Source organism: Hemiscyllium ocellatum (assembly GCF_020745735.1).
Source record: "Hemiscyllium ocellatum isolate sHemOce1 chromosome 27 unlocalized genomic scaffold, sHemOce1.pat.X.cur. SUPER_27_unloc_13, whole genome shotgun sequence".
NCBI classification, from domain to species: Eukaryota; Metazoa; Chordata; class Chondrichthyes; order Orectolobiformes; family Hemiscylliidae; genus Hemiscyllium; species Hemiscyllium ocellatum.
This window is the reverse complement of record NW_026867480.1, coordinates 348,858-420,946: the sequence shown is the minus strand read 5'-3', so window position 1 is coordinate 420,946 and position 72,089 is coordinate 348,858. Positions and strand designations below refer to the sequence as shown.

General features: G+C 45.5%; 5 non-coding genes and 1 pseudogene across 5 annotated transcripts; 5 read left to right on the top strand and 1 right to left on the bottom strand.

The window, feature by feature from the left end:
• Positions 1-5,304: 5,304 nt before the first annotated feature.
• trnan-guu (transfer RNA asparagine (anticodon GUU)) lies at positions 5,305-5,378 on the bottom strand. The gene has a single exon. It is a non-coding gene; the product is annotated as a tRNA-Asn (tRNA).
• A 9,778-nt stretch (positions 5,379-15,156) lies between these two features.
• trnae-uuc (transfer RNA glutamic acid (anticodon UUC)) lies at positions 15,157-15,228 on the top strand. Its single transcript has one exon. It is a non-coding gene; the product is annotated as a tRNA-Glu (tRNA).
• Positions 15,229-31,085: 15,857 nt separating this feature from the next.
• On the top strand, positions 31,086-31,157 carry trnae-cuc (transfer RNA glutamic acid (anticodon CUC)). The gene has a single exon. It is a non-coding gene; the product is annotated as a tRNA-Glu (tRNA).
• Positions 31,158-36,263: 5,106 nt separating this feature from the next.
• On the top strand, positions 36,264-36,335 carry trnae-cuc (transfer RNA glutamic acid (anticodon CUC)). The gene has a single exon. It is a non-coding gene; the product is annotated as a tRNA-Glu (tRNA).
• Positions 36,336-41,441: 5,106 nt separating this feature from the next.
• trnae-cuc (transfer RNA glutamic acid (anticodon CUC)) lies at positions 41,442-41,513 on the top strand. Its single transcript has one exon. It is a non-coding gene; the product is annotated as a tRNA-Glu (tRNA).
• An 8,919-nt stretch (positions 41,514-50,432) lies between these two features.
• Positions 50,433-61,719, top strand: LOC132807296 (zinc finger protein 239-like; annotated as a pseudogene).
• Positions 61,720-72,089: the final 10,370 nt, after the last annotated feature.

The following is a 72,089-nucleotide window of genomic DNA, read 5'->3' as shown; positions in this document are numbered from 1 at the left end:
GGAGGGCTGTAGGGTTTTGAAGTGGAATATGAGACGTTGTTCTTCCATCTGGAGCTGAGCTTTGCTGGAACACTGCTGCAAACCTGAGACAGAGATGTTGGCCAGGGAACAGGTTTCGTGTTAAAGTGGCAGGAAACCAGATGCTCAGGGCCTTTTTTTGCGGGCAGAACCGAAATGTTCTGCGAAGCAGTCATTCAGTTTATACTTCATGCTCCGTTGGGGAAACGATACTCTGAGCAGCGAATGCAGTGGACTAGTTTGTCGCAAATGTGCAGGTTAAGTGCTGCTTTAACTGGAAGTATGTTCGAGCCCTTCGATATTCAGCAGGGAGCAAGTAACCGGCCAGATGTTACACATTCGGCTGTTGCAGGGGGAAGTGCCTTGGGACAATGGGAGGTGGGTGTTGGGTGTTGCGAGTGAAGGAAGAGTTGACCCGAAGTGTAAGACCTGCCTATTAACCTCCTCTCATATTTAAATCTGTGAAGTTGAAAGAACACCCCATAGAATGATTCAGTACCACGTGACTTATGAACTAATTAGTATTCATGTTCCGGGGCCAGCATCATTATTGTGTCACAGCAGCTGCAGGCCATCACCGTGGGCTCGCCCTATGACGTCACGGCGCAGCTGGAAGCCCCGGGATAGTTTATCAAAGAAATCTCCCTGTGGGTCAGGGCAGCCCTGCATCGGGAAGCACTGGGATGGTCAATCACTACCAGTTAACATGGGGAACACATCTCCACGTTACACAGCCTCGAGGCAAACGTCCCTTCATTCTACTTAAATTTCAAAAGCCTTGAAACCGAAATTCCCCAGGTACGTTTGTAAGCATTTCTTCCGGGTGTTCGCAAAGTGTATCTATGACCACTATGAAATTTTGTGATTCTGAGTGAAATCACCGTTCATAAAAACAGAATGTGGGAATTTAGGCAAAGTTTATTTTTGCACATCGGCGATATGTCTGCACAACGGCAAATGACACGACAGCAGTGAAGGTCTTTTGACGGCGTTCTGAAACGTGCATGCCACACGCCAGATGAAAAGCTGAATACTTCTCTGGAAAATCTGCTGTGCGATGCAGGAGAATGGCACAACGGGTGCGTGTTGGAACTATAACCCAGAAGTGAAACCATTTACTCCTATACACTTAATGTCGTTTTTAGCAGCTTTCCCGTATAAAGGCACCTCGCCTTCTCATCGGCATCCGAAAACACTTCGCCATAAACATTTCACGTTGATATCCTGTTCCAATATGCACAGTTGAGGTGACACACTCATGGGGTTCTGAGTGGTCTTCTCCTGTTCTCTGTACACAATATTGAGGAGGGCAATACTTGCAACTGGCTACTCGCATGTCAGAGATTAGTTTAGAAACAGAATGGTTTAATTAGCTGCCAGTGGCGAGAGCGGGGTTCCTGAGGACGGGAAAAAGAGCAGCATCCTGGGAGCAGGGAGACAGAATGAGAAACAGCTGTTCTGGAAACTGCCGCTTGCAATTCTTAGAGCAATGTCAAATGTATTTCACACTGAGCAAGGCTCAGCTGGTTTAAGAGGTGGGGGCGGGGCCGTCCCCCTGGTGTGTGGCTTGTTGGTCGAGGGGTATAACTTTCCCTTTGATTCTTCTCCTACGCAGACTTGTGAGAGGTCTTGCGTTCAAATCTCAGACGAGCCACCGCTTCTTATCTCGTCCAAAACTGAATGGTCAATTTTCTCAAAAAGCACCTTGGTCAAACGAGGTCGGGCTGCCTGGAGTACGAATGGGGCAGAAACCAGGGAAGTGACATCATTGGCGGTCACGTTGAACAGGTTGACGTGAGTGGTGCCGTGTTTGAAAAATGTCAGCAATGAAGTTACATTGGAGATTTGGGACAGCTCTCCTCGGAGAACGAAAGCTTTCCTAGTCATGTGGGATCTAGACTCCGGAAATAATGTTCTGAAAATGCTCTCACGCCTGTGTCAGAGGTCCCGGGTGCCAATCCCAGACAAACTTTGAGCACAAATGCCCGGACAATTTTCTCAAAAAGCCGCTTCGTTAAATAAGATCGGACTGCCTGAATTAGGGATGGGGCAGAGCTCCAATTGCAGTGAATACACGAAGGGAAACATTTGTTCAAAGTGAACACAAGGATTGCAGATTTTTCGCCTGCGCAATCCGACTCTGAGTGAATCCTGCAGCTGCATTACTGCTTAATTCTGAGGGTGATACTTCAGGAAGCGGGGAAGTGAAGGGATTGGAGACAGCACTGAACAGGTTAAAGTGAACGAGGAATGTCAGCAATGAAGGGAGACTGGAAAGTTGGGGCAGTTCTCCTTGGAGAACAGAAGGCTGAAAGCTGGCCTGATTGAAGTTTTCCACGTCATGGAGGGGTCTAGACAGATGAAATAATGTAATAAAAATGCTCCCAGGCCTGAAAGGAACGAGAACGATTTGTCAGAGATTTAAAGTCATCAGGAAAATAAGTAAAAGTGACATTAGGAAGACCGTTTTCACACAGGGAGTGGGGTCAGTAAATCCCTGTCTGACAGTGACAAAGAGGCAGATTCAATGGACACAAAAGGGAATTCGGTGGGCATGTTCAATGTAACAATGTGCAGATTTACAGGGAGAAGGTGACGGAATGATACAAATAGGGACACTTATTTACTATGGTGTCGAACCAGAAGATCTAAGGTGGGCTGCATGGCCTCAGTTTGCGCTGTCACACATTTTGTGATTCTGAGTGAAATCGGAGTTGGACCAACAGAACGTGGGAAGTTTGACAACGGGTATATTCTGCCCAACAGGCTACTCCATCACAGCAATGAAGGTGTTTTGACATAATTCTCGAAGGTACATGACACAATGCAGATTCAAAACCGAGTATTCCTTTGAATCACTGAGTAATTTGTTTACAGTTATTCAGTTGAGGTGAGCGGAGTTGCGCATTGGAAGCCACTCCAGTTGATAGGTCGAAGCCGTTTTCTCCTGTGTGATAGTCCCACCAGCACTCCAATTTGCTGTGCTTCCAGTCAGTAGATGCAGATTACTGTCCCATACTGATACACGGGCCACGATGACCCAGCTGTGGTGACAGGCTTGTGAAGGTCTGAGTGCTCTTCTCCTGTTCACTGTCGGCCTCCTATGATCCGAATCATCAAACCTATCTTCTCTGAGATGGGAATAAACTGGTGAAGGTGAAACACATCTGTTGTGGTGTGTTCTATGCGCAGGAGGACCCGCAGTAATTCCCCACGCTGTTTCACACAGCAGCATCCTCCCGCTCAACTACACTTGGCTAAAAGCTGATTGAACCAAATAGATATCCGCCATTGGGTTTTACTGACACAGTTTATAAACTTCAGGCTAACCGAAAATGTGGAGAGGGGCCGTCAGACTGTGGTTTCCGCTCCTGCTGTTGAATAAAGATCACTTGAACTGTGTCCAGTGAGAGGAAATGATTCGTTGTTGTTGGAAAACATTTCTATCTGAACTCGCTGTCACTCTGCTATAACAGGAGGAGCTGGGATCTCCTGATACATTGAAACATCAAGCTGGGAGTCTCTAGATTATGTTGTAAAGGTATCGGTATAATGCTATTCACACCGCGCTGTCACCAACTGAATGAAGGGGCTGCGTGTTTAAATCCCGTGATGAACAGTCTGTGTTTGACTTCTCACAGTGGGGGAGCTGAGCATTTACCTAAACAATGGACACACCACCTCCCTGACACAGTGTTCACAAATAAGCTGACAGCAAAGCTTCACGTGTGATCGAAAGTTTCTGGAAAAATAAATTGACTCAACAGATATACAGAGTGAACGTACTCCTTTCCTGATTTGAAGTGCAAGAAGATGATATCAGTGAGCCTGACGTGATTTGAACACGCAATTTTCTGCTCTGGAGTCAGACACGCTACCGTTGTGCCACAAACTCACCAAAAGCACCGACCCTCTAGTTCATGATTAAGGGAAATGATCGCACGACAATGATTTTACGTTATGAGTAACAACGGAGATCAACAGTTCATGTCTGTTCTGTTTCTCCCCCATCTCCTCCTGTCTCTCGAAACAATTTCCAACTCTCTTTCAATAAACAGCTGACAAGAAACAGAGCCATCATTAACTTTTGAACTGGAGAAGGTTTCTTGTGAAATTAGCTTGAGGCTTGAGGTATGCAAGGTCAAGAGAACTTAGGTAAAACACGGAAACGCTATCCTCATTAGCAGACAGTGAAAGGATTACAAGACGCAAATTAAGCATTTTCGACAAGTGATACAGGGGACTGGGAAGCTAAGCATTATAAACTGTGAACGACAGTGTTCTGAAGCACAACACGCACATTCAAAGACTGAAAACATTCAGGTCCTGATTAATCAGATTGCATTGTGGTGCTATTCTGCAAAACGTCCACTTGCAATGTCCTACAAAAGATTAAACAAAGCCCTTCAACAACCAAAGATAATAACCGTCACTGCTTCCCTTCCACAGTCCCAACTTTGTGAAGCAGTATCTTTCACTGGCAAAGGAAGCATCCTTGTCCTCTGGTGCTTCATTTCGATCACGATTTCATGTCCCTCACTGTTCTAGTCTCATTTGCAGACACTTGGCTCATAGCCTCAAAAGACGCTCTGCGGATATCTGCTTGTTCCACCCGAACAGGCAGTGGGTTGCAGATTCCCACCAGTCCCAATGTGAGTGAAATAGTTTTCCCCCTCCACTGACTTGAATCTTAAAGAAGAAGCCGGGGAGCAAGCTCCGTTTCTTTTCGACGACATTTCTCATTTTGTAGTCGACAGGGGTCACACCTGCGTGGGGAAACCGCAATGGGTTTCAAGGCCATCGCATAAACCACTCGGCCCACGAATACAGAACTACACTGACAGCTTCACTTCCCAGGTCTGTCTGCCTGCGGAGCTGAGAAAGAGTGAATCATCGCAGAGTTTGTTTGAATCCATTCACTTCAGTGATTCGAAAGGGTTAAATATTTGCACACAGCGAGTCTAGGTGTTTCATCGCAAAAGATGAAATGAACTTTCAGTTAAAAACAAATCTAGAAATTTCAGGAGGAACGGAGAAGGTCAGGCAACATCTATGGAAAGAGAATCAGACTCAGCATTTCAGAATTCCGTTTTCTCCGACAGGTGCTGTCAAACCTGCCGAGTTTCTCTGTTTTGTCTCGGGTCCTCAGCATCCGCAGTCCCTTACGTTAGACAATAATACAATTCAGAAACCCCATTGTGGAGAAGGTTTCCGCTTGGATAACATTTTCCTGACCCCATTAAAGTGCACACAGTCGCGAAGCCAAGGAAGAGGAAAAAAGCTAAGCGTCCCTGGGTGGGTTCGAACCACCAACCTTTCGGTTAACAGCCGAACGCGCTGACCAATTGCGCCACAGAGACATGGGATATCCGGGCCTACGCCATCGCTTAGGGAAGGCTATTAGTGAATTCAGAATTCAGCCTGCCCCGCCGAGAGTTACAATTGTCGTCTATCACCTTTACTTTTTCTGAATAATGCCTGGGACATTCATTGTGGAGACACCGGGGACAGTCTGATCCCACCCTCTGCAGACATATCCATGTCACGAGGAACTAGTTTTCTTCCTCCGGGACCGTCGCCCATCGAGCCTTTCAGTGTTTTGCCTGTTCCCGAGTTCCCTCATTGGCTCGGAGGCGAGAAGGGGTTTGAATTCCTGATGTGCACGAACGACAATTCTTTCAACGTCTCAGATCAGTTCATGTCCCGAGAACATCAGAGTCAATCTCCCGGCCTCTTCAACAAGGGGACGGTGGCTGGACTGTCTGTGCTCAGTCGGACGGTTCATCTTTCATTCTCATCTAAATCCGCTTCCCAAAGAGTTTCTAAAGGTTCACAAAGCTGGAGACTGGGATTTCTGTTTTGCTTCATGAACATTTTTCCATTTCCTAACTGACAATATTATGCCAAAATCGCTTCCCAAGTGTACGCCATGCTTCATTTCCAGGGATGAGGAATTTCCAATGTGGGGAGACATTCCCAAGGTTGGGAATGTTCGCTTTGGAGCAAAGAAGTTTAACTGGAGATTTCCTGGGGCTGTTGGTAATGATGGGAGAAGAAGCGGTGGGAATGGGCAGATTAATGATCAGAAGAACCAATTGCCACAAACCAGAGTCAGTTACCAGAGGACAGAAATTGAAGTTCTTGAATGAAAAGCAGCACTTGTGCCTAATAAACACAGAGAATACTGCAGAAAGCCAACAGGTCGTGTATCATCTGTGGAAAGGTAAACAGAGCTGACGTTTTGAGTCTGGCACGCTGTTTGTTCCGAACACGAGTTTCCTGCATGGAAATCAATTCCCAGACATGAGAAAACGGGACTTTATTGAGACGGGTTTTCTGAAGCTTGAGCGATAATGCAAACAACAGGAAGTCATTTAAAATCGCCAGCGAAGAAAGCATAGTCAGCAGGTTACCACCCTGGGCGGGGAAGCCCCAAAGGATCTCCACGCAAGCACTTTAAATGTTCGGCCACAACTACACTCCCGAAGTTGTGGTCAAAAATTTCTCATGGAATTGCTCTAACAGGAAAGGTGATCACTGGACTTGTCCTGTCCGCGCCATAGCCCCAACGTATCCTGTTCCCCTGGATTTCATCAGGACAGAGGAGGCTGATGGGAGATTGAATTGAATTACACACATTGATGAGGGACAGAGCGGGTGGGAAGGATCCATTTCCGTGCGTAGAGAGATGAATAATCAGGGCCGAAAATAAGGAGCCACTTCAAGAAATTTGGGGTTCATTCAGCAAAGCTAATGTAGAACTGTTCACAGAAAATGGTGATGAAAGTCTCTCGAGTTATTTTGATGAGAAATGTTGAAAATGCTAATACAAACGATAGAATGAACGTAGATTGGTAAATGTATTTGGTGACAGTTCTGTTCATGCCCTGTGAGCGAAACGTGGATCTGAAGAAATAAAAGGGACATTCTGAAAATGTGTTGCTGGTTAAAGCACAGCAGGTTAGGCAGCATCTCAGGAATAGGGAATTCGACGTTTCGAGCATAAGCCCTTCATCAGGAATGAGAGAGAGTAGCCAAGCAGGCTAAGATAAAAGGTAGGGAGGAGGTACTTGGGGGAGGGGCGATGGAGGTGGGATAGGTGGAAGGAGGTCAAGGTGAGGGTGATAGGCCGGAGTGGGGTGGGGGCGGAGAGGTCAGTAAGGAGATTGCAGGTTAGGAGGGCGGTGCTGAGTTGAGGGAACCGACTGAGACAAGGTGGGGGGAGGGGAAATGAGGAAACTGGAGAAATCTGAATTCATACCTTGTGGTTGGTGGGTTCCCAGGCGGAAGATGAGGCGCTCCTCCTCCAGCCGTCGTGTTGTTATGTTCTGCCGGTGGAGGAGTCCAAGGACCTGCATGTCCTCGGTGGAGTGGGAGGGAGTGTTAAAGTGTTGAGCCATGGGGTGGTTGGGTTGGTTGGTCCGGGCGGCCCAGAGGTGTTCTCTGAGGCGTTCCGCAAGTAAGCGGCCTGTCTCCCCAATATAGAGGAGGCCACATCGGGTGGAGGTTGGGTTGGTGGGAGGGGGGTGTGGATCTGACGAGGGAGCCACGAAGGGAGTGGTCCTTGCGGAACGCTGATAGGGGAGGGGAGGGAAATATATCCCTGGTGGTGGGGTCCGTTTGGAGGTGGTGGAAATGACGGCGGATGATACGTTGTATGTGGAGGTTGGTGGGGTGGTAGGTGAGAACCAGTGGGGGTTGGAGGAGCGGGGCTCAAGGGCGGAGGAGCAGGAAGTGGAGGAGATGCGGTGGAGGGCATCGTCGATCACGTCTGGGGGGAATCTGCGGTCCTTGAAGAAGGAGGCCATCTGGGCTGTGCGGTGTTGGAACTGGTCCTCCTGGGAGCAGATGCGGCGGAGATGAAGGAATTGGGAATATGGGATGGAGTTTTTGCAGGGGGCAGGGTGGGAGGAGGTGTAGTCCAGGTAGCCTCTTCGTAGGATATGTGGAACAGTCGATCTTCCGCAACTACACTGGCACCACCCCCCACCTTTTCCTCCGCTACATCGATGACTGTATCGGCGCTGCCTCGTGCTCCCACGAGGAGGTTGAACAGTTCATCAACTTTACCAACACCTTCCATCCCGACCTCAAATTCACCTGGACTGTCTCAGACTCCTCCCTCCCCTTCCTAGACCTTTCCATCTCTATCTCGGGCGATAACCGACTGACTCCCACAGCTACCTGGACTACACCTCCTCCCACCCTGCCCCCTGCAAAAACTCCATCCCATATTCCCAATTCCTTCGTCCCCGCCGCATCTGCTCCCAGGAGGACCAGTTCCAACGCCGCACAGCCCAGATGGCCTCCTTCTTCAAGGACCGCAGATTCCCCCCAGACGTGATCGACGATGCCCTACACCGCATCTCCTCCACTTCCCGCTCCTCCGCCCTTGAGCCCCGCTCCTCCAACCGCCACCAAGACAGAACCCCACTGATTCTCACCTACCACCAACCTCCGCATACAACGTATCATCCGCCGTCATTTCCGCCACCTCCAAACGGACCCCACCACCAAGGATATATTTCCCTCCCCTCCCCTATCAGCGTTCCGCAAGGACCACTCCCTTCGTGACTCCCGCGTCAGATCCACACCCCCCACCAACCCTACCTCCACCCCAGGCACCTTCCGCTGCAACCGCAGGAAATGTAAAACTTGCGCCCACACCTCCACACTCACTTCCCTCCAAGGCCCCAAGGGATCCTTCCATATCTGCCACAAGTTCACCTGTACCTCCACACACATCATCTATTGCATCCGCTGCACCCGATGTGGACTCCTCTATATTGGGGAGACAGGCCGCTTACTTGCGGAACGCTTCAGAGAACACCTCTGGGCCGCCCGGACCAACCAACCCAACCACCCCGTGGCTCAACACTTTAACTCTCCCTCCCACTCCACCGAGGACATGCGGGTCCTTGGACTCCTCCACCAGCAGAACATGACAATACGACGGCTGGAGGAGGAGCGCCTCATCTTCCGCCTGGGAACCCTCCAACCACAAGGTATGAATTCAGATTTCTCCAGTTTCCTCATTTCCCCTCCCCCCACCTTGTCTCAGTCGGTTCCCTCAACTCAGCACCGCCCTCCTAACCTGCAATCTCCTTACTGACCTCTCCGCCCCCACCCCACTCCGGCCTATCACCCTCACCTTGACCTCCTTCCACCTATCCCACCTCCATCGCCCTCCCCCAAGTCCCTCCTCCCTACCTTTTATCTTAGCCTGCTTGGCTACTCTCTCTCATTCCTGATGAAGGGCCTATGCTCGAAACGTCGAATTCCCTATTCCTGAGATGCTGCCTAACCTGCTGTGCTTTAACCAGCAACACATTTTCAGCTTTGATCTCCAGCATCTGCAGACCTCATTTTTTACTCTAATAAAAGGGACATTAACAACATCGATCTGAAATTGGATACGGTACAAGAAAAGGAACCATCACTAACAGTTGGCTTTTGAACTGGAGAATGTTTCTCGTGAAATTAGCTTGAGGCTTCAGGTATGCAAGGTCAAGATAACTTAGGTAAAGCACTAATTAGCAGACAGTGAAAGGATTACAAGACGCAAATTAAACATTTTCGACAAGTGGTACAGGGGACTGGGCAGATTAATATTATAAACTGTGAACAACAAAGTTCTGGAGCACAACACTTACATTCAAAGACCGAAAACATCCAGATCCTGATTAATCAGATTGCCTTGCGGAGCTTTTCTGCAAAACATCCACTTGCAATATCCGACAAAAGAGTGATAAAACCCATCCCTGTCAGCCCAGGATAGAAAATCCGAAGGGATGAAGGTTTGCTTATTTTCTGAAGATTCACAAAACTAAGACTGGGTTTTGGTGATTGTTTCCTTTCCACTCCCAGGAGCCGCAGTGGTTGACGCGTTGAGTTGGGGAAAGTAAAATGTGCCCGTGAGCAGCGTGTGAGGCTGTTTCAGCTTCCCCTTCATCTGACAGCGCTGTGACTTGACTCCGATGTTCTCAGAGATATTTATTGACGGGAGACAGTGGATACAATTTGCATTTTGGAAAACATTGATACTTTCCTCATGTTCAGAATTAAAAGTGTAATTACTCATGTGATGGAGCAGAATCTAACGGATTGGCACGTTGATTTAAATGTAGACATATGTTGCTTCATATGGTGTATATTTGATATTATTCACTGTTATAAAAGCTTTGTGGCTATTGTTTTTCACATTCTAATCTAGCACTGAAGTTATATTCTGTATTTCTTGTCATCTTTTTTAATCGAATAGGACAGCAGAAAGTCATTCAGCAACTTTACTGGTTTGTTTTTCTCATGTAGCCTTGACATTTCATTTCCATTGTCCTTGATTCCTCCCACCATATCTCCTGCATATAAACCGACATTTTCCCAATCACCATCAGTTCTGTGGAAGGGTCACCGGCAACTCCTGTTTTTTGTTTCTGATATACAGCATCCGCAATTCTTTCAGATTTTCATTGAGACAGAGTTGGAAATTGTTTCGAGAGACAGAAAGAGAGGGGGGAGAAACAGAACAGACATGAACTGTTGATCTCCGTTGTTACTCATAACGGAAAATCATTGCAGTGTGATCACTTCCCTTAAGTATGAATAGAAGCGACCAGTGCCTCGTGAGCTTGTGGCGCAACGGTGGCGCGTCTGACGCCAGATCAGAAGGTTGCGTGTTCAAATCACGTCAGGCTCACTAAATGTCGGCTTCTTACATTTCACCTTCAAGGAAGGATTGTGCTCCCTCCATACATTTGTTGAGCTAAGTCTCCTTTGCGTAAACTTTCGATCCCACCAACAGCAAATTCTTTCCTCTCACTGGACACAGTTGAAATTATCTTTATTCAACATAAGGAGCGGAAACTACAGTCTGACGGCCCCTCTTCACATTAACGGTGAGCCTGAATTTTATAAACGGTGTCACTAAAATACTGTGGCGGACACTGATTTGGTTCAATCGATTTTTTTGCCAAGTGTAATTCACCGAGAGGATGCTGCTGTGTGAAACAGCGTGGGGAATTACTGCAGGGCCTCCTGCACATGGGACACACCGCAACTGATGTGTTTCACCTTCACCAGTTTATTCCTACTCTCGGAGAAGAGAAGTTTGATTATTCGGATCATAGGAGGCCGACAGTGAACAGGAGAAGAGCACTCAGACCTTCACAAGCCCATGTATCAGTATGGGACAGTAATCTGTATCTACTGACTGGAAGCACAGCAAATTGGAGTGCTGGTGGGACTATCACACAGGAGAAAACGGCTTCGCCAGATCAACTGGAGTGGCTCCCAATGCGCAACTCCACTCACCTCAACTGAATAACTGTAAACAAATTACTCAGTGATTCAAATGAATCCTCAGTTTTGAATCTGCATTGTGTCATGCACTTTCGAGAATGATGTCAAAACACCTTCATTGCTGTAATGGAGTATCCTGTTGGGCAGAATATATCCGTTGTCAAATTTCCTCCATTCTGTTGGTCCAACTCCGGTTTCACTCAGAATCACGAAATCCGTGACAGCGCAGATTGAGGCCATGCAGCCCACCTTAGCTCTGCTGATTTAAAACAATATGTAAATACATGTCCCACTCTGTCGCCTGTTCTCTGTAAATCTGCACGTTGTTACATTGAACATGTCCACCGAATTTCCTTTTGTGTCCATTGAATCTGCCTCTTTGTCACTGTCAGACAGGGATTTACTGGCCCCGCTCCCTGTGCGAAAACGGTCTTCCTGATGTCACTTTTACTTATTTTCCTGATGACTTTAAATCTCTGCCAAATCGTTCTCGATCTTTTCAGGCCTGGGATCATTTTCACTGCATCATTTCCTCTGTCTAAAACCCTCATGATGTGGAAAACTTCAATCAGGCCAGCTATCAGCCCTCTGTTCTCCAAAGAGAGCTGCCCCAAACTTTCCAATCTCCCTTCATTGCTGACATTCCTCAGAACGATACCATTCACGTTAACATGTTCAGCGCCGTCTGCAATCACTTCACTTCCCCGCTTCCTGAAGTATCACCCTCAGAATTGAGCGTAATGCAGGTGGAGGATTCATTCAGACTCGGATTGCTCGGGCCAAAAATCTGCAATCCTTGTTTTCACTTTCAACACGTGTTTCCCTTCGCCTTGTTCACAGCAATGGCGGCTCCGCGCCGTCCCTAATTCAGGCAGTCCGATCTTATTTAAGAAGCGGCTTTTTAAGAAAATTGATCGGGCATTTTTGCTCATGTCAATTTAAGAAATGGGAGTTCGCCTGGGATTGGAACCCGGGAACTCTCACACGGCTGCATATACTAGAAGACCCAAAGCTAGAATCATATCCCAGACTAACAAGCCACCAGCCATGGGTGCAGCCACCTCCTGAAGCAGCTGAGACTTGCTCAGTACGAAATACATTGTACATTGCTCCCAGAATTGCAAGCAGGGACGAGTTTCAAGAACATCTGCTTCTCAATCTGCCTCCCTGCTCCCTGGACGCTGCTGTTTGTCCCGTTCCCTGGGACCGGGCTGTCTCCACTGGTGGATAATTGAACCATTTTGTTTCTACTTACAAGCTGTGCTGATGGAAGCCAGAGCCCATTCGCTCTTCTGCTCTCTCTCTCTCTCTCACTATTACGTGAGGCAGGAGAAGTCAGTTACAGTCATGCGGAGGAAATGGGCAGCTTTGAACGTGTTCCAAAGGTCCTGTTAACGGAGAGATAGAAAGATGCTGTGCTGGCAGGACAGAGAGAAATGGACACCGAGGACTCTTCGCCCAGGTCAATTCACATTGTTGTGCAGCCTTCTTGGTGTTCAGAAACCGTCCTTCACGCAGCAATCTTACGGAAAGTCTATTGCAAAGTGGGCATCGCCTTCTTTGCTGCGACTGCGCAGCAGTTAACATCTGAGCCCCAAGTGTCCCAGATGAAGAGAATCCGAGTGAAACCTTCACTCACTGAGAGTCCTTCCCACGGCCCTGAGCTGAGGGACTGCAGGCAGTCCAACACGGAAGGGACGGGTAAAAATGAACCATTGTTGCTCCCTCAGCCTCTCTGTCCCAGAGACAGGCAGTGGGACGGCATAAACACGTAGCATCATTCACGCGCAGGCAGAAGCCGTTCAGCCCGTCGAGTCCATGGTGACTCTCTGTCACTTGTCTCTCTTTGAGGTTATTCACAACCCGTGAAATGCGTACTAACAGTGGGGGACTATGTCTGAATGGTGATACCCTTTGTGACAGACTGATCGGCTTGTCATTCACGTCTGAACAGGCGTGGCGAATTACTGCAGGGAATGGACGAAACTGCAAGGCATGTGTTTCAACTTTATCAACTCATTGGCATTTCACAGAAGTGGTTTTGCGATTTAGTTCATAGGAAACCTACGAAGAATAGGGGAAATCCACTCAGACCTCCAAAAAGCATGTTACTTGAACCGCGTGAGTTTCGGAACGATACATGGCATTCAGACCCTCAGGAAGTAGATGCAAAGGCAAGATACGAAACGAAGTTCTATGACAAAGGGCAGCTTCGATGCATCGACCTGCGGCTTAAGGGGCCAGCACACTCTCGCTGTGCCACTCTACACCTACATTGTCTTTCGTTTTCCACAGGTCCCTTCAGCCTTTCGCCTGGCACGCGGCATGCACGTTCGAGCCTGATGTCAAAGACCTCCGCTGCTGTCGTGTAATATGCTGGTGCGCAGACGTATGGAGGCCGTGTAAATAGAAACGCTTTTACTAAATTCCCACATTCGGTTGGACGAACTGTGATTTCACACTGAATCACAACATGTATCGCAGCGCAGACGGCGGCCATGCGGCCCACCTTCGCTCTGCTGGTTCGAAACAGTAAGTAAATGTGCGTGTCTATTCGTATCATTCTCTTGCCTTCTCCATGTAATTCTACACATTGTTACTTTAAACATGACCACCAATTTCCCTTTTGCGTCTATGCCTCTGTGTAAATGTCAGATCGGGATTTTCTGACCCCAACCACTCCCTGTACGAAAGTATTCTTCCTAATGTCACTTTTAGTTCTTTTCCTCAAGACTTTAAAACCCAGCCGATCCTTTCAGGTGTGAGAGCAGTTTGACTACATTACTTTCTCTGTCCAGACCCCGCATGACTTGGTAAAGTTCCTTCAGGCCAGATTTCAAACTTCCGTTCTCCGAGGAGAGCTGTTCGCATTTTCTAATCTAGCTTTATCACTGACATTCCTCAAACATCGCACCACTCACGTCAACCTGTTTAACGCTATCTCCAATCATTTCACTTCCTTGCTTTCTGCACCACGCGTACTCCAAGGAGCCCAATCTCGTTTAACGAAGGTACTTTTTGCGAAATTTTTGAAAGCACTTTGGTACAAGCCATGAAACGCGGGCTCGTCCGGGATCTCTCGCAAGTCTGTGTAGAAAAAGACCCAAAGGGAGAATCATACCCCGAGACCAACGAGCGACATATCGAACCCCCATCCATCCCCGCCCTACCTCTTGAACCAGCTGAGTCTTGCTCAGTGTGAAATACATTTGACATTGCTCTCAGAATTGCAAGCGGCAAAGACTTTCCTGAACAGCTGCTTCTCATTCAGTCTCCCTGCTGCTGTTTGCCCGTCCCCAGGAACCGGGCCCTCTCTACCGGCAGAAAATTAAACCGTTTTGTTTCTAAACTTTTCTCTGACACCGGAGTGACCAGTGACAAGCATTGCCCTCCTCGACATAGGATACACAGAAAAGGAGAAGACCCCGCAGACCTCCACGAGTGTGCCATCTCACCTGTGCACATTGGGCCAGTATATCAATGTGAAATAATTATGTCGAAGATCTTTGGAAAGCAGATCAGAAGACGAGGTGCTGAACAGTGCGCCGTCATACGGGAAAGCTGCTAAAGATGACATTGAGTGAATGGGACAGATAGTTTCCCTCCTGGGTTATGCTCCCATCACGCACCCGCAGACAAATCTCCGACGTGCAAATCGTATAAACTCCGTCGAAGTTCCCACATTCCGTTTTTCGAACTGTGATTTCGCTCAGAATCACACAATTTCAACACTCGCAATGTTCAAACTTTAACAATATGCTTTTAGATATACCGCTGCCCAGATTCGATTTCCGGGCAGGGAAGAAATTTATAGTATAGCTGTCAGCCAGTACCGGCATCTCCCTGGTGGTCTAGTGGTTAGGATTCGGCGCTTTCACCGCCGCGGCCCGGGTTCGATTCTCGGTCAGGGAAGCAGTTTTCAATAGATTTTTTGGCTACCCATTCTCCTTAAATGTGCTGTACAGTTACTTGTTGGTCTTCGGAGTGACTGGCTGTGGCAATGTGTATGGCTCGTTGAAATAGTGTCCTGATTCAGGATTGTTTTTATGTTTAGGGATGATTGCTCCTGTAGCTAAGTTCTTGGTTCGCGTGTGTTGTCTTCCTGTAGACGCTGTTTTGAATATTACCGTTGACTGTTCGCTCTACTGTGATATCGAGAAATGGCACTTTGCTGTTGTTCTCCTATTTTGTGAATTTTATGCCAGTAAGGAGATTGTTGATGGTGTTGTAGGTTTCCTCTAATTTGTTTCAGTTTTTGATGACTGTGTCATCGCTGTAGCTGACCCAAAGTTTGGGTTGGGTCGTTGGAAGGGTTGTTTGTTCGAGTCTCTGCATTGTTGCTTCTGTTAGGAATCCTGATACTGGTGGTTTCATGGGTGTTTCATTGATTTGTTTGTAGGGCTTGTTACTGAATATGAAGCGTTTGGTTAAGGCACAGTTCCATGCGCTTGACAGTGCTATCTTTGCTGATGAAGTTGGTGCTGTGTTTGTGTCTTTGGTTCTTCGAATAGTTTCTTCAGTTTTCTTTGGCCACGTTGATGTTAATGGATGTGAACCGGGCTGCTTTGTCAACCGACATCATTATTCCATCCTCTTCTATCTTCGGATCATTGATGTTCAGGAATTCTTGGGTGGAGTAAATGGAGTGGCGTGAATCTTCGACTTGGTGTTTTAGTCTTCAGTGGAGGCCTTTGACTGGTCTGTATATTGGTGTTCCAAGTAGTGAGACTATGGCCTGAGGGGGGCTCCTGGTTTGAAGAGGAGGAGAACAACAGCAAAGTGCCATTCTTAGATGTCACAGTAGAGCGAACAGTCAATGGGGAACTTCAAACTAGCATCTACAGAAAAACAACACACACAAACCAAATACTTAACCACAGAAGTAATCATCCCAACACCCACAAACGAAGCTGCGTCAGGACATTATTTCAACGAGCCATGACACACTGCAGCACAGAGAAATTAGGAAGAGCACGAGAGAAATACGTATATAGTGTATTTAAGGAGAATGGGTACCCAATAAACCCAGTCCGCCGATTTCTCAGTGATGCTTCCAAGCTGACTCTCAAAAATTCGGTTTGTCCTCCATTCTTTCCTGTTTGTTTTTTGTGAGTTTTGAAAGCTTTTGGAATCCTCTGACTGAGTATTGGAGTTGGGAAGTTATGTTGTGGTTGTAGAGGACATTGGTTAGACCACTTTGGGTTAATATTGAGTGCAATTCTGGTCTCCCTCCTATCAGAAGGATATTGTGAAATTTGAAAGGGTTCTGAAGCTCCAATGGGTCCACAGAGGGGAAAAGGCCCTTCTGCTGCCCTGAGTGTGGGAAGGCCTTCAGTGATTCCTCTGCCCTGCTGACGCACCAGTTGTTTCCACACCGGGGAAGGCTGTTCTCCGGCCCTAAGTGCGAGATGGCCTTCAGCAGTTCTTCCCACCTGCTGAGACAACAGTGGGTCCACACTGAAGAGTGGCCTTTCTTCTGCCCCAAGTTCAGGAAGTGTTTTGCTCTTTCTTCCGACCTGCTGGCCCATTGCTGGGTCCACATGGGGGAGAGGTCGTTCAGTTGCCCTAAGTGCAGGAAGGCCTTCAGCAATTCCTCAGCCCTGCTGAGGCACCAGTCCGTCCACACCGGGGATAAGCTGTTCTCCTGCCCCGAATGTGGGAAGGGCTTTACCCGCTCCTCCACACAGCTGATGCACCAGCTGGTCCACACGGGGATGGGGGTGGGGTGGAGGGAGGAGGCCATTTTGCTGCCCTGAGTGAGGGAAGTCCTTCAGCAATTCCTCCTCCCTGCTGAAGCATCAGTGTGTCCACACTGGGGAGATGCACTTCAGTTGGCCCGAGTGTGGGAAGAGATTCATGTTTTCCTGCAACTTGCAGAAGCACCTGAGCGGGCACCAGCGCTCCCAGCAATCAGATCCTACCGGTGACGCTGTCTTGGGTCACCTCCCAGGACTGAACCTTCTGGCAGTTCTGACACTGGGTGCAGTGGGAGAGTAGGTGGGCTGTTTTTGTTTTCTGCTGGACTGCAATTGCCTCCCCTACACCCAACAACCACTCGGACTAGGTTAATTTAGGATATCAGGTCAGCATGGACAAGTTGGACGAAAGATCTGTTTCCATGTTGTACGTGTCTCTGCCTACTGGTCCTGATGTAAGTTTAAAATAGACTCCAAGTAACTTGGAATTTTTCAATCTTGTTGAGCTCACCTCCTGAAAAGTTTCAGATATCCCATCAAGTTCAACACAAACGCAGAATTGAAGTGTCAGAAGTCAGAACACCAAGGGGACCAAAACTGATCATAATATTCCAGGTGCAGCTTCATCCACGTCCTGTATAACTGCAACATAACTTGCCAACATCTATACTCAATTCTCTAACTGATGAAGGCCAGTGTGCTGAAACCTTTCTTCACTGCCTTGTGTACCGATGTTGTCAGAGATATAGGATCGACTTTAAACTGATCCACAATCCAGCTGCTGGGAGCACAGAAGCAGAGTAGTGCTGCGTGAGTATGCTGGGCAGATAACCTTGAGGTCGATGGCTAAAAATCATGTGATGTCTCTGTAAGCTGCTTTCATTTGCAAAGGTGCTCTGTTCTGTATCTTGCCTTTGCATCTGTTTCCCAAAAGCTTCTTCAATGGAAGAGTGGCAGCTGGAGCCCAGGGGTTCAACAACCCCCCGGAACTGGAGGAAGGTCCAAGCACCAAGAAGCGGGGGGTAAGGCTGGAGGCTGGATATGCTCAAGGCTTGCATTTTTTACTCATTTAAATGGTACCTACTGTATGGGGCTATGGTTTACATTAAAACCGGAGGATCATATCAGTGTTTAGATTTAGCCGTGGTAGTTGGTAAAATACACTCCCTGGAGGATTACCTTCTATGATGCTGCATTTCTTGCCTTCTGCCCTTCCTCCATTTGTTATCTCTCATCTTGATTTTAGATTTGTTTGGTCAAATTTAATTTCATATTAATCAGACTTGGTATTCACTGTGTGCTATTAATTTGTTTGTTCGAATATTGTAAGTCAAAATTACTGGTGTAATTTCATTTCTGATGTCAGAGTTTGACATTGAATGTGCAGGTGTGAATACCAGTAAGTTGTGAAAATAAATCAAGAACTTGTGGTTTTTAACAAAAAAGAGCAGTTCACTGATATTCATGGCATTGTCTCATTTGGGTGTGATGATTCAAATCTGACCATCAAACCGTTTCATGCAGTCACACAATTTAATTAATTTTTTCTATAATTTAATGAAAGAAAATAACTCTGGCAGGCTAAGATTTATGCAATCTATTCATAAGTTAATGGCCATTGCTCGCAATATGGTCTCATCCACATTGGGGACACTGGATGCCAACAAGCGTAACGTTTCAGGGAACAGCTCTGGGTCACTGACACGAAACGACCAACCGCCCTGTGGCTGAACACTTAAACTCCCCCTCCCATTCCAACAAGGACATTCAAGTCCTGGGCCTCCTCCACTGCCAAACTCTTTATCCCCGACGCTTGTAGGAAAAACACCTCATCTTCTGCCTTCGGAACCTCCAACCACATGGGATCAATGTAGATTTCATCACTTTCCTCATTTCCTCTCCCGTACCTTGTCTCAGATCCAACCTTCCAATTCGACACCAATCTCTTGACCTGTCAAACCTGTCCACCTTGCTTCTCACCTATTTGCTCCACCCTCATCTCTGACTTATCACCATCAATTGCTGCCTCCATCTATCTATTGCACTCCCAGCTACCTTCCCTCCAGCCCCACTTCCTTCCCATTTATCTCTCAGTCCCCTTGGGCCACCCTTTATTCCTGATCAAGAGCTTATGCTCGAAACCAAGACTGTGATGAAGCAACATCCTCAATAAATAGGAAATAGCTCCCATGTCAGATTTCATCCCCTCTTCTGTTTCCCAGTTCTTTCAGAAATAAGAAAATTCTTTTTCTTCCACTAGAAAGTGGTCTTCCACTTTGCTCTGTCTGAAGTGTTATGCCACACCATTACTTCAGCCACCTTTTAAGAATCCTTTCAACCTGTTTTTCTAACAATTGTGGAGGTGACCAAAAGCAAACATTTCACTCCTCCTCAATGCCCCATTTCTCCTCCTATGAGCCGTTGTGTCATGTTGTCTATGTTACAAGCAGCCGAGTGCACTTGGTTTCTGAATTGAAATTGGCCATTGAAGTGAACAGGATTAATATTTATCGATGGCTAACTGTGTTTGCACTAACTGTTATTATCCACGAATACCATGTCTTTTGTTCCACCAAAACTGGAAATAATGATCTGTATTTATATTGCAGTCGGATGTAGAAAATCATTCCAGCGATCTTCCCGTTATTATAGTTTACTGAGGCCATAACAGCATTGCGCGGCAGTTTGATGTCACTAAAACTTGGATGGAAAGAATGTAGATTGATGAGAAGTCAAAATGGCAGAGTCTCTGGCCACAATCGATCTGTTTGGCTTGGTTATATGAGTGGCGGCTCTTCAAGAGCAATTTCTACTCCATCACTTCAACCAGCAAGAGGAGATAAGTGTGAACACAACATTCTAACTGTGACATATACGCATTGCTTCGATGTTATTGATCAAAATCCTGGAACTCGATCCTGAACCTTCATTATAGACCACATCATATTTGTGAAGCAATTTAAGAGGCAGCTCATCACCACTTTTTCAAGGACAGTTTGGGAAGACTTGCTGGCAGAGCCAATGATATTCACATGATATTGGAGACAGTCTAACCGTATGGATACATGATTGGCTCACCAATGATGCAGCAGGGATAAGAGGCATGTTCAGGATCGCAACTTGTAACGAACAATGTGGCACAGGGATCAGTGCTGGGGCCAAAATTATTTACAATATGTATATGAATTACTTGGAAAAGTGAAGTGAATGTACTATTGCCAAGACTGCAGTGGAGACAGTTGATGGGAATGCAGGTGGTGAGGATGACATGGAGAGGGATATCGACAGGTTAAGCAAAAGGTTTGGGCCTTTTAGCTAAGGGAAGATATACTGACATTGGAGGCAGACTAGAGAAGGTTGACCAGGACGATATCAGGAATGGAAATAATGTCTTATAAGGAGAAATGAATAGATTGGGCTCGTGGTTATTAGAAGTAAGAAGATTTCGAGGTAACATTATTGTCACAAACAAGATTCTGAGGAGACGTGACAGGCTACATGTGGGAAAGGTTACCCTTGTGGGTGAGTTTAGAACCTGAGGGAATAACTTGCAAATAAGGGATTGCATATTTAGGACAGCTGTTGAGCCTGGATTGTTAAGTGCATTCAAAACTAACATTTTTTTTTAATCAGAAAGGGAATTGAGGATTATGGGGAAACAGCAGGAAATTGAAGTTGATGTTTCCCAGAATAATAGTGGGAGACAAAGTGCGACATCCCATGAATAAATAAAGGAAAATATTCAGGAGAACACTTTCATTGAAGGGAAGACTGGGATCTAGTGATAATGATTGAGCAACCCAGAGATCAAAGTCTTCTGAGAACACAAATTGAAATCCTATCATGGCTTCTGGTAGAATTTATGTTCAACTAATTAAAAGATCTGGAAGTGAGAGTTTCTCTCTGTCTTGGCAAACAGGAAACAGTTATTCACTAAAATAATGAATTGCAGATGTTGGAGATCAGCAACAAAGGGCAAAATTGCTTGGGAAACTCAACAGGTTTGGCAGAATCTTTGGAGAGATGTTTTGAATTCAGTCAAGTTTTGAAGGACCACTGGACTCAAAGCAGTAACACTGTTGTCTCTTCATAGATGCTACCAGAACTGTTGTGTTTCTCCAGAAACTTTCTTTTTTAAGGCAGGAAACCTACCATTCATGAACCCTGCATGCATGTACGTGCGTGCGCGCGCACACACACACACACACACACACACACACACACACACACACTCCTTGTGACTCCAGACCGACTATAATGTGGTTGACTCTCAACTGCCTTCTAGCATGTAGTCACAACTACTCTGTCCAAGGGCCATGAGGGTTAATGAGCAAATGTTGGGTGTGCTCACAATTATCACATCCCACAAAATATTTTCTCATAACTGAAGAAAAACATAGATTAATGAAGGACAGCCAAAACAAACTGCTATGTGAAAGTCATGCCCAACTAACCTGATTTGCTTGTAGTTATATTTTTTTAAATCCTCTTCAGAGAGGATATTGATTACACCACTGTTGGAATACTGCATGCAATTCTGGGCTCTCTGCTACAGGAAGGACGTTGTGAAACTTGAAAGGATTCAGAAAACATTTACAAGGATGCTGACAGGGTTGGAGGGTTTGAGCTACAGGAAGAGGCTGAATCGACTGGGGTCATTTTCCCAGAAGTTTTGTAGGATGAGGGGTGACTTTATAGATGTTTATAAAATCATGAGGGCATGGATAGGGTAAATTGAAAAGGTCTTTTCCCTGGGGAGGGCGAGTCCAGAACTAGATTGCATAAGTTTAAAGTTATTGGCAAATGGAGTTTAATATAGCTAAGTATGAGGTCTTACATTTTGTATAGTCAAACCAAGGTCGGATTTACATGGTGAATGGTAGGACCTTGAGTGTCGTTGAACAGAGAGATTTTGAAGTTCAGGTTTTGGCACACTGGACTTCATCAGTGATGGCATTCAGTCTAAGATACCAAATTAGAGGAGAGACATGCACCAAATATTAACGTCTACCAACAAGCAGCAAATCTTTTTCATATGCAGCATTTTGAACCAAGAGATCTCGTGTTACGGGTTTTTAGTTCCGAGAAAATGGAGTCGTGGGTAGACAGGGTGGTGTAGAAGGCTTTTGGCATGCTTGCTATCATTGGTCAGAACATTGAGCACAGGAGTTGGGACATCTTGTTGCAGCTGTCACACATGCCGCACAACAACGAATCGCATGGCCCTGTCCCCCCTCTGACTGGTTGTCACTTTGAATATCTGGGGGAAGATTAGACCCACATTCCTGTGTTTGACTCATATGTACTTATCCAAATAATTTTAAACATTGTAACGTTACCTGCATCCACCACTTCCTCTGACAGTTCATTCCATACCTTCAATGTAAAAGAGGTTCCCCCGCCCTCGTCCATTTTAAATCTTCTCCCTCTCATCTTAAAAATATACTCCCAAATTTTGAACTCCCTGGTTATTCAACTTATCTTTGTCCCTTATGATGTAACAAACCTCCATAACCTCCACCCACAACCTTCTACACTCCAGTGAAAAAAAAATCCCAGCCTATGCCGTCTATAAATCATTCTGGCAACATCATAGTTAAAAAAGGTGAGCTTTAAGAATTGACTGAAAGGGCAGTGAAGATTCAACCAGCTGACAGCGGATCTGAAATCACATGTAGATCAGATCAGATCAGGTTTGGACAGCAGGAAACCAGATAAGATTTTTACAACAAACCACAACGGTTTCATCATTAGACTTTTAATTCCAGATTTCTATTGAATTCAGATTCCACCATCTGCCGTGGCAGGTTATGAACCCAGGTTCCCAGAACATTACTTGGGTGAATAGTCTGCTGACAATAAAGTCGACCATTGCCTCCCCTGAACACATTGGCATATTGTGTTATTGTGTTTAGAGGTAACAGAGGAGCAAGAGGTTTCAGCAGCTGCTAAGTTGTTGATATTACACAAGAGAACATCAGCGCTCTCAGTAATGGCACATACTGAAGCCAGGACACTGTATCAGAGTTGAGGGCTCGGGAACCATAAGCAATAGGAATAGGAAAATGCCATTCAACCCCTTGAGCCGACTTCTCCATTCAATAGAATTGTGGCTGATCTGACATTCCGCACATGCACTCTCCTGCCCTTTTCCTGTAACTATTCATCCCCCAACTGATCATGAATCTATCGATCTTAGTTTTAAATGTAACATGAAGGCTGTCAACAGAGTTACTGGGATGGAGGAAGGGTGGCCTCAGGTCGAACTTGGGGACGAACACAATGCCTTCACACTTCACAATATATAACTAAGGGAATTTTTATAGTTTATAGTTAAAAATTCCTGAAGAAGGGCTCATGCCCGAAACATCGATTCTCCTGCTCCTTGGATGCTGCCTGACCTGCTGCGCTTTTCCAGCAACACATTTTCAGCTCTGATCTCCAGCACCTGCAGTCCTCGTAAATTACAAAAGAAACCTAGCACAAAATACCAAAATGTGTAGCAAAAGCTTCTATCAACACCCTCTGTCTTCTACCTTCTAGCAAGTTCTGCATCCAAATGGCTAGTTGTCCCTGCATTCCATGCGATTAAACCTTGCTCACCAGTCTCCCATGAAGACCCTTGATGAACGCCTGACTGAAGTCCATATAGATCACGTCCATCGCTATGCCCTCATCAATCCACTTTGTACTTCTTCAAAAAACTCAATCATGTTCCTGAGACATGATTTCCCAAGCATAAAGCCATGCTGGCTATCCCTAATCATTTTTTGCATTTCCAAATACATGTAAATCCTATCTCTCAGGATTCTCTCCAAAACCTTGCCCTTCACGGATGTCTGGCTCACCGGTATATAGTTCCCTGGCTTTTCCTTACCACCTTTCTTAAATAGTGGCACCATGTTAGCCACCCTCTAGCCTTCCGGCACCTCACCTGTGACTATTGATGATACAAATGTCTCAGTGAGAGGCCCAGCAATCACTTCCCCAGTTTCTCACCGAGTTTTAGTGCACTCCTGATCAGGTCCTTAGGATTTATCCGCTTCAATGCTTTTCAAGATATGCAGCAATTTCGCATCTGTAATATGGACACTTTTTCAAGATGTCACCATCTACTTTCTCACATTCTATATCTTCCATGCCCTTGTCCATAGCAAACACTGATGCACAATATCCGTTCAGCATCCACCGCACCCCCCCACCCCCCATCTCCTGCAGCTCCAAACAAAGGCCGTGTGTGGAGGGGCCCTATTCTCTCTCTTGTTATCCTTTTGTCCTCAACGTATATATATAAAAAAACCCTTTGGGTTACCCTTAACTCTATTTTCCAAAGCTATCTCATGTCTCCTTTTTGCCCTCATGATTTCCCTCTTATGTACGCTCGTACTGCCTTCATACTCTAAGGATTCACTCGATCGCTCTGTCGATACCTGACGTATGCATCCTTCTTTCTCTTAACCAAAATCTCAATTTCTCTAGTTATCCAGCATTCCCTACACCTACCAACCTTTCCTTTCACCCTAACAGGAACATACTGTGTCTGGACTCTTGTTATCTCATATTTGAAGGCTCCCCATTTTCCAGCAGTCCTTTAACCTGCGAACAACTGCCCCCAATCAGCTTTTGAAAGATCTTGTCTAATACCTGAGTCTTCATCCAATTTAGAACTTCAACTTTTAGATCGGATATATTATTTTCAATCACGATTCTAACGTTAATAGAATTATGGTTGCTGACACTTAGGATTTGCGCCCTCGCCAGTCTGTACATCCACATTTAGAATTAGAAAATTTCCTTGTACAGACTTAACAAATTCCTCTATTTGGCGGATAATTAAATGGGCAGGAGTTATACCTGGGGTCAGCTCTTCCTTCATTCCCATCAACCCAACCCCATTCCCACCCCAATAGTCCAACGGCACTTTCCACTGCAACCGCCGAATGTGTGACACCAGCCCATTTACCTGCTCCCTCCTCACTCTCCAAAGGCCCAAACTTACCTTCCAGGTGAAGCGGCACTTTACCTGCACTTACCACAACCCAGTCTACTGCATTTGCTGCTCACCTTGTGGTCTCATCTACAATGGGGAAAACGAAGCATAAACTGGGTGACTGCTGCACAGAACATCTACGTTCTGCCTGCAAAAAGGACCCTGAGATTCCAGTTGCCTGCTAATTCCACACCCCACCCTGTTCCCTGGCCGACATCTCTGTCTCAGGTTTTCTGTAGTGTCCCAGCGAAGCTCAGCACCAGCAGAACGAAGAGCACCGAAAATGACACTTGGAGACAATCCATCCCTCCGGTCCCAATATCGAATTCAGTAATTCTAGGGCCTGAACTCCATAGTGTCCTCGTCCCTTCCATACAAACCAAGCCTTGTTATTACATAGTCTGTCATTACACACTACTTATTCCTAGCCACGAACAGTCTCCATTCACCCTCCCACGTGGATCGTTATCAACTCCCTTTCCTGTTCAACAGTTCTTCCCTCGCTTTAGGGTCTGTCCTAATTTATGATTTACTGCATCCGCCTTCCTCCCACAAAATCTCCTGCATATAAACTAACGTTTTCCCAATCACCATCAATTCTATGGAAGGGTCATCGGCAAATACTGTTTTTTTTGTTTCTGATCTACAGCATCCACAGTTCTTTCAGCTTTTTATTGACGTCGAGTTGGAAATTGTTTCGAGAGACAGAATGGGAGGGAGGAGAGACAGAACAGACATGAACTGTTGATCTCCGTTGTTACTCATAACATAAAATCATTGTAGTGTGATCAATTCCCTTAAGAATGAATAGAGTTCCTGAGCTGTCTGTGAGCTTGTGGCGCAATGGTAGCGCGTCTAACTCCAGACCAGAAAATTGCGTGTTCAAATCGCATCAAGCTGATTGAAGCTGAAAATGTGTTGCTGGTTAAAGCACAGCAGGTTAGGCAGCATCCAAGGAACAGGAAATTCGACGTTTCGGGCCAGAGCCCTTCAGGAATGAGGAGAGTGTGCCAGGCAGGCTAAGATAAAAGGTAGGGAGGAGGGACTTGGGGGACGGGCGATGGAGATGTGATAGGAGGTCAAGGTGAGAGTGATAGGCCGGAGTGGAGTGGGGGCGGAGAGGTCAGCAAGAAGATTGCAGGTTAGGAGGGCAGTGCTGAGTTCGAGGGAATTGACTGAGACAAGGTGGGGGGAGGGGAAATGAGGAAACTGGAGAAATCTGAATTCATCCTTTGTGGTTGGAGGGTTCCCAGGCGGAAGATGAGGTGCTCTTCCTCCAACCGTCGTGTTGTTATGTTCTGGCGATGGAGGAGTCCAAGGACCTGCATGTCTTCGGTGGAGTGGGAGGGAGAGTTAAAGTGTTGAGCCACGGGGTGGTTGGGTTGGTTGGTCCGGGCGTTCCAGAGGTGTTCCCTGAAGCATTCCGCAAGTAGGCGGAATATAGAGGAGGCCACATCGGGTGCAGGGGACGCAATAGATGATGTGTGTGGAGGTGCAGGTGAATTTGTGGAGGATATGGAAGGATCCCTTGGGGCCTTGGAGAGAAGTAAGGGAGGAGGTGTGGGCGCAAGTTTTGCATTTCCTGCGGTTGCAGGGGAAGGTGCCGGAAGTGGAGGTTGGGTTGGTGGGGGGTGTGGACCTGACGAGGGAGTGGTCTTTGTGGAACGCTGATAGGGGCGGGGAGGGAAATATATCCCTGGTGGTGGGGTCCGTTTGGAGGTGGCGGAAATGACGGCGGATGATACACTGTATACGGAGGTTGGTGGGGTGGTAGGTGAGAACCAGTGGGGTTCTGTCTTGGTGGCGGTTGGAGGGGCGGGGCTCAAGGGCGGAGGAGCGGGAAGTGGAGGAGATGCGGTGGAGGGCATCGTCGATCACGTCTGGGGGGAATTTGCGGTCCTTGAAGAAGGAGGCCATCTGGGCTGTACGGTATTGGAACTTGTCCTCCTGGGAGCAGATGCGGTGGAGACGAAGGAATTGGGAATATGGGATGGCGTTTTTACAGGGGGCAGGGTGGGAGGAGGTGTAGTCCAGGTAGCTGTGGGAGTCAGTCGGTTTATAGTAGATATCTGTGTTGAGTCGGTCGCCCGAGATAGAAATGGAAAGGTCTAGGAAGGGGAGGGAGGAGTCTGAGACAGTCCAGGTGAATTTGAGGTCGGGATGGAAGGTGTTGGTAAAGTTGATGAACTGTTCAACCTCCTCGTGGGAGCACGAGGCAGCGCCGATACAGTCATCGATGTAGCGGAGGAAAAGGTGGGGTGTGGTGCCAGTGTAGTTGCGGAAGATGGGTGACTGTGAGGAGTTTGCACATTCTCCCAGTGTCTGCGTGGGCTTTCTCTGGGTGGTCCTGTCCAAAGATATGCAGGTCTGAGGTTTGATGAAGGCCTTCCTGCACTGAGAGCAAGTGAACAACCTCTCCCCCATGTGGACCCACCAGTGGGCCAGCAGGTCAGAAGAAAGAGCAAAGCCCTTCCTGCACTCGGGGCCGAAGAACGGCCTCTCCTCGGTGTGGACCCACTGGTGTCTCAGCAGGTGGGAAGAACTGTTGAAAGCCATCTCACACTCAGGGCATGAGAACAGCCGTCCCGGGTGTGGACCAACTGGTGTGTCCGCATGGCAGAGGAATCACTAAAGGCCTTCCCGCACTCAGGGCAGCAGAAGGGCCTTTCCTCTCTGTGGACACATTGGTGCTTCAGAACCCTTTCTAATTTCACAATATCCTTCTGATAGGAGGGAATCCAGAATTGCACACAATATTCCAAAGGTATTCCACAATATTCCAGTGTCCTGTTCAGCCACAACGTAACTTCCCAACTCCAATACTCAAGTCAGAAGATTGCGGAAGTTTTTAAAACTCACAAAATCAAACATGAAAAAATGGAAGGGCAAGCCGAACTTTTGAAGTCAACTTGGAAGCATCATTGAGAAATCGGCGGACTGGGTTTATTAGGTACCTGTTCTCCTTAAATACACTGTATACATCTTTCTCATCGGCTCTTCGTTGTTCACAAAACCAAGCTGAGTATCCTTGATCACATTATTCCTATCCATATGTTAATAAATCCTATCCCTTACAATTCTCTCTGAGACTTTGCCCATAACAGAAGTGAGACTCACCGGCCTATTGTTACTAGGGTTATCCCTACTCCCGTTCTTGAACAAGGGAACCACATTTGCTATCCTCCAGTCTTCTGGCACTATTCCTGTAGACAACGAAGTCATAAAAATCAAGGCCAATGGCTCTGCAATCTCCTCCCTTGCTTCCCAGAGAATCCTAGGATATATGCCATCAGGCCCAGGGGACTTAACTATTTTCACCCTTTCCAGAATTTCCAATACCTCTTCCCTACATACCTCATAGCCATCCACTTTAATTAGTTGTGACTCAATATTCACATCGGCAACAATGCCCTGTTCCTGAGTGAGTACTGATGAAAAGTATTCATTCAGTGTCTCCCCAAACTCTTCGGCCTCCATGCGCAACTTCCGACTACTATCCTTGACTGGACTTATTCCTACCCGAGTCATTCTTTTATTCCTGACATACCTATAGAAAGCCTTTGGGTTTTCCCTAAACCTACCAACCAAGGACTTTTCATGTCCCCTCCTTGCTGCTCTTAGCTCTCTCTTTAGATCCTCCCTGGCTACCTTATAACTCTCAATCGCCCCAATTGAACCTTTCACGCCTCATCTTTACATAGGCCGCCCTCTTCGCTTTAACAAGGGATTCCAATTCATTATTAAACCACGGGTCCCTCACACGACCCTTTCCTCCCCGCCTGACAGGTACAAACTTATCAAGGACACTCAATAGTTGATCCTTGAACAAGCTCCACATATCGATTGTGCCCTTCCCTTGAAGCCTACTTTTCCAAGCCACGCATCCTAAGTCATGCCTCACCGCATCATAATTTCCCTGCCCCCCGCTATAACTCTTGCCCTACAGTGCACACGTAACCTTCTTCATCACCAGAGTAAAAGTCACCGAATTGTGGTCACTGTCCCCAAATTGCTCACCTACCTCCAATTCTAACACCTGGCCTGATTCGTTACCCAGAACCAAATCCAGTACGGCCTCACCTCTTGTTGGCCTGTCAACATATTGTGTCAGGAAACCCTCCAGCACACATTAGACAAACACCGACCCATCTAAAGTACTCAAGCTATAGCTTTCCTAGTCAGTATCTGGAAAGTTAAAGTCCACCATAACAACCACCCTATTACTTTCACTCTTCTCCTGAATCACCCTCACAATCCTTTCTTCTACGTCTCTAGGACTATTAGGCCTGCAGAAAACTCCTAACAGGGTGACCTCACTTTTCCTATTTCTAACCTCAGCCCAAACTACCTCAGATGGCGAGTTTTCATCCATCGTCTTTCCACCGCTGTAATACTATCCTTGACAAGCAGTGCCACACCTCCCCCTCTTTTACCCCCACCTCTGACACTACTAAAACATTTAAACACTGGAACCTGCAACAGCCAATTCTGTCCCTGTTCTACCCATGTCTCCGTAATAGCCACAACATCGAAATCCCAGGTCCCAACCCACGCTGCAAGTTCACCTATCTTATTTCGTATACTTCTCGCATTGAAGTATATACACTTCAAGTCACGTTCCTGTTTAGAGGCACCCTCCTTCGAGATTGATGCCATGTTCCTAACCTCCCTACACTCAAGGTCCTGCACCCTAAAGCTACAGTCTAGGTTCCCATGCCCCTGCAGAATTAGTTTAACCACACCCCACAAAGAGCACTAGCAAACGTCCCACCAAGGATACTGGTGCCCCTCAGGTTAAGGTTTAGACCATCCTGTTTATAGAGGTCCCACCTTCCCCAGAAAGAACCCCAGTTATCCAGATACCGGAATCCCTCCCTCCTGCACCATCCCTGTAGCCACACATTTATCTGTTCTCTCTCACTATTCCTCAACTCGCGATCAAGTGGCACGGGTAACAAACCAGAGACAACAACTCTGTTTGTTCTAACTCTGCGCTTCCAACCTAACTCCCTGAAAGTATGCATAACATCCTCATCCCTCTTCCTACCTATGTCGTTGGTGCCAATGTGGACCACGACTTCGGGCTGCTCTCCGACCCCCTTAAGGACCCGGAAAACACGATCAGAGACATCACGTACCCTTGCACCTGGAGGCAACATACCAATCGTGAGTCTCTCTCGCCCCCACAAAACCACATATCTGTGCCCCAAACTATCGAGTCCCCAATAACTATTACTCTGCTCTTTTCCAACCTTCCCTTCTGAGCATTGGGAACAGGCTCCGTGCCAGAGGCCTGAACCCCACTGCTTACCCCTGGTAAGTCGTCCCCCCTACAAGTATCCAAAATGATACACTTGTTCTTCAGGGGAACGACTGCAAGGGGTCGCTGTACGGGCTGCTATCTCCAAGTACCCCTCACTATCACCCATCTGTCTGCAATCTTTGGAGTTGCTACTTCCCGAAAGCTCCGATCCATGACCCCCTCTGTCTCCTGAATGATTCTAATTTCATCCAACTCCAGCTCCCGTTCCCGAAGACGGTCTTGGAGGAGCTGGAGGTGGGTGCACTTATGGCAAGTGTAATCAGCAGTGACGACCATGGCATCCCTCAACTCAAACATGTTACAAGAGGAACATTGCACTGTCTTCACTGCCATCCCTCTAAAAGTAACCTTTAAAGAAAACTAGGTCTGAAGAATAGAACAAGCAAAATGCAGCACTTACCTGCTTACCGTAACGGATCTTATTATAAGGTTAGAGGAGGAGGGCGGGTGGGAGGGACTACCCCTGTAGTGCCTCGGGTTACTCTCCTGCGCGCATTTATAGGAAGAGAAACCTACCCAGGTTAGCTTGCGCTACACCAGCTTCCGGGTCCACTCCGCGCTTTTTTCCAATAAAGGCGCGCAGGAGAGTCCCGGAGATGTGACTTGACTCTAAGTCTCCCCAATGTTATAGAGATCGCAATGTAACAAAAAAGTTACATTGATGGATGCACCGGTGAAAGTCTTCTTACTGCTGCAGCCCGGGTTCGATTCCCGGGCAGCGAGGCCATTTTCTGCAGAGCTACAAGGGCGGCTTTATGTCTCCCTGGTGGTCTAGTGGTTAGGATTTGGCGCTCTCACCGCCGCGGCCCGGGTTCGATTCCCGGTCAGGGAAGCTGTTTTTGGCTGGCCTACGGGCTGTCCATTCTTCTGAAATGCGCTTTACAGTTGTTTCTTGATCTTCACCGTACCTGGGTGCTGCAGTGTGATGTAGCTCGTTGAAATGACATCCTGATGCAGATTTGTTTGCATGTGTGGGGATGATTGCTTCTGCAGCTTAAGTACTTGGTTCGCGTGTGTTGTTTCCTGTAGACGCTGTTTTGAATTGACCATTGACTGTTCGCTCTACTGTGACATCTAGAACAACAGCACTTTTTGTTGTTCTCGTCTTTTGTGAATTTTATGCCAGTAAGGAGATTGTTGATGGTGTTGTAGGTTTCCTCTAAGTTGTTTCACGTTGTGATGACAAAAGTGTCATCACTGTAGCCGACCCAAAGTTTGGGTTGGATCTTTGGAAGGGCTGTTTGTTCGAAACTCTGCATTATTGCTTCTGTTAGGAATCCTGATATTGGTGGTTTCATGGGTGTTCCGTTGATTTGTTTGTTAGTCTTGTTACTGAATAGGAAGTGGGAGCTAAGGCACAGCTCCACGAGCTTGACAGTGTTATCTTTGCTGATGAAGTTGGTGCTGTTTGGTGTTTATGTCTTTGGTTCTTCAAGTAGTGTCTTCAGTTTTCTTTGGTCACGTTGATGTTAATGGATGTGAACAGGGCTGTATGCCAAAGGACAGTATTATTCCATCGTCTTCTATCTTGTTGTCTTTGGTGTTCAAGAATTCTTGGATGGAGTAACTGGAGTGGCGTGAGTCTTCGACTTGGTGTTTTAGTCTCAGTGGAGGTCTTTGACTAGTCTGTATATTGGTGTTCCAAGTGGTGAGACTGTGGCCTGAGGGGGGCTCCTGGTTTGAAGAGGAGGAGAACAGCAACAAAGTGCCATTCCTAGATGTCACAGTAGAGCGAACAGTCAATGAGAAACTTCAAACTAGCGTCGACAGAAAAACAACACATGCAAACCAAATACTTAACCGCAGAAGCAACCATCCCAACACCCACAAACGAGTGAACAATCCTCATTCTACCGGCGGAGCAGGTAAGGGCTGTTTGGCGGTGTCTGTTCGTAGACGCGGTTACGTTTGTTTCACGGTTTAAATTTAAATATCTTTTTCGAAAAAAGCGCGGAGCGGACCCGGAAGCTGGTGTAGCGCAAACTTACCTGGGTAGTTTTTTTTCCCCAATAAAGGCGCGCAGGAGAGAAACCCGAGGCACTACAGGGGTATCCCTCTGACAGTGGTGTGGAAAAATTGTGTCACGTTCCCTTTTTGCTTTGTTGTTACTAATGGATTACGTATCCCTCTACTTGCTAGAGATCTCCTCTGTCCTCTAACTATTACTATTGAACGTCATGATGCTAGTATCCTGATTCAGGTTCCACCTCATTTTGTTCAATGCATCAATACCAAACCAAAGCCACCTCGATGGTGGTGATTTGATTTGGATCCTTACGCTTTTGATCCTATTTTACATAACGTCCCTCACCGCCACATTACTTTAGCTTATGACTCATCCGGGAATGATCTCAGACTTGAACACATATTATAATCCCTTACTGGGCGCTACTCAGCACGCTTGGGTGATTGGTGAGATCAGGTCACCAGCTGGTGGCGTTCTTTTCGTGTCAGTTCCTCCTCATAGCTGGAAAACTGACCCTCTCATTTTCCCCCGTGTCACCACTCATTTGAACCCAGAACACAAAGTCCAATATGTAGGTTTTGACGCTAAGACTCTTTTTGACCATGCTGATCAAACTTGGCGTGAAATTCAGCTGCTTGCTCAAGGATTAATCCTATTTTATGCACAGCCTTTGTCGATACATGGCAGCCTTCATCATCATCATGTCTACCCTCGCCCGCAGGGCGCAGTATATCCTGGAATGTGGGTGGACTCCAAAACACAAGTGGGCCTTGCTCAGGTCCCACCCATCTCCATTTTGACCAAAGCTCATTCTGTCCTCCTGTCTATATCTCAATACTCCCTGAAACCTGTCATTGATTCATTTCTACAGCAAGGCCTTCTGGTCCCATGCCATTCTTCTGTCAATACACCTATCTTTCCGATCCCTAAGCCAGGATGTCCTGAATGTTGTTCACGACCTTCGTGAAGTAAATAAAATCATTGAGGCTCATAATCCTCCAGTTGCCAATCCTGCTACTATCCTCAGCCAAGTTCCAGTTGATGCCAAGATCTTCACTGTCGTTGACCTCCAACATGCATTCTTTTGTCTTCCTTTGCATCCAAATAACCCAATACATTTTTGCCTTCTTTTAAGGGCCACCAATATACGTGGACTTGCCTACCTCAAGGGTTTATTCACTCGCCCACACTCTTTTCAGAGAGTTTTCATGCCCAGCAAAAATTATTTGAATTTCCTGAAGACGCTACCCTAGTTCAATACATTGATGACCTCCTCGCTAGCCCTGACAAAGTGTCCAATCACGCTGACTCCACGACCTTTCTCAACCATCCAATCAATGTGGTTATATTGTACCCCACCAACAAAGTTAAGACTAATCAGAAAGAAGTTAAGTTCCTAATGAGCCTTAACGGTATGAACTCACTCCAAAACAACAAGTCTTTACGGAGCTTAAAACGACCCTCTTTTCAGCACCAGGCTAGGCCAACGTTTGTATGACTGCCACTTTCATCTTTATGTTGCCATCCTTGATACCTGTGCTACAGCTGTTCTCACCCAGCAACATGGCTCCTCTTGGTGCCCTATTGCCTATTATGCTACTAAGCTTGACCCTGTTGCTCAAGGTATGCCTTTCTGCACCCAGATTCTTTCTGCCATCCACACTCTGGTAGTGGCTGCCTCTAATATAACTTTACATCAAAATGTAGAAGTCTGTACCTCGCATTCTGCAGTATCCTCGCTGATTTCTAAACATACTCTGCACCCCGCTATGGTTCGTATCAGTCGCTATGAGATTTCATTACTTTTGAATCCATTTCTCTCCTTTAAATACTGCTCTAACATTAACCCCCCTACATTCCTGCAGGAAGAACCGCTTGAACTGCCTGATCCTCCCCATGATTGTGTTTTCATAAATGAACTTGTAACTAAACCATCTTCTGATCTTACGGACGACACAGATGTGATCAACAAAACGGGTCAAGATGCAGGGAAGATACCTGCCCAACTGTCGTCTGATTCATGTGGATGGAAGTTTAATTGCTGGCTATGATCGCTGTGTGGATGGATCGTGTGGGATGTACTGATAGTCATTGGTCTCATCCTAGGAATATACACTGTTGTCTGCTTATGCGTGAAATGGACTGTGCATTGTTTTTCACCTAAGCCAAAGAGGAATCTGGTTATTTGACCCTTGTCTACCCCTCTAACTCCATGCCCGAACTTCCATGTTGAAATCCTGTATCTTTCAGACTCTGCTCCTCTGGACGATGACCTGGCAGAGGAGGCACTTGACTTATTTGAAAATACAAATTGACTGGATGGACTAATTATAGTTATAAGCCAAGTAGTTGTCATGAAATAACAAAAGGAGGGAATAAGAAAGTCTATAGCCATAAAACTTGTCTTTCAACATTTAAACTAAAATGTAATGTTGAATTATAGAGCACATTTGCTGCACACTAAAAAATAGACAGGCAGGGAGGCTTGGTAAAAGGGGAGAACTCAAGGTATGCAGAAGATAACCAAGTGATAACGGAATACCCGTAGGCAATTAAGAACATTTGCCTAAACAGTGAATCTGTGTAAAAAGGACACAGAGTGATAACATTCATGGCTGTTCCCTTGTGAAATTAATGACAGCGTTTGATTCTGACCCCGAAACGAAATTCAGTACTATCAAAGGCCTTGTAATTGACAGTCAGGAACTGTTAATTATAATGAATTCTTATTACCCCTTGCAAGCTAGGCAAACCGAGGGAAAACACCTTTGCTGTTACAACTCCCTGACTTGAGAGTTCAAAAGGACGAGAGAAAGAGAAACCATTATAGCACTGGTGCTCCCGAAGCCATTAAAAAAATTAACTCTTAGTGCTTACCTGCTTTGGATTGAACGTAATTGTATTTTTGAGAATTTATGATGGTATTGAGTAGCCATTACCGGTTATTAAATATGAACTCTGTAAAAGGTAACATTGATGAAGCTTTAACTTACTTGCTGTTCTTGCAGACCACTCTACAGACCTTTCAGACTGCCCCACTGTCAATTCCAACTCATCAGATCTTATGTCTTATTTGAATCACAACCCTGAAAAGAAAGCATGTTTAATTCGAAGACTAATGAATCAGTTTAAATGCAACCTTTTGGTAACATCTCAGCCTCAGGTACAGTATGATTCAGTGCCTAAAAAGCAGGGGTCTGCTCCTCGCTTGGAAATTATTCTAGGCCTAACATTGAAGAGATTCTGGCACAATGTGTCAGCAAGCCATTTTATGGTCAAAAGTTTGCCCTCTTGCTAAGAAGCCATTTTGGAAAACAGTTGTATCTGACCTGTGACCTGTGCAAGGTTAGGAACTCTCCAATTAGCTCAGATTGGTACCTCTTTATGATGGGAGATTATCTCGCTAGCAGGCTCCTAACTTGGCTGGGTATGTTTTTCCCACCCGATGAATGGCTTAGGGCCTGTGGGAGTGATTAGTCAAGCGTACAGTGACCTGTCAATTAACCTTTCTTCCTTTCGAATTAAGAACATTCAATGTTTTTGTAAATCTTTGTGTAAAGGAAACCACTTTGTATCAGTACATCAGAGTAACCTGCCAGGGCACTTGAAGAGTTGGACCCCTACTCTCCTAGGTTACTAGAACCTAGCGAGTTTAGCTTATCAGTATCAATGGAGCTATTGGTAAACAAAGGGGATAACTAAAATTAGTTATAGGAAGAGAAACCTACCCAGGTTAGCTTGCGCTACACCAGCTTCCGGGTCCACTCCGCGCTTTTTTCCAATAAAGGCGCGCAGGAGAGTCCCGGAGATGTGACTTGACTCTAAGTCTCCCCAATGTTATAGAGATCGCAATGTAACAAAAAAGTTACATTGATGGATGCACCGGTGAAAGTCTTCTTACTGCTGCAGCCCGGGTTCGATTCCCGGGCAGCGAGGCCATTTTCTGCAGAGCTACAAGGGCGGCTTTATGTCTCCCTGGTGGTCTAGTGGTTAGGATTTGGCGCTCTCACCGCCGCGGCCCGGGTTCGATTCCCGGTCAGGGAAGCTGTTTTTGGCTGGCCTACGGGCTGTCCATTCTTCTGAAATGCGCTTTACAGTTGTTTCTTGATCTTCACCGTACCTGGGTGCTGCAGTGTGATGTAGCTCGTTGAAATGACATCCTGATGCAGATTTGTTTGCATGTGTGGGGATGATTGCTTCTGCAGCTTAAGTACTTGGTTCGCGTGTGTTGTTTCCTGTAGACGCTGTTTTGAATTGACCATTGACTGTTCGCTCTACTGTGACATCTAGAACAACAGCACTTTTTGTTGTTCTCGTCTTTTGTGAATTTTATGCCAGTAAGGAGATTGTTGATGGTGTTGTAGGTTTCCTCTAAGTTGTTTCACGTTGTGATGACAAAAGTGTCATCACTGTAGCCGACCCAAAGTTTGGGTTGGATCTTTGGAAGGGCTGTTTGTTCGAAACTCTGCATTATTGCTTCTGTTAGGAATCCTGATATTGGTGGTTTCATGGGTGTTCCGTTGATTTGTTTGTTAGTCTTGTTACTGAATAGGAAGTGGGAGCTAAGGCACAGCTCCACGAGCTTGACAGTGTTATCTTTGCTGATGAAGTTGGTGCTGTTTGGTGTTTATGTCTTTGGTTCTTCAAGTAGTGTCTTCAGTTTTCTTTGGTCACGTTGATGTTAATGGATGTGAACAGGGCTGTATGCCAAAGGACAGTATTATTCCATCGTCTTCTATCTTGTTGTCTTTGGTGTTCAAGAATTCTTGGATGGAGTAACTGGAGTGGCGTGAGTCTTCGACTTGGTGTTTTAGTCTCAGTGGAGGTCTTTGACTAGTCTGTATATTGGTGTTCCAAGTGGTGAGACTGTGGCCTGAGGGGGGCTCCTGGTTTGAAGAGGAGGAGAACAGCAACAAAGTGCCATTCCTAGATGTCACAGTAGAGCGAACAGTCAATGAGAAACTTCAAACTAGCGTCGACAGAAAAACAACACATGCAAACCAAATACTTAACCGCAGAAGCAACCATCCCAACACCCACAAACGAGTGAACAATCCTCATTCTACCGGCGGAGCAGGTAAGGGCTGTTTGGCGGTGTCTGTTCGTAGACGCGGTTACGTTTGTTTCACGGTTTAAATTTAAATATCTTTTTCGAAAAAAGCGCGGAGCGGACCCGGAAGCTGGTGTAGCGCAAACTTACCTGGGTAGTTTTTTTTCCCCAATAAAGGCGCGCAGGAGAGAAACCCGAGGCACTACAGGGGTATCCCTCTGACAGTGGTGTGGAAAAATTGTGTCACGTTCCCTTTTTGCTTTGTTGTTACTAATGGATTACGTATCCCTCTACTTGCTAGAGATCTCCTCTGTCCTCTAACTATTACTATTGAACGTCATGATGCTAGTATCCTGATTCAGGTTCCACCTCATTTTGTTCAATGCATCAATACCAAACCAAAGCCACCTCGATGGTGGTGATTTGATTTGGATCCTTACGCTTTTGATCCTATTTTACATAACGTCCCTCACCGCCACATTACTTTAGCTTATGACTCATCCGGGAATGATCTCAGACTTGAACACATATTATAATCCCTTACTGGGCGCTACTCAGCACGCTTGGGTGATTGGTGAGATCAGGTCACCAGCTGGTGGCGTTCTTTTCGTGTCAGTTCCTCCTCATAGCTGGAAAACTGACCCTCTCATTTTCCCCCGTGTCACCACTCATTTGAACCCAGAACACAAAGTCCAATATGTAGGTTTTGACGCTAAGACTCTTTTTGACCATGCTGATCAAACTTGGCGTGAAATTCAGCTGCTTGCTCAAGGATTAATCCTATTTTATGCACAGCCTTTGTCGATACATGGCAGCCTTCATCATCATCATGTCTACCCTCGCCCGCAGGGCGCAGTATATCCTGGAATGTGGGTGGACTCCAAAACACAAGTGGGCCTTGCTCAGGTCCCACCCATCTCCATTTTGACCAAAGCTCATTCTGTCCTCCTGTCTATATCTCAATACTCCCTGAAACCTGTCATTGATTCATTTCTACAGCAAGGCCTTCTGGTCCCATGCCATTCTTCTGTCAATACACCTATCTTTCCGATCCCTAAGCCAGGATGTCCTGAATGTTGTTCACGACCTTCGTGAAGTAAATAAAATCATTGAGGCTCATAATCCTCCAGTTGCCAATCCTGCTACTATCCTCAGCCAAGTTCCAGTTGATGCCAAGATCTTCACTGTCGTTGACCTCCAACATGCATTCTTTTGTCTTCCTTTGCATCCAAATAACCCAATACATTTTTGCCTTCTTTTAAGGGCCACCAATATACGTGGACTTGCCTACCTCAAGGGTTTATTCACTCGCCCACACTCTTTTCAGAGAGTTTTCATGCCCAGCAAAAATTATTTGAATTTCCTGAAGACGCTACCCTAGTTCAATACATTGATGACCTCCTCGCTAGCCCTGACAAAGTGTCCAATCACGCTGACTCCACGACCTTTCTCAACCATCCAATCAATGTGGTTATATTGTACCCCCCCAACAAAGTTAAGACTAATCAGAAAGAAGTTAAGTTCCTAATGAGCCTTAACGGTATGAACTCACTCCAAAACAACAAGTCTTTACGGAGCTTAAAACGACCCTCTTTTCAGCACCAGGCTAGGCCAACGTTTGTATGACTGCCACTTTCATCTTTATGTTGCCATCCTTGATACCTGTGCTACAGCTGTTCTCACCCAGCAACATGGCTCCTCTTGGTGCCCTATTGCCTATTATGCTACTAAGCTTGACCCTGTTGCTCAAGGTATGCCTTTCTGCACCCAGATTCTTTCTGCCATCCACACTCTGGTAGTGGCTGCCTCTAATATAACTTTACATCAAAATGTAGAAGTCTGTACCTCGCATTCTGCAGTATCCTCGCTGATTTCTAAACATACTCTGCACCCCGCTATGGTTCGTATCAGTCGCTATGAGATTTCATTACTTTTGAATCCATTTCTCTCCTTTAAATACTGCTCTAACATTAACCCCCCTACATTCCTGCAGGAAGAACCGCTTGAACTGCCTGATCCTCCCCATGATTGTGTTTTCATAAATGAACTTGTAACTAAACCATCTTCTGATCTTACGGACGACACAGATGTGATCAACAAAACGGGTCAAGATGCAGGGAAGATACCTGCCCAACTGTCGTCTGATTCATGTGGATGGAAGTTTAATTGCTGGCTATGATCGCTGTGTGGATGGATCGTGTGGGATGTACTGATAGTCATTGGTCTCATCCTAGGAATATACACTGTTGTCTGCTTATGCGTGAAATGGACTGTGCATTGTTTTTCACCTAAGCCAAAGAGGAATCTGGTTATTTGACCCTTGTCTACCCCTCTAACTCCATGCCCGAACTTCCATGTTGAAATCCTGTATCTTTCAGACTCTGCTCCTCTGGACGATGACCTGGCAGAGGAGGCACTTGACTTATTTGAAAATACAAATTGACTGGATGGACTAATTATAGTTATAAGCCAAGTAGTTGTCATGAAATAACAAAAGGAGGGAATAAGAAAGTCTATAGCCATAAAACTTGTCTTTCAACATTTAAACTAAAATGTAATGTTGAATTATAGAGCACATTTGCTGCACACTAAAAAATAGACAGGCAGGGAGGCTTGGTAAAAGGGGAGAACTCAAGGTATGCAGAAGATAACCAAGTGATAACGGAATACCCGTAGGCAATTAAGAACATTTGCCTAAACAGTGAATCTGTGTAAAAAGGACACAGAGTGATAACATTCATGGCTGTTCCCTTGTGAAATTAATGACAGCGTTTGATTCTGACCCCGAAACGAAATTCAGTACTATCAAAGGCCTTGTAATTGACAGTCAGGAACTGTTAATTATAATGAATTCTTATTACCCCTTGCAAGCTAGGCAAACCGAGGGAAAACACCTTTGCTGTTACAACTCCCTGACTTGAGAGTTCAAAAGGACGAGAGAAAGAGAAACCATTATAGCACTGGTGCTCCCGAAGCCATTAAAAAAATTAACTCTTAGTGCTTACCTGCTTTGGATTGAACGTAATTGTATTTTTGAGAATTTATGATGGTATTGAGTAGCCATTACCGGTTATTAAATATGAACTCTGTAAAAGGTAACATTGATGAAGCTTTAACTTACTTGCTGTTCTTGCAGACCACTCTACAGACCTTTCAGACTGCCCCACTGTCAATTCCAACTCATCAGATCTTATGTCTTATTTGAATCACAACCCTGAAAAGAAAGCATGTTTAATTCGAAGACTAATGAATCAGTTTAAATGCAACCTTTTGGTAACATCTCAGCCTCAGGTACAGTATGATTCAGTGCCTAAAAAGCAGGGGTCTGCTCCTCGCTTGGAAATTATTCTAGGCCTAACATTGAAGAGATTCTGGCACAATGTGTCAGCAAGCCATTTTATGGTCAAAAGTTTGCCCTCTTGCTAAGAAGCCATTTTGGAAAACAGTTGTATCTGACCTGTGACCTGTGCAAGGTTAGGAACTCTCCAATTAGCTCAGATTGGTACCTCTTTATGATAGGAGATTATCTCGCTAGCAGGCTCCTAACTTGGCTGGGTATGTTTTTCCCACCCGATGAATGGCTTAGGGCCTGTGGGAGTGATTAGTCAAGCGTACAGTGACCTGTCAATTAACCTTTCTTCCTTTCGAATTAAGAACATTCAATGTTTTTGTAAATCTTTGTGTAAAGGAAACCACTTTGTATCAGTACATCAGAGTAACCTGCCAGGGCACTTGAAGAGTTGGACCCCTACTCTCCTAGGTTACTAGAACCTAGCGAGTTTAGCTTATCAGTATCAATGGAGCTATTGGTAAACAAAGGGGATAACTAAAATTAGTTATAGGAAGAGAAACCTACCCAGGTTAGCTTGCGCTACACCAGCTTCCGGGTCCACTCCGCGCTTTTTTCCAATAAAGGCGCGCAGGAGAGTCCCGGAGATGTGACTTGACTCTAAGTCTCCCCAATGTTATAGAGATCGCAATGTAACAAAAAAGTTACATTGATGGATGCACCGGTGAAAGTCTTCTTACTGCTGCAGCCCGGGTTCGATTCCCGGGCAGCGAGGCCATTTTCTGCAGAGCTACAAGGGCGGCTTTATGTCTCCCTGGTGGTCTAGTGGTTAGGATTTGGCGCTCTCACCGCCGCGGCCCGGGTTCGATTCCCGGTCAGGGAAGCTGTTTTTAGCTGGCCTACGGGCTGTCCATTCTTCTGAAATGCGCTTTACAGTTGTTTCTTGATCTTCACCGTACCTGGGTGCTGCAGTGTGATGTAGCTCGTTGAAATGACATCCTGATGCAGATTTGTTTGCATGTGTGGGGATGATTGCTTCTGCAGCTTAAGTACTTGGTTCGCGTGTGTTGTTTCCTGTAGACGCTGTTTTGAATTGACCATTGACTGTTCGCTCTACTGTGACATCTAGAACAACAGCACTTTTTGTTGTTCTCGTCTTTTGTGAATTTTATGCCAGTAAGGAGATTGTTGATGGTGTTGTAGGTTTCCTCTAAGTTGTTTCACGTTGTGATGACAAAAGTGTCATCACTGTAGCCGACCCAAAGTTTGGGTTGGATCTTTGGAAGGGCTGTTTGTTCGAAACTCTGCATTATTGCTTCTGTTAGGAATCCTGATATTGGTGGTTTCATGGGTGTTCCGTTGATTTGTTTGTTAGTCTTGTTACTGAATAGGAAGTGGGAGCTAAGGCACAGCTCCACGAGCTTGACAGTGTTATCTTTGCTGATGAAGTTGGTGCTGTTTGGTGTTTATGTCTTTGGTTCTTCAAGTAGTGTCTTCAGTTTTCTTTGGTCACGTTGATGTTAATGGATGTGAACAGGGCTGTATGCCAAAGGACAGTATTATTCCATCGTCTTCTATCTTGTTGTCTTTGGTGTTCAAGAATTCTTGGATGGAGTAACTGGAGTGGCGTGAGTCTTCGACTTGGTGTTTTAGTCTCAGTGGAGGTCTTTGACTAGTCTGTATATTGGTGTTCCAAGTGGTGAGACTGTGGCCTGAGGGGGGCTCCTGGTTTGAAGAGGAGGAGAACAGCAACAAAGTGCCATTCCTAGATGTCACAGTAGAGCGAACAGTCAATGAGAAACTTCAAACTAGCGTCGACAGAAAAACAACACATGCAAACCAAATACTTAACCGCAGAAGCAACCATCCCAACACCCACAAACGAGTGAACAATCCTCATTCTACCGGCGGAGCAGGTAAGGGCTGTTTGGCGGTGTCTGTTCGTAGACGCGGTTACGTTTGTTTCACGGTTTAAATTTAAATATCTTTTTCGAAAAAAGCGCGGAGCGGACCCGGAAGCTGGTGTAGCGCAAACTTACCTGGGTAGTTTTTTTTCCCCAATAAAGGCGCGCAGGAGAGAAACCCGAGGCACTACAGGGGTATCCCTCTGACAGTGGTGTGGAAAAATTGTGTCACGTTCCCTTTTTGCTTTGTTGTTACTAATGGATTACGTATCCCTCTACTTGCTAGAGATCTCCTCTGTCCTCTAACTATTACTATTGAACGTCATGATGCTAGTATCCTGATTCAGGTTCCACCTCATTTTGTTCAATGCATCAATACCAAACCAAAGCCACCTCGATGGTGGTGATTTGATTTGGATCCTTACGCTTTTGATCCTATTTTACATAACGTCCCTCACCGCCACATTACTTTAGCTTATGACTCATCCGGGAATGATCTCAGACTTGAACACATATTATAATCCCTTACTGGGCGCTACTCAGCACGCTTGGGTGATTGGTGAGATCAGGTCACCAGCTGGTGGCGTTCTTTTCGTGTCAGTTCCTCCTCATAGCTGGAAAACTGACCCTCTCATTTTCCCCCGTGTCACCACTCATTTGAACCCAGAACACAAAGTCCAATATGTAGGTTTTGACGCTAAGACTCTTTTTGACCATGCTGATCAAACTTGGCGTGAAATTCAGCTGCTTGCTCAAGGATTAATCCTATTTTATGCACAGCCTTTGTCGATACATGGCAGCCTTCATCATCATCATGTCTACCCTCGCCCGCAGGGCGCAGTATATCCTGGAATGTGGGTGGACTCCAAAACACAAGTGGGCCTTGCTCAGGTCCCACCCATCTCCATTTTGACCAAAGCTCATTCTGTCCTCCTGTCTATATCTCAATACTCCCTGAAACCTGTCATTGATTCATTTCTACAGCAAGGCCTTCTGGTCCCATGCCATTCTTCTGTCAATACACCTATCTTTCCGATCCCTAAGCCAGGATGTCCTGAATGTTGTTCACGACCTTCGTGAAGTAAATAAAATCATTGAGGCTCATAATCCTCCAGTTGCCAATCCTGCTACTATCCTCAGCCAAGTTCCAGTTGATGCCAAGATCTTCACTGTCGTTGACCTCCAACATGCATTCTTTTGTCTTCCTTTGCATCCAAATAACCCAATACATTTTTGCCTTCTTTTAAGGGCCACCAATATACGTGGACTTGCCTACCTCAAGGGTTTATTCACTCGCCCACACTCTTTTCAGAGAGTTTTCATGCCCAGCAAAAATTATTTGAATTTCCTGAAGACGCTACCCTAGTTCAATACATTGATGACCTCCTCGCTAGCCCTGACAAAGTGTCCAATCACGCTGACTCCACGACCTTTCTCAACCATCCAATCAATGTGGTTATATTGTACCCCACCAACAAAGTTAAGACTAATCAGAAAGAAGTTAAGTTCCTAATGAGCCTTAACGGTATGAACTCACTCCAAAACAACAAGTCTTTACGGAGCTTAAAACGACCCTCTTTTCAGCACCAGGCTAGGCCAACGTTTGTATGACTGCCACTTTCATCTTTATGTTGCCATCCTTGATACCTGTGCTACAGCTGTTCTCACCCAGCAACATGGCTCCTCTTGGTGCCCTATTGCCTATTATGCTACTAAGCTTGACCCTGTTGCTCAAGGTATGCCTTTCTGCACCCAGATTCTTTCTGCCATCCACACTCTGGTAGTGGCTGCCTCTAATATAACTTTACATCAAAATGTAGAAGTCTGTACCTCGCATTCTGCAGTATCCTCGCTGATTTCTAAACATACTCTGCACCCCGCTATGGTTCGTATCAGTCGCTATGAGATTTCATTACTTTTGAATCCATTTCTCTCCTTTAAATACTGCTCTAACATTAACCCCCCTACATTCCTGCAGGAAGAACCGCTTGAACTGCCTGATCCTCCCCATGATTGTGTTTTCATAAATGAACTTGTAACTAAACCATCTTCTGATCTTACGGACGACACAGATGTGATCAACAAAACGGGTCAAGATGCAGGGAAGATACCTGCCCAACTGTCGTCTGATTCATGTGGATGGAAGTTTAATTGCTGGCTATGATCGCTGTGTGGATGGATCGTGTGGGATGTACTGATAGTCATTGGTCTCATCCTAGGAATATACACTGTTGTCTGCTTATGCGTGAAATGGACTGTGCATTGTTTTTCACCTAAGCCAAAGAGGAATCTGGTTATTTGACCCTTGTCTACCCCTCTAACTCCATGCCCGAACTTCCATGTTGAAATCCTGTATCTTTCAGACTCTGCTCCTCTGGACGATGACCTGGCAGAGGAGGCACTTGACTTATTTGAAAATACAAATTGACTGGATGGACTAATTATAGTTATAAGCCAAGTAGTTGTCATGAAATAACAAAAGGAGGGAATAAGAAAGTCTATAGCCATAAAACTTGTCTTTCAACATTTAAACTAAAATGTAATGTTGAATTATAGAGCACATTTGCTGCACACTAAAAAATAGACAGGCAGGGAGGCTTGGTAAAAGGGGAGAACTCAAGGTATGCAGAAGATAACCAAGTGATAACGGAATACCCGTAGGCAATTAAGAACATTTGCCTAAACAGTGAATCTGTGTAAAAAGGACACAGAGTGATAACATTCATGGCTGTTCCCTTGTGAAATTAATGACAGCGTTTGATTCTGACCCCGAAACGAAATTCAGTACTATCAAAGGCCTTGTAATTGACAGTCAGGAACTGTTAATTATAATGAATTCTTATTACCCCTTGCAAGCTAGGCAAACCGAGGGAAAACACCTTTGCTGTTACAACTCCCTGACTTGAGAGTTCAAAAGGACGAGAGAAAGAGAAACCATTATAGCACTGGTGCTCCCGAAGCCATTAAAAAAATTAACTCTTAGTGCTTACCTGCTTTGGATTGAACGTAATTGTATTTTTGAGAATTTATGATGGTATTGAGTAGCCATTACCGGTTATTAAATATGAACTCTGTAAAAGGTAACATTGATGAAGCTTTAACTTACTTGCTGTTCTTGCAGACCACTCTACAGACCTTTCAGACTGCCCCACTGTCAATTCCAACTCATCAGATCTTATGTCTTATTTGAATCACAACCCTGAAAAGAAAGCATGTTTAATTCGAAGACTAATGAATCAGTTTAAATGCAACCTTTTGGTAACATCTCAGCCTCAGGTACAGTATGATTCAGTGCCTAAAAAGCAGGGGTCTGCTCCTCGCTTGGAAATTATTCTAGGCCTAACATTGAAGAGATTCTGGCACAATGTGTCAGCAAGCCATTTTATGGTCAAAAGTTTGCCCTCTTGCTAAGAAGCCATTTTGGAAAACAGTTGTATCTGACCTGTGACCTGTGCAAGGTTAGGAACTCTCCAATTAGCTCAGATTGGTACCACTTTATGATAGGAGTTTATCTCGCTAGCAGGCTCCTAACTTGGCTGGGTATGTTTTTCCCACCCGATGAATGGCTTAGGGCCTGTGGGAGTGATTAGTCAAGCGTACAGTGACCTGTCAATTAACCTTTCTTCCTTTCGAATTAAGAACATTCAATGTTTTTGTAAATCTTTGTGTAAAGGAAACCACTTTGTATCAGTACATCAGAGTAACCTGCCAGGGCACTTGAAGAGTTGGTCCCCTACTCTCCTAGGTTACTAGAACCTAGCGAGTTTAGCTTATCAGTATCAATGGAGCTATTGGTAAACAAAGGGGATAACTAAAATTAAACTAAACAGTCTGTAACAGGTTTTTTTTTGTTCCAGACTCTCAAAGAGTACGATCTCCAGGATGAATTGTGAGAGGCTACAGGTCTGACTCCACAAGGGATTTCCTGGGCTGTCTCAAATTCCTACTTTAACACTCCAACTCATCCAGGTTGACCAGTTAGCCTAAACAGTCTAGTACCATTTGCTAGCACTTGGCCCATATCCCTCTAAACCCTTCCATCCAGATTCCATTCAAATGTTGTAATTTTACCAGCCTCCACGACTTCCTCAAGCAGCTAATTCCATACCCGCACCACCCTTTGCGTTAAAAAGTTGTCCCTTAAGTCCCTTTTATTTCTTTCCCTCTCATCCTTAAATGTATGCCATCTAATTCTGGACTCCCACCACCCCCTCCACCCCTCCCCCAAACTCAGGGAAAAGACCTTGTCTCTTTATCCTATCAATGCCCCTCATGATTTTATAAATCTCTATAAGGTCACCTCTCAGCCTCCGACGCTCCAGGGAAAACAGGACCAACCTATTCAGCTTCTCCCGATAGCTCAAATCCTCCAACCCTGGCAACGTCCTTCTAAATCTTTTCTGAACCCTTTCAAGTTTCACAACAAACTTCTGACAGAAAGGAGACTAGAATTGCACACAATATTCCAAACGTGATCTAACCAATGCCCTGTACAGCTGCAACATCACCTCCCAACTTCAATACTTGATAAAGGAAAGCATTCCAAACGCCGCCTTTGCTATCCTATCTACCTGTGACTACTTTCAAGGAGCTATGAACCTGCACTCCAGATCTCTTTGTTCAGCAACACTTCCTTGGATCTTACCATTAAGTGTATAATTCCTCCTCTGATATGCTTTTCCAAAATGCAGTGCCTCATATGTATCTAAATTAAACTCCATCTGCCACTTCTCAGCCCATTGACCCATCTGATAAGGTCTTGTTGTCCTCTGAGCTAAGCATCTTCGCTGTCCACTACATCTTTAATTTTGGTGTCATCTGCAAAATTAGTAACCATACCTTGTATAGTGACATCCACAGCATTTAGAGTCATAGAGATGCACAGCATGGAAACAGACCCTTCGGTATAACCCATCCATGCCGACCAGATATCCCAACCCAATCACCTGTCAGCACCCGGCCCATATCCCTCCAAACCCTTCCTATTCATATACCCATCCAACTGCCTCTTCAATGTTGCAATTGTTCTCGCCTTCACCACTTCCTCTGGCAGTTCATTCAATAAACGTACCATCCTCTGCGTGAAAATGTTGCCCCTTAGATCTCTTTTATATCTTTCCCCTCTCAACCTAAACCTATGCCCTCTCGTTCTGGACTCCCCAACCCCAGGGAAAAGATTTTGTCTGTTTATCCTATCCATGCCCCTCATAATTTTGTAAACCTCTATAAGGTCACCCCTCAGCCTCCAAAGCTCCAGGGAACACAGCACCAGCCTGTTCAGCCTCTCCATGTAGCTCAGATCCTCCAACCCAGGCAACATCCTTGTCAATCTTTTCTGAACCCTTTCAAGTTTTACAACATCTTTCCGATAGGAAGGAGACCAGAATTGCACGCAATATTCCAACAGTGGCCCAGCCAATGTCCTGTACAGCCGCAACATGACCTCCCAACTCCTCTACTCAATACTCTGACCAATAAAGGAAAGCATACCAAATGCCGCCTTCACTATCCTATCTACCTGTGACTCCACTTTCAAGGAGCTATGAACCTGCACTCCAAGGTCTCTTTGTTCAGCAACACCCTCTAGGACCTTACCATGAAGTGCATAAGCCCTACTAAGATTTGCTTTCCCAAAATGCAGCACCTCGCATTGATCTGAATTAAACTCCATCTGCCACTTAGCCCATTGGTCCATTTGGTCCAGATCCTGTTGTAATCTGAGGTAACCCTCTTCGCTGTCCACTACACCTCCAATTTTGGTGTCATCTGCAAACTTATTAACTGTACCTCTTATGCTTGTATCCAAATCATTCATGTAAATGACAAAAAGTAGGGGACCCAGCATCGATCCTTGTGGCACTCCACTGGTCACAGACCTCCAGTCTGAAAAACAGCCTTCCAACACCACCTTCGACCTTTGAGCCAGTTCTGTATTCAAATGGCTAGTTCTCCCTGTATTTCATGAGAACTAAGCTTGCTAATCAGTCTCCCATGGGACCTTTGTCGAAAGCCTTACTGAAGTCCATATAGATCAGAGCTTCTGCTCTGCCATCATCAATCTTCTTTGTTACTTCAAAAAATTCAATCAAGTTTGTGAAACATGACTTCCCACGCACAAAACCACGTTGACTATCCCGATTCAGTCCTTGCTTTTCCAAATACATGCACATCCTGTCCCTCAGGATTCCCTCCAACAACTTGCCCATCACCGAGGTCAGGCTCACCAGTCTACAGTTCCCTGGCTTGTCTTTACCACCCTTCTTAAACAGTGGCACCACGTTTGCCAACCTCCAGTCTTCCGGCACCTCACCTGTGACTATCGATGATACAAATATCTCCACAAGAGGCCCAGCAATCATTTCTCTAGCTTCCCACAGAGTTCTAGGGTACACTTGATCAGGTCCTGGGGATTTATCCACTTTTAAACGTTTCAAGACATCTTCTGTAATCTGGACATTTTGCAAAATGTCACCATCTATTTCCCTACAGTCTATATCTTCCATGTCCTTTTCCACAGAGAATACTTTCACCAAATATTCATTTAGTATCTCCCCCACTTTCTGTGGCTCCACACAAAGGCCACCTTGCTGATCTTTGAGGGGAAAGTGACGACTGTAGATGCTGAAGATCAGAGCTGAAAAATGTGTTGCTGGAAAAGCGCAGCGGGTCAAGCAGCATCCAAGGAGCAGAAGAATCGACGTTTCGGGCATAAGCCCTTCTTCAGGAATCGGGCTTATGCCCGAAACGTCGATTCCCCTGCTCCTTGGATGCTGCCTGACCTGCTGATCTTTGAGGGGCCCGATTCTCTCCCTAGTTACCCGTTTGTCTTTAACATATTTGTAAAAACCATTTGGATTCTCCTTAATTCTATTTGCCAAAGCTATTTCATGCCCCCTTTTTGCCCTCCTGATATCCCTCTTAAGTATACTCCTACTTTCTTTATACTCTTCTTACGATTCACTCGATCTATCCTGTCCATACCTGACATGTGCTTCCTTCTTTTTCTAAACAAGACCCTCAATTTCTTTACTCATCCAGCATTCCCTATACCCCCAGCCTTCCCTTTCACCCTGACAGGAATATTTATGTAAATGATGAAAAGTAGGGGACCCAGCACCCATCCTTGTGGCCTCCAGTCTGAAAAGCAACTCTCCACCATCACCCTCTGTCTTCCTACCTGTGAGCTGGTACTGTATCCAAATGGCTAGTTCTCGTTGTATTCCATGATATCTAACCTTGCGAACTTGTCCCCCTAGGGCAATCTTGTCAAACACCTTACTGAAGTCTATATAGTACCCTGGCATGTAGGCCGTCAGGCCCAGGGGACTTGTCTGCCCTCAATCCTAATAGTTTGCTGTGTACCTTTTCCCTCTCAATGTTATTGTTTAAGTTCCATCATCTCTGACTTGCCCATTCCAATAGGAATGGTACGATTGTTCTCAAGCTTGAAAACTGAGGAAAAGGATTGACTTAGCATCTTTGCCATTTCAGTGTTCCTCCTATTAACTCCCCGGTTTCATCTTCCAAGGGGCTTGAGTAACTCTGTTCCCTTCAGCATGCCAACAGAAACTTTTGCTATTCTTTTTTCATATTTTGCGCTAGGTTTCTTTCGTAATTTATCTTTATTCATTTTTTTTAGTATCCCTTCGTTTATTTTTGCAAGTTTTCCAATGTTTCATCTTTCGAGGTCTGGAATAACATTTCGGAAAAGACTGAATTTTTTTTAAACTACGTTAAAACTTTCAGGTGGCTGGCGAGGGGAGCAGGGAACACATTCGCCCCGCCCCCATTGCCTCCGATTGGTTGGATGCCTCGTCGAACCGCGCCCGCTACACGCGGGGTGACGTCACGGTCTGGTCACCCTGCTCCTTGAGTTGGCGCATGTGCAGTGTAGGTCATGTAGTGGGACAAGACAGTGTTACTGAGTGTGGGAGAGGAATGGCGCCGGCGGCTTAAGGAACAAGAACAGAAACCGCTGGAAAAGCTGAGCAGCCCTGGCTGCATGTGTCAAGAGACTCCGAGGAAACGTTACGTGTCCAGTAATTCTCTTTCAGAACAGAAACAGGTTTCGGAAACATCCCGGAGAGGTCGCCAGGCCTGAGCGCCCGGGGAGAGGGGACAGTGAGGACCTACTTCGACACTGTCCTATTCCCCCCCGCCAGTCCAGGAACTCCCCACATACGTTCAGGACACCACCCACACCCTCCACCTCCTCCAAGACTTCCGTTTCCCCAGCCCTCAACGTCTCATCTTCACCATGGATATCCAATCCCTCTACACCTCCATCCGCCATGGCCAGGACCTCCAAGCCCTCTGTTTCTTCCTCTCCCGATGTCCCCAACAGTACCCTTCCACCGACACACTCATTCATCTGGCCAAACTGGTCCTCACCCTTAACAATTTCTCCTTCGAATCCTCCCACTTCCTCCAGACCAAAGGGGTAGCCATGGGCACCCATATGGGCCCCAGCAATGCCCATCTCTGTTGGCTATGTAGAAAAGACCATCTTCCGTAAATAAACCGGCACCACTCCCCACCTCTTCCTCCGCTACATTCATGACTGCATTGGCGCCATCTCGTGCTCCCGCGAGGAGGTTGAGCAAACTTCACCGACACATTCCACCCTGACCTTAAATTTACCTGGACCATCTGACACCTCCCTCCTCTTCCTGGACCTCTCCATCTCCATTAATGACGACCGACTTGACACTGGCATTTTATAAACCCACCGACTCCCACAGCTACCTGGACTACACCTCTTCCCACCCTACCTCCTGCAAAAATGCCATCCCGTATTCCCAATTGTTTTGCCTCCGCCGTATCTGCTCCCAGGAGGTCCAGTTCCACCACAGAACACACCAGATGGCGGCCTCCTTCAGATACCGCAATTTCCCTTCCCACGTGGTTAAAGATGCCCTCCAGCGCATCTTGTCCACATCCTGCACCTCTGCCCTCAGACCCCACCCCTCAACCGTAACAAGGACAGAACGCCCCTGGTGCTCACCTTCCACCCTACCAACCTTCGCATAAGCCAAATTATCCGCCGACATTTCTGCCACTTCCAAACAGACCTCACCACCAGGGATATATTTCCCTCCCCATCCCTTTCCACCTTCCGCAAAGACCGTTCCCTCTGTGACTACCTGGTCAGGTCCATGCCCCCCTACAACCCACCCTCCCATCCTGACACCTTCCCCTGCCTTTGTCCCACTATTTTGCGGGAATTGCAAAATCTGCGTCCTCACCTCCATCCAAGGCCCTAAAGGAGCCTTCCACACCCATCAAAGTTTTACCTGCACATCCACCAATATCCTTTCTTGTATCCATTGCTCCAGATGCTGTCTCCTATACATTGGGGAGACTGGACACCTAGCAGAGCGCTTTAGGGAACATCTCTGGGACACCCGCACCAATCAACCACACCGCCCTGTGGCCCAACATTTCAAAACCCCCTCCCACTCTGCGAGGACATGGAGATCCTGGGCCTCCTTCATCGCTGCTCCCTCACCACCAGACACCTGGAGGAAGAATGCCTCATCTTCCGCCTCGGAACACTTCAACCCCAGGGCATCAATGTAGACTTCCAACAATTTCCTCATTTCCCCTTCCCCCACCTCACCCCAGTTCCAAACTTCCAGCTCAGCACTGTCCCCATGACTTGTCCTACCTCTCTATCTTCTTTTCCACCTATCCACTGCACCACCCCTCCCCCCATACCTATCGCTTTCTTCCCACCCCCACTCACCTGTTGTACTCTATGCTACTTTCTCCACACCCCCACCCTACTCTCATTTATCTCTCCACCCTTCAAGATCTCTGCCTGTATTCCTGATGAAGGGCTTTTGCCCGAAATGTCGATTTTCCTGCTCCTCAGATGCTGTCTGAACTGCTGTGTTTTTCCAGCACCAGTCTAACCTAGACTCTGGTTTCCAGCGTCTGCAGTCATTGTTTTTACCGAGAGGAGACAGTGAGACAGGGGAGGATTGGAAACCGCGGGAGGAGGGAGACTGGGGAGTTTATCAACTCCTAGGGGAGGCCTGAGGCCGTGAATAAAAGCTCCACAGGCCCAGTGTTTACTTTGTTTAAGGAAGGACCTCTGGGGGCAACCGGTCGCCATATTCGTGAGGGTAAGACGCATCTTGTCTTGGGACAGGGAGCGCGAGCTTCCTTCTTGGTGAGGGCACCATCAGCTGTCATTTCTTGGAGAGAATTCCAACTTTGTGGCAGCCTTTGTGTCAATGGGAATTTTCTCATTCTGGATGTAAGTTTGCTCGCTGAGCTGGAAGGTCACTTTCAGATGTTTCATCACCATACAAGATAACATCATCAGTGAGTCTAGTGGAGCGCTGGTACTATGTCCTGCTTTCTATTTATGTCTTTTGGTTTCTTAGGATGGGTGATATCATTTCCGTTCTTTTTCTCAGAGCATGGTAGATGGGGTCCAAATCAATAGATTTCCAGTTGGAACGACGTGCTTCGAGGAATTCTTGTGTGTTTCTGGTTGGCTTATAGGATGGTGGCTTGTCATAGGATGGTCCCAGTCGGCATGGTATCCTCCGTTGTCTGTATGTAAAGATACTAGTGATAGTGGATCATGTGTTTTTGTGGCTAGTTGATATTTATATATCCAGGTGGCTAGTTTTATACCTGTTTGTCAGATGAAGTGTTTGTTACAGTTATAGAATCTCTATGTGTGGAAATATGCCCTTCTGCCCAACAGCTCCATACCGACCCTGTAGAGAGTATGCCAGCCAAACCCATTCCTCTACAATTACCCCTGACTTATGTACCACTATGGGCATTTTTAGCATGTTCAATTCACTTAGCCTGCATATCTTTGGATTGTGGGAGGAAACCGGATCGCCCGGAGGAAACCAACACAGACACGGGGAGATTGTGCACACTCCACATAGACAATAGCCCCAGGATGGGATTGAACCCGGGTCCCTGGTGCTGTGAGGCAGCAGTGCTAACCGTTGAGCCACCATGCTGCCCCCTTATATTTCAACAGTCTTTCAACTTTAAACACATTCATCACGGTCTTCCCAGAGGATCAGACTGTTCTCTCTCATTAGAGATGGCTGGTGGTGGTTTATCTTGAGGGTCACCACACCTCAGCCGAGGGGAAAGGCCGAGAAGGAGATCCTCACATTTCTCCAACTTGGGTGATACATAATGTGAAGCACTTTAGTATACTTTTGTTGAAATATTATCATTAGTATTAGCTGTTGCTGTTGCTGTCATTTATTGGCAAGACTCATGTCAAGTGAAACAATTTTAGCAAGAAATTGTCAGCTGGCAGAGCTCCCCCACCCACTGCCAAAAAAGTGAATGGTTTTGTTGGTGAAAGAAAATTGGCAAAGAAAAAGAAATTAAAGTGTCATGTACCTTTAGAAAGAGTGGAAGGGTTGATGTTTCAAAATAAATGAAAACAACATTTATGAAGTGGAGCAACAAACTAAATTAACAACGCAGATTTCTTTTCACATAACTGCACTACTGCAAATGTCTGTATTATGGGAAAATGTTATGCACTAAAATATGTTATTATTTTGTAAAGAGTCAGATCAATAGGTTTAATTTTGTCAATAGTGATCAATAAGATCTTGATTTATACAACATCTATGTGAGATGCACTGGTAGTTAATACTTGATTAAGTCTCCACTGACCACCACAAGAACAAAGTTTTTCCCTGTCTGAACTGCTGAAGCCATCCACCAAGGGGAAAAGTTTCTTCCTATCTAGACCCTAAGTGTCTTATCTGTACACTCCAAACAGGTCCTCACCCAGCCTTCTCTGCTCTAAGGAAAATACCCTCAGCCGATCTAATCATTCTCATAGCTGAAACCCACCAACATGCACCACCCTGGGTTAGTATTCCCTTTCTAGTGCCATCACATTTTTCTAATAATGTGACAATCAGATCCACTACTCCAGCTATGGCCCAACTAATGTCTTGTACAGTTCCATCATGATCTCCTGGTTCTCATGTTCAATGCTTTAACTACTAAGAGCAAGTATTTCATATGCCTTCTTAACCATTTAATCCACATGTCCTGTTGCCTTCAAGAATCTATGAACACATATACCTTTCTCTGATCTTCAGTACATTCTAAGTTCTTGCGATTCATCATGTACTCCCTTGCCTGTTGATCCTCCTGAAATGTATCATCTCAATCTTTTCAGGATTGAACTCCATCTGCCATTGTTCTGCTCATCTGACCAAGCCGTCTTTATTGCCCTGTAGTCTAAAACTTTCCTCCTTGCCATATATTAGTGTGGGTTCTGAATTTCTTTTGGGCCTGATTTATTGAGGTTGCATTGTGTTCATTTTGTGGGCATAGTTTGAGAAGATTAGGAGGATACTTGGATTCAGTATCTGTTTATACCCAAAGAAGAAACTCAAACCAGATTTTTTTTGATCCAATGTTTTCCCGGTAACATTTTCACAATGACTTCAATTTCCGCAACACCCTTTGCTTAACTTAAACTATGTTCAAATCAAGACATTACTGAATCGAGATCATAACTTCTTGTACTATTAAATCTGTCTCAAGCAATGCACAAAATTAGGTAATCTTGCATTATTATTTTATAACTGCTCAAAACCTTTTCTAAAAAGTGACGGGATGAAGATTGAAGTTGACTGACTGAACTGCTTTCTTCATTTTATAATATTGCCAAAAAAAGTAAATGTTCAAACATGTGCAATCTTTTTCTTTCTCTAAAATAGGTAATAAGGTGAAAGGGAATAATGGACAAAGCACTGAAAACAACGCTGACTCTAATTCAGCAAGTATGTTCTTTTCAATAAGTTTAATTCAATGTTTACATTAATTACAGTTATGTGAGTGGCACAAATAACAATAAGGCTGTTACTTAAGTTTAGAAATTCAATCACACTCTGTGTAGATGGCTTAAAATCATTATATCAAAAGCTTAAAGCGCTTGCATAAAACACAAAACCTCAGTTATGTTTATTATTTCCCAAAATGGGTTATCAAGTGAAAGGGAAGTATAATTGGAGATTTGATGACAGCGGGCAAAATGGCAACTCTAATTTCGCAAGTATGCAAGGTTTAAGCTTAAAATGCATGACAGGCTTATTTATCCAAGAAATAAGCACCTTTACTCTCTCTAATATTAGCTCCAATTATCAATGTTTGATATCAAATTAGAAGATCTAGCTTGAGAAATCTACAACGTATTGCCACACGCTTGCTATAAATATGACAGGGACACAGTAAAAGTCGTGAAAATTAAGTCAGATCTTTGTGGTTACAGATCCATAAGATACAGAAGCAGAATCAGTCCATTCAACTTGTTGAATCTGCTGTACCATTCGATCATGGCCAATGTTTCTCAACCCCATTCTCCTGCCTCCTCCCTGTAACCCTTGATTTCCTTACTAATCAAGAGCCTATCTTTATCTGCTTTAAAAGCACTCAGTTACTTGCCTCGTTTCAGTGGCAATGAATTCCGCAGAGTCACCTCTTTCTGACTGAAAAAAATCTTCCTTATCTCATCCCAGCATTTCTTGCCACTGACGACTATGGGGGCAGAGTCTATGTCTATATTTCCTTGTGTGGTAATGTGTAAATAACATTTGTTTTTTTCAGGTTCATTAGCTGCTGCTTAGGTGTGTTGGTAGGTTTGTGGGCTACCATGATGCGGAGAGGTTTGAGTTGTCTGGACATCATTTTGAACATAGAACAATACAGCACAGAACAGGCCCTTCGGCCCACGATGTTGTGCCGAACATTTGTCCTATCCATGTACCTATCCAATTGCCGCTTAAAGGTCACCAATGATTCTGACTCTGCCACTCCCACAGGCAGCGCATTCCATGCCCCCACCACTCTCTGGGTAAAGGACCTACCCCTGACATGCCCCCCCTATACCTTTCACCCTTCACCTTAAATTTATATCCCCTTGTAACACACTGTTGTACCGGGGGAAAAGTCTCTGACTGCCTACTCTATCTATTTCCCTGATCATCTTATAAACCTCTATCAAGCCACCCCTCATCCTTTGCCGTTCCAATGTGAAAAGGCCTCGCACTCTCAACCTATCCTCATTAGACCTATTCTCCATTCCAGGCAGCAGCCTGGTAAATCTCCTCTGCACCCTCTCCAAAGCTTCCACATCTTTCCTAAAGTGAGGCGACCAGAACTGCACGTGGTACTCCAAATGTGGCCTCACCAAGGTCCTGTAAAGCTGCAACATCACCTCACGACTCTCGAATTCAATTCCTCTGCTAATGAACGCTAATACACCATAGGCCTTCTTACAAGCTCTCTCCACCTGAGTGGCAACTTTCAAAGAGCTATGAACATAGGCCCCAAGATCCCTCTGTTCCTCCACCTTACTAAGAACCCTACCGTTAACCCGGTATTCCGCATTCTTATTTGTCCTTCCAAAATGGACAACCTCACACTTGACAGATGTCTTTGATGTAAGGTAATGTGGCTGGTGTTTCTGTGCATGTGTCTGCTTGTTTGAGTTCGTTGTTGAGAAATCAGCGGACAGGGTTTATTGGGTACCTGTTCTTCTTGAATATGCTGTATAACTATGCTCTTCATAGTTCCTGGGTGGTGCAGTGTGTAGTGGCTCGTTGAAATAGTATCCTGATGCAGATTTGTTTGGGATGATTTGCTTCTGCATTAGGTACTTGGGTCTGTGTATGTTGTTTTCCTGTAGACGTTAGTCTGAAGTTCCCTATTGACTGTTCACTCTACTGACATCCAGGAATGGCACTTTGTTGTTGTTCTCTTTTGTGAATTTTATGCCAGTAAGGATATTGTTGATGGTGTTGTAGGTTTCCTCTAATCTGTTTCATTTTGTGATGATAAAGGTGTCATCACTGTGGTGGACCCAAAATTTGGGTTGGAGCGTTGGGAGGGCTGTTTGTTCAAGTCTCTGCATTATTGCTTCTACTAGGAACCTTGATATTGGTGGTCTCATGGGTGTTCTGTTGATTTATTTGTAAGGCTTATTATTGAATGTGAAGTAGGTGATAAGATACGGGTCCACAAGCTTGACAATGTTATCTTTGCTGATGAAGTTGGTGCTGTTTGGTGTTTATGTCTCTGGTGGTTTTTGTAGTGTAGTTAGTGTTTCTTTGGCCATGTTGATGTTAATGGATGTGAATGGGGCTGTTATGTCAAAGGACAGCATTATTTCATCCTCTTCTATCTTGGTGTCTTTGGTGTTCAGGAATTCTTGGGTGGAGTGAATGGAGTGGCATGAATCTTCTACTCAGTGTTTTCGTCTTCACTGTTGGCCTTTGACTAGTCTGTATACTGGTGTTCCAGGTAGTGAGACTGTGGGCCTGAGGGGGGCCTCCTGGTTTGAACAGGACGGGAACAGCAACAAAGTGCCATTCCGAGATGTCACAGTAGAGCAAACAGTTAAGGGGAACTTCAAACTCGCGTCGACAAGAAACAGTACACACGGACCAAATACGAAACTACAGAAACAATCATCCCAACACCCACAAACGAAGCTGCATCAGATTATTTCAACGAGCCACCACACATTGCAGCACAGAGGAACTGGGAAGAGCAGAAGAGAAATACGTATACGTACTCAAGAAGAACGGGTAGCAATAAACCCAGTGCGCCATTTTCTCATTGACGCTTCCAAGCTGACCCTCAAATTTGGTTTGTCCCTGCATTCTTTCCTGGTTGTCTTTTTGCGGGTTTTGAAAATTTTTCCAATCCTCTGACTGAGGATAATAGTTGGGAAGTTGTGTTGTGGCTGATAGGACATTGGGTAGACCACTTTTGGAATGTTGTGTGCAATTCTGGTCTCGCTCCTATCAGAATGATGTTGTGAAACTTGAAAGGGTTCAGAACACATTTAAAAGGATGTTGCCAGGGTTTGAGCTGAATGGGCTGGGCTGTTTTTCCTTGTGCACCAGAGGCTGAGGGGTGACTGAGAGTCATTAATAAAATCATGAGAGGCATGGATAGGGTAAATAGACAAGGACATTTCCCTGGGTGAGAGTATCCAGAACTAGAGGATAAAAGGTTTAGAGTGGAGGAGGGCAAGATTTAAAAGGGTCCTAAGGAGTAACCTTTTCATGCAGAGAGTGGTGTGTGTAAGGAATGGGCTGCCAGAGGAAGTGGTGACTGTTGATTCAGCTATGACATTTAAAAGGCATCTGGATAGGTATATGAATAGGAAAGGTTTAGAGGGATACGGGTAAGTGCTGGCAAATGGGACTAGATTAGGCCAGGATATCCGGTTGGCCCGAAGGGGCTGTTTCTGTGCTGTAGACCTGACTCTGGCTTGCCACGAACATTTGCCATGTCCATATGTTTAGTTTCTCTCGGGTTGTCTGTGTCAATGCCTTGATGTCTCATTCCACCCACCACATACCACCACCACCCACCACATACCACCACCCACCACAGGGACGATAACCAATTCATGTCTGATTTTTATCAAGAAGCTGTATTGCAGGTTCAACCTGAATTTTCACTTCTTTTGCTTCCCAAAATCAGACTTGCTCACTCTCAGCAATATCCTGAAAGGTATTAACTTTCACGTGGTGTTATCCAAAATTCGTAGGTGTCAGTCCTGACGTTTTTGCTTTTTCTGTCCCTGTAAGATCCAGAATCAGCAACTTCAGGAGAATTAATTTGAGCGGAGTGAGAATAGAGGAGGAGGAGAGAGAGTGGGATGCTTTCAATTTTGTGGAACAGCAAAAGAAAAAAATGTTCTGCAGAAAGTGGAGTAGCTTGTTCTGAATTTCTACCTTGGACTGACTGTGATGACTTTTGTAATCTCTCTTTCCAGAGTATTTGAAGATCTGAAGACTGAAGTTTAAAAATCAACAGATGAAGGGCCTATGCCTGAATTGTCGATTCTCCTGCTGTTTGGATGCTGCCTGACCTGCTGTGCTGTTCCAGCACCGCACTTTTCAACTCCTCTCCAGCCTCTGCAGTCCCCACTTTCACATCAATGTCTGACAGTCACTCAATCTATCGGGACCTCAACGATTTTCAACTATGATTCTGTGAGAAGGAGCAAAACATTTTGGTTCCTGTTTCAGACCATTTTCAGCATCAGCGGGACTGGATGAGAGTCTGTACTGTTACAGCGCACTGTGTGTAAAGCCTGAAACAGTTATACGGCCAGGAAAGAGGAATTTACTGTGGACAGGGGCCGTACACGAGGCTGTAGCTGCGGCCATGGTGAAACCAGAGGAATCCCACACTGTGGAGAAACCGTGGAAGTGTTGCGACTGCGGGAGAGGCTTCCATGCCCCATCTGTCCTGGAGATTCATCGGCGAAGTCACACCGGGGAGAGGCCATTCTCCTGCCCCGAGTGCGGGAAAGGCTTTACGTGCTCCTCCCACCTGCTGGACCACCGCCGAGTCCACACTGGGGAGAAGCCATTCTCCTGCCCTGAGTGTGGGAAGGGCTCCACCTACTCCACCCACCTGGTGGCCCACCAGCGCGTCCACGCTGGGGAAAGGCCCTTCCCCTGCTCTGAGTGTGGGAAGGCCTTCAGCAAATCCTCGGACCTGCTGAAGCACTAAAGGGTCCACAGAGGGGAGAGGCCATTCAGCTGCCCTGAGTGCGGGAAGGCCTTCAGTGATTCCTCTATTCTGCTGAGGCACCAGTGGATCCACATCGGGAAAAGGCCGTTCTCGTGCCCTGAGTGCAGGAAGGGCTTCACCCGCTCTTCCGCTCTGCTGACCCATCTGCGGGTCCACACGGGTGAGAAGCCCTTTAGCTGCCCCGAGTGCAGGATGGCCTTCAGCAGGTCTTCCCACCTGCTGAGGCACCAGCGGGTCCACACTGGGGAGAGGCCGTACTCCTGCCTCCAGTGCGGAAAGTGCTTTACCCAGCCCTCCAACCTGCTGACCCACCAGCGGATCCACACCCGCGAGAGACCGTTCTCCTGCCCCGAGTGCGGGAAGGATTTTGCTGTTTCCTCTAACCTCGTGGCCCACCGGCGGGTCCACACGGGGGAGAGGCCATTCAGCTGCCCCGAGTGCAGGAAGGCCTTCAGCGATTCCTCTGCTCTGCTGAAGCACCAGCGAGTCCACACTGGGGAGAGGCCCTTCAGCTGCCCTGAGTGCGGGAAGAGGTTTACGTTTTCCCGCAATTTGCGGAAGCACCAGCGGGGGCACCAGCGCTCACAACAGTCAGATTCCACAGCTAACACTGCTGTGAGTCCCCCCCAGGACTGATTCTCCTGACAGTGGGTGCAGTGGGAGAGTTGGTGCACTGTATTTGTTTTCCGTTGGACTGCAACCCCACGGTGGCTCAGGGGTGGTATGGTGACTCAGTGATTAGCACTGCTGCCTCATGGCACCAGGAACCAAGGATCAATTCCACCCTTGGGGCGACTGTCTGTGTGGAGTTTGTGGAGGGTAGGAGAATGGATGAGATAAGAAACCGCTGCCTGTCTTGAGACAAGTCTCCCAAAGAGAACTTGCTGACTGATTGTCTGATCTACTGATCCTCACAGTACCCCATTGCCCTCAGTTTACTGGAGGAGGTCCACACAGATGTACCGAAGCCCCTCTTTGGACTGTGGAAGGAAACCTGTGCAGACAGGGAAAACGTGCAAACTCCACACAGACAGTTACCTGAGGCTGGAATTGAACCTGGGTCCCTTATGCTGTGAGGTAGCAATGCATAGCAGTGTGCTATCCCAATATGTTATAAAATTTGAATAAACCTACTAAGTTGTAAATGTGTCCATAACAAGAACTTAGTGTAAATGTTTGGAAGCAAAAGTCCATTGGAATTGTCTTTGGGATGGATCCAAAACTTACTTCATTAATGATTGAAAATACTTTGATCTCTGGAACTGTCTGCCAGAGAGTGTGTTGGAGTCAGATTCAATTACGGTATTCAAAATAGAGGTGGATCATTAAACTGAAAAGGAAAGCAGTTGCAGTGTTCAGTGAAGAATAGTACAAGGTACTGTAGTGGATTTCAGAATATGAGTTTCCTGATTGGGGCTGTTCACTCGCTCCTGTTACCATTTCAGGTTGCTGACTTTTGGTCAGCATCCTGCACATGTTGGGATTTTTTTCTCCTTTCTAGTATCTACTTGAGTGACTCAGTGACAAATCTAGTTTATGAATTGTTCCTATGATATCCACAGTGCTATATAAATTGTTGTGGGTTACAATGTGTCCAAGTGAGGAAAAACAAACTGTTCATCTTAAATATTTATTTTTAAACAATGGAAATAAAATTAATATTTGGAAAACACACAACTTGCTGTGTAGTAAGATCATCAAAATTAGGAATGGGAGTAAGTAATTGACCATTGAGCTGCTCTGTCTTTCATTTATCTAAATTCTCTTTCCTGCACTTGTTTTTTTCATGACTTCATCTGCTGAAGTGACTACACTCCAAAAGCTTGTGATTTCAACATAGAACTAGGCGCAAGAGTCGGCCTTCCGGCTCTTCGAGTAAAAAATGAGGTCTGCAGATGCTGGAGATCACAGTTGAAAATGTGTTGCTGGTTAAAGCACAGCAGGTCAGGCAGCATCCAAGGAATAGGAAATTCGACGTTTCGGGCATAAGCCCTTCCTGATGAAGGGCTTATGCCCGAAACGTCGAATTTCCTATTCCTTGGATGCTGCCTGACCTGCTGTGCTTTAACCAGCAACTCACTTCCGGCCCTTCGAGTCTGCTTCACCACTCAATAAAATCATGACTAATCTTTCCGTGGACTATAGTCCACTTACCTGCGTTTTCACCATATCCCTTAATTCTTTCATTTTTTTCAAAAACGTATCTACTGCTTCTAGTGATTGCTGAAGTAATGTCAAATACTTCCCTGGGTAAGGAATTCCATAGATGAACAACCCTCTGGGTGACGAAGTTTCTTCTCAGTTCAGTTTTAAACCTGCTTCCTCTAAGCTTGAGGCCATGCGCTGTTAGCCTAGTTTCACCTTCCAGTGCACATTCTATTTCTATTTCTTTCAAAATTTAATATATTTCTGTAAGATCTTCCAAACAACCTGCTGGACTAGAACCTGGTGTCATGTGACTTATGACTAAAAACTTTCTTATTACGCATCCTCATAGCAGTGGGATTTCAGGGCTCGAAGATTGGGACACTACCACTGCATCATAAAATAAAACCCTCTGCAGCAAATCGGTCCTCTTCTGTTGAATGAATGGGGAGCGGTTTCTTCTCAACATGGGGTACAAATATTATACCCTCAGAGCCCATTACACTGAATTGAGTCCTCTTCGGTTGAATGAATGGATGTGGAGGTGCCACAGTTGAAATCGTTAAAAATCACATCTTGCCCCTGACTATGTGACACTACCGCTACAGCCCCAGAGCCCGTTGCAGTAAATTGGGTCAGCTGCTGTTGAATGAATGAACGGGAATGAAAAGGGCGGATACACGGACCCGATTGTGACATTCCCCACCAATCCCAAAGCTTGTGGTCCGTACCGACCAATCGGAGAGAGAGATTGCAGAGGGTGGGACAACACGACACGCAAACGCGGCCGCTATTGGTCAGGTGGAGTAAGATGCGATCTGATCGGAGGAGGCGTGGATGACGCGCGTCACAGAAGGTGGAGACGGAATGAAGAAGATAAACAAAGATGGCGGCGCGAGGCTGCGGTTTCTGAAGGAGGGAGGGGGGCAGACAGGCATCGTTTACCTCAGAAAATACCTTTAAAACACATTTCACATTAAAGTCGGAACTTTTCAAACAAGAGGTGACGGTTACCGGGTGAACGGGAAAGCAAATTAAAACTGTCGGCGGTGGAGGAGAGAGAGCCGGCGCCCGCGGCTTCTTCGGCGGCGGCCGGAGCCCAGGAGCTCAACAACCCCCCGGAGCTGGAGGAAGGTCCGAGCTCCAAGAAGCGGGGGGTCCGGCTGGAGGCTGGATTTACTCAAGGCTTGTATCTATTAACTTATTTAAATGGTACCTACTGTATGGGGGTATGGTTTACATTAAAACCGGAGGATCATGTCAGAGTGTTTGTTTATATTGAGCAGTTGTAGTTGGTAAAATACACTCCCTGGAGGAACACCTTCTATGATGCTGCATTTCTTACCTTCTGCCCTTCCCCCATTTGTTATCTCTCATCTCAATTTTACATTTTCGGTCAAATCTAATATCACATTAATCAGCCTTGGATTTCACTGTATTATTAATTAATCTGTTGGATTATTGTAAAACAAAATTAATGGTGTAATTTCGTTTATGATGTCTGAGTTTGACATTGAAGGTGCAGGTGTGAATACCAGTAAGTTGTAAAAATAAATCAAGAGCTTGTCCTTTTTTAACAAAAAAAGGAGTTTAATGATATTATTGGCACTGTCTCCTTGAGCATGAAGATTCAAGTCTGAGCAACAAACCATTTCATGCTGTCACCCAGTTTAATTCAAGTCGAAGAAAATAATTCTGGCAGGCTAAGATTTATACAACCCAAAATATGATTGATTATCTTGTGTATTCTTACCTTTAAGCCGTAACAGAAGGCATTGCGTGGCAGTTTGAGACTGAAACATGGCTGGAAAGAATGTAGATTGATGAGGAAAATCAAATGGCAGAGTTTGAGACCAAAATCTGTCAGTCTGGCTTGATTGCATGAGTGGTGGTTCTTCAAAAGCACCTTCCAAGTCATGACCTCAACCACCAAGAACAGAGAAGTGTGAACACAGGATTCCGACTGCAAGATATATCGCATTGCTTCTTTGTTATTGACCAAAATGCTGGAACTCACTCCTGAACATTGTTGCAGACCACACCATGTTTGTGAAGCAATTTAAGAGGCAGCTCAGGACCACCTTTTCAAGGTCAGTTTGGAAAGAGTTGTTGGCACAGCCAGTGATATTCGCATCTCATGAAATAGTAAGCAAAGAACCCAGGGCGTTGGAAGCTGAATTTGGCATGGATGGAGGATTGGCTAACGACCACAGTTGTGGTAAGGGGCATGTTCAGGATGGCAACTTGTAACTTGTGGTGTACCACAGGGATCAACGCTGGGGCCAACATTATTTACAATATGTATACGAATTACTTGGATAAGTAAAGTGAATGTACTTTTGCTAAGTTTGCAGAAGAGACAGTTGATGTGAAAGCAGGTGGTGAGGATGACATTAGATATCTGGAGAGGGATATAGACAGGTTAAGCAAATGAACGAAAGCTTGGCAGATGGGAAAATGAGGTCATGCAGTTTGTCAGGAGGTGAAGAACTGAATATTAAATGGAGAAAACTTTAGAATAGAGGGATTTGGAATCACATCCACGAATCTCTTCATCCAATTTCAGTAAGTAATAGGGAGGCAAATGGGAGGTTGGCCTTTTCAATAGAGTATAAATATAGGAAGGTTATAGTGAACCTATGGTAAGGTACTAGTCAGGCCGCAATTGAATACTGAGAACAGTTCAGGGCCCTTTACCTGAGGAAAGATATATTGGCATTGGAGGCAGTCCAGAGAAGGTTGACCATGATGATTTCAGAGATGGAAAGAATGTCTTACGAGAACTGAATAGGTTGGGCCTGTGCTTATTAGAAGTTATAATTAGAGGTTACCTTATTGTCACGTACAAGAGCCTGAGGAGACTTGACAGGCTAAACATGGAAAAATGGGTGAGTCTACGACTAGAGGAAGTTACCTCCAAATAAGAGATTGCATGTTTAGGACAGATAGGAATTTCTCCTGAGGGCAGTAAATCTGTGGAACTTGATACTACAGAGGGCTGTTGAGCCTGGGTTGTTATGTGCATTCTAGGCTAAGATAGATTTTTTTTTAAATCAGTAAGCGAATTGAGGATTATGGGACAATGGCAGGAAGACATGGAATAAATGTTTACCAGAATAATTGTGATCTGAATAAATGGCAGAGTCAACTCAATGGGCTGAACTGAATAGTAAATAGTAATGAGGAAAAGGATACAACTGGCAATTACAGACCAGTCAGTGTTGGGAAGCCTAGAGATTGTAGGGAGTTGGTGGCATTTGGGCATTGTTACTTGATTTATCATCTGGAGTTTCAAATTGATGCTGCTATGGCCCCGATGCAATTTGAAATCAATTTATGTTTCTGGAATATAAAGCTTATCGCTGCTTTGGTGATCTTATGACGCTTGATAAGTACCTATTTTGTTCACTAATGACCTTTTTTTTAAGTAAGGAGATCTTCAGTCCTTTCCTAGTTTGGTGAATGTGTCACTCTTGATCCAAAGTCATGTAGTTGACTCTTAACTGCCCTCTGAATTGGCACTTGGTTTTTGTTGGGAGACAAAGTGTCACGTTCCATGAATGAATAAAGAAAAATATTTAGGACAAGATTGTCATTGTCACTGAGGAGAAAGTGAGGACTGCAGATGCTGGAGATCAGAGCTGAAAATGTGTTGCTGGAAAAGCGCAGCAGGTCAGGCAGCATCAAAGGAGCAGGAAAATGGATGTTTCAGGCATTCCTGAAGAAGGGCTCATGCCCGAAACGTCGATTCTCCTGCTCCTTGGATGCTGCCTGACCTGCTGTGCTTTCCAGCAACATATTTTCAGCAGTTGTCAATGTCACTGTCAGTGAAGGGAAGATTGTGATCTAGTGATACTGGTTAAGTAGCCCAGAGATCTCTGTCTTCTGAGAACAAAAATTAAAATCCCATCATGGATACTAGTGGACTTTATTTTCAATGAATAAAAAGATCTGGAAGTGAGAGTTTGTCTCAGTACTGGCAACCAGGAAACGTTATTGATGAAAACAATGAATTGCAGATGTTGGAGATCAGCAACAACTGGTACAATTGCTGGGGAAACGCAGCAGGTCTGGCAGCATCTGTGGAAAGAAAACAGTTGATGTTTTGAATTCAGCCAAGCTTTGAAGGGCCACCGGACTCAAAACAGTAACACTGTCGTCTCCTCATAGATGCTGCCAGAACTGTTGCTTTTCTCCAATCATTATTGATTATTGTGAAAGTGTTCTTTTAGGGAGGGAAATCTACAATTCACAGCCCTACACACGTGTGTGCACACTCACATCATGTGACTCCAGACCTACGACAATGTGGTTGACTCTCGACGGCCTTCTAGCATGTAGCCAATTGCTCGATCCAAAGGTCATGAGAGCAAATGTTGGACATGCGAGCAACAATCACATCCCACAAAATATTTTCTTGTATATTAAAAAGCATAGGTTAATGAAGGACAGCCAAAACAAACTGCTATGGGAAAGTCATGCACAACTAACTTGATTTGCTTGTAGTTATAAATATTGTTTTAAAATCCTCTTCAGAGAGGACATAGGTTCCATCATTGTTGCAATACTGCATGCAATTCTGTGCTTTCTGCTACAGGAAGGGTGTTATGAAACTTGAAAGGGTTCAGAAAACATTTACAAGGATGCTGCCAGGGCTGGAGGGTTTGAGCTACAGGAAGAGGCTGAACAGACAGGAGCTATTTTCCTTGGAGCTTTGGAGGCTGAGGAGTGACTTTAAAGACGTTTATAAAATCATGAGGGTCATGGGTAGGGTAAATAGGCAAGGTCTTTTCCCTTAGGTGGGGGAATCCAAAATTAGAGGGCATAGGTTTAAGGTTAATGGCAAATGGAGTTTAATATAGATAGGTGTGAGGTCTTACATTTTGTATAGTCAAATCAAGGTAGGAATTTCATGGTGAATGGTAGGACCTTAAGGAGTGTAGTGGAACAGAAGGATCTTGGAGTAGAGGTTCACAGTTCTCTGAAAGTGGAGTCACAGGTAGAAATTTTTTGGCACACTGGCCTTCATCAGTCATGCATTCAGTATAAAATTAGTCGAGATAAGCACCAAATAACAACACGTACCGAAAAGCACCAAATCTGTTTCATCTGCAGTATTTCAAACCAAGAGATGTATGGGTACAGGTTCATAGCTCCTAGAAAGTGGAGTCAGGGGTAGACAGGGTGGTGAAGAAGACTTTCGGCATGTTGCTTTCATCAGTCAGAGCAATGAGTACAGGAGTTGGGATGAATTGTTGCAGCTGTCACAGATTCCACACAACAACACAAGACATGACCCTACCCTTTAATCTGTAAAGTCGCTGTGATAAATGGTGTAACCTGCTGTAGGTAGTAAATCCCTGACACTTTAAAATCAACAATCAGCAATTTATTTAAACAACTCTCGAACAAATGGACGAAACTACTAACAAACTGTATAAATCTAAAACACTTCTACAATGAAAGGGCAGTTGTCCCATATTTTTCCCCCTGGATTTGGTTCGGGTTTTAGTGAGTAGTCTGTCCAAAGCTGCTGCAGGAAGAGATTTTCCTGATTCAACAGATGTTTCTGGCTGACTCTGAAGCTTCCGGGAAAATAGTACCAGCATATTCAGCCTCTCCCTGTAGCTCAAACCTTGCAGCCCTGGCAACATCCTTCCAAACCTCTTCTGAACCCTTTCAAGTTTCACAATGTCTTAAAAAGACATCAACTTTGCTCAACTAATGTGGGAGAATTTTCTGCATGACGCGTTCTGTCTGAAAGAGCCCTCCCCTGTGCTGTGACAGAGCTACAGTGACTTTCAAAAGCCTGACAAATGCTGTCATCAGTCAAAGATTCATTGGGGGAAGCTTCTCAATCACATCTGTAAATGGAGAAAGTGTTTTTAATAATGAGACATGAATAAAGGCTGCATTAATCTTTTGTTCTGAAGATTTACTCATACATCTCAAAACAGAGCAGTCTACGGGAACAAAAGACACCGCTGCCTATTTCCTGACCAGGACTGACTTTGCACAGAAACATGGACGTTTTAAATGAATGGGGTGCCATTCGTTTTAAGATGAGGTGAACTTAAGAGGCATAGCATTGGCTTAGAAATGAGAGACCCTTGACACACACACAGCCAAAATCATCACTGCCATTATTATCAAATTAGAATTTAGGCTGGATAGGCTGGGATGTTTTTCCAGTGGAGCAGAGGAGGTTGAGAGGCAATATTTTTAAACCATGAGGGGTGGAGTTGTGTTAATGATAGCTGTCTCTTCCCTAGGGTGGGGGATTTCAAGACCAAGGACTCATTTTTATGATGAGAGGAAAAGATGGAAAAAAAGATGAGGGGCAAAATATTTACAGAGTGTAGTTCGCCTGGGGAAACAGCTACCAGTGAAAGTAGTTGACATAGGTACATTAACAACATTGAAAAGACATTTAGACAAATACATGTGTAGGAAAGCTTTAGAAAGATATGGGCTAAGTGCAGGGAAATGGGGTTAGTGTTAACAAACATTTTGGTCAGCATGGACCAGTTTTGGCTGAAGGGCCTGTCTCTGTGTAATAATATTCTATGACTTGTGTCCCTTTGTCACTCTGACAGTGTTGAGTTTCCACATGAACCAGGAGAAAGTGAGGACTGCAAATGCTGGAGATTGGAGTTGAGAGTATGGTGCTGGAAAAGCACAGCAGGTCAGGCAGCATCCAAGGAGCAGGAGAATCAATGTTTCAGGCACAAGGACGTCCAGATGAACATCACTGAATAAAATCTGATCTCATTCACCAACTCTGATGCAGAGGTGCTGTTGTTGGATCGGGTGGACAGGTCAGAAGTCACACGACACCAGGTGAGAATCCCAGTAGATTGATTTGAACCCACGAGCTTTCGGAGCACTGTTCCTTCATCAGGTGAAGTGATAAAGGAGCAGCATTGATGAAGGAGCAATGCTCCGAAAGCTTGGGATTTTAAATAAACCTGTTGGACTGTAACCTGGTGTTGTGTGACTTCTGACTTCTTCAACTGCGCATTCATGTTGAACTTGATGGGATACTTTATCCAACTCCACATATTTAAATCATATTGCTTGGAGGGGTTCATTTGAAACCTTTCAGGAGGTGAATTCAACAAGATTGAATTATTGAAAGTTACTCATTTCTAAACTTACATCAGGACTGGTAGTCATATAGATATACAGCACGGAAACAGATCCTTCAGTCCAACCAGGGAGATAGTGAGGAAAGAGATCGATCTGAGACGGGTACAGCTGAGAACAGAAGTGAGTCAAACAGTCAGGGCAGGCAGGGACAAGGTAAGAGTAATAAATTAAACTGCATTTATTTCAATGCAAGGGGCCTAACAGGGAAAGCAGATGAACTTGGCATGGTTAGGAACACGAGACTGGGATGTTGTAGCAGTTATGGAAACATGGCTCAGGGATGGGCAGGACTGGCAGCTTGATGTTCCAGGATACAAATGCAATAGAAGGGGAGGCAAGAGAGGAGATGGGTAGCATTTTTGATAAGGGGTAGCATTACAGCTGTACTGAGGGAAGATATTCCCGGAAATACATCCAAGGAAGTTAGTTGGGTGGAACTGAGAAATAAGAAAGGGATGATCACCTTATTGGGATTGTATTATAGACCCCCAATAGTCAGAGGGAAATTGAGAAACAAAGTTGCAAGGAGATCTCAGCTTTCTGTAAAAATAATAGGGTAGTTATGGTAGGGGATTTTAACTTTCCAAACATAGACTGGGACTGCCATAGTGTTAAAGATTTAGATGGAGAGTGTTAGGACAGAACTTTGTCCTCGCGTGTTCGTTTAGAGGAGAGACCACAGACACTCAATTAATTGGCACAAGCTCGCGTTTATTTCAGAACCGTGGCTGATTTCAGTGAAGTACATGCGTTCACTGGAGAAGGTGTACACGTTCTGCTGCTTTTCCAAAAGTCCGCGCCTGATATATTTTTTCACTAAGCTAATGCTACGTAATCACTCACACACATGATCTCCCGCACACAAAGTGTCTCCTGTGACAGAGCTAAATTCGGCCTTGGCAAATATCCACGAGACGGTTTCCAGTCTGGTAAACAACAGCTCAGCCACCTGTTATGGCCTTGGCAGCTACGCTGAGAAGAGCCGGCCATTGTGCTGCCTGACCTTGGCAAATATCCACGAGACAATTCCAGTCTGGTAAACAACAGTCCAGCTGTACAGGCAGTTTCGGTCAGCAGTCCAAACAACTGCTCCGCAGTGCCCCCCCGATTCCCAAGCAGTAATTACAATTCTACCCTGCCTAGGCCTATTTTATATTATATATATATCCCAACACTCCCTCCCTTGGCCTCTACTGAGGCCACATCAACCCATACCGTTACAAACGCAATGTCGCGTGGCAACAGAGGACGGGTGTGTCGGCGGACGCCCCCACACATCCCTTTGGCTTCTCCGAACACGTTATCTCAACCAGGCCGACCGGTTCTAGGGAGACATCAGTTCAGGGTGAAGGGGTCCCTAAGCAGCATACCACTATAAAACAAGCAACAAGCGAAAATTAACAATTAGTAGGCAATTCTAGGTTACTTCTTTTAAAGAAAACAACTACAAAAGCTCCCTCAAAACCAACAAAACTACAAAAAAAAGTATAACTGAGTATGATAACAAATGGAAGAGAACCAGAGGAAAACACAAAGTGGATGAGTTAGGATGCCTGCAGAATGAAGGTCCGCTGTCCAAAGAACACCCAATTGTACAACCTCCCATTAAAATCGGTCGTATTATATCATGACATCCTAAACTAACTTTTAAACTACTGACATCATGTCAAATCCTTTTGTAATAGGATTAAGTCGGTTCTGGAAGCTGCCACAAAACTGGCACTTTCATCTGTCAAAAATACTGAGAATACATTGTACTGGGTCCACGATTTTCCTTCTATCAAGCTGCTTTGCAAGCCAGAAACTTGACCAGATTCCCGACACGGATACAAAAGCCAGGCATCTGTTAAAACCACATGACCACAGGCCACCATTCTGAAGGTCAATGCACGACTGTGCCTGTCTTAGGTTGTCCCTCGCTCGAGGAATCTTACCCGTCATTGGCTAAACAGTCATCTTCACTGACCAATAAAAACCCACATCCATTTCACAGCCGTCAAGGACGGACACAAGCCAGTTACCACTGCCCATCACTGTGATCAGCGGCCCTCCAGACCAATCGAAGCCATTTAGGAATACCAGATAATGGCTAGGAATCTCTTGAGTGAACAATAGTCTCTTTAGTTCTGAGGAATAGAGCACTTCACAATCTCTAACTGCAACATAAAAGCACAAATTTACCTGTTGCAAATTTGAATGGGAAAAAAAATATACAACTGGGGGGGTCTCTGGACTACAGCCCTCACTTTCTGAGGCCCGAAAGTAGAAGGATTAGAAATGAGTGACACAGTTATAAAGCAAAATCATATATTGTCCCGCGCTTCTCTCTCAGGCACAGCTCCTCCATTCCCTCTGGTTCTGATCCCGTAATCTTTCCTTGGGGTGCCCCCATCACAGGCTCCACCAGCACCGCTGCCTGGTGTGCGGGTGGGAGGTCATCCTTTCCCGTCAGGGCACGGTCAATCGTTCGTGTCACAAGCGTCCTGATACATGGTATACAACAACAACCACAGGTAATAAAGATAGCAACAGAGATGCATAAACCAAGGGCCAGCTGTCCTAGCACAGTTCCCCATCTACCGAATGTGCTATTCAGCCAATCTATGACTGGGTTTTTAATCCCCGACTGTTGCTTCAGTTCAGTGGCTAGGGCTCGGAGTTCTATCAAGGTCTGCGTGAGCTTGCCATCC